We start from the raw sequence: 72,089 nt of genomic DNA on the forward strand, positions 1-72,089 counted from the left end.
AGTGGAAAATAACTAAGAGAGTTCAAAGAATGAAGAGCTCCAGGGATCCAAAAATCAGAAGCCAGAGCCGGGAATCAGTGCCATCAGACACCAGCCTCTTACCATCCACATCTCATCTGTTTGTCTGTGTCATCTGCAAAATAGCTTTTATGCCTTTGTGACAGAGAAGATAGCTTTCAAATGCCCTGATTCATAGCTTTTTCCCCCTCTTTTAGCACAAATATATAAATTTCAGGAAAGGACTCTAATTGGCTCTATTTGGATCACGTGATCAATTCTTGGGCCAATCATTAGCCTAAGGGAAGAGATGACTATCCAGGCCTGGGTCACATGCTTAGCCCTATGGCCTGTTGTGATTGACAAGCCAGTTAGAACCATGGGGGCCCCAAAAGAAAAGAGGATGCATAGATAAACATTATGTATTTACTACATTTTATGTCTATATAATAATTTTTTTTTTAAATTTCTTTGGCCACAGTGTGCAGCATACAGGACCTTGGTTCCCCTGTTATGGGATGGGCCAAGGCTGCCCCATAGGCCTCTGGACTGGAATCCATCTTGGGAAAAGTTGCACACCCACGTTTGGGAGGGTCCCAGGGTAGGTCAGGTGTGGAAAAAGAAACCAGATAATTGGCTAAAGTAAACAAAGACCCAGAGGAACTGCCCTGTATAAAGGATTAAACTTCTGCTTTACTGTGTTCCTCCTCATCAGCAGGGACACCCACCTCATTTCTCACCAGCTGTTCATCTCTGTCTTGCTTCTGTCTTAACTGACAAAGCATTTCTCTGTGTGCTCTCCCACTTGTTGCTGTGCTACATCTCTAATAATAAACTCTGTACCTGTATTTACAGTTTCTGCCTCCATGAAAAATGCATTTTTCAATGGGGGCAAAGATCCAGGAAAAGATAGCTTCTCGCCTCTAGCTCTTGCTGGTCTGGTGGTTAGGATTTCTGGTTCTCAGCCAGGTTGGCTTCCCTGGTAGCTCAGATGGTAAAGTGTCAGCCTGCAATGCGGGAGACCCAGGTTCAGTCCCTGGATTGGAAAGATCCCCTGGAGAAGGAAATGGCAGCTCGCTCCAGTACCCTCACCTGGAAAATTCCATGGATGGAGGAGCCTGGTAGGCTACAGTCCATGGGATTGCAAAGAGTCAGACACGATTGCTGGTCTGGTGGTTAGGATTTCTGGTTCTCATCCAAGTTACCCGGTTCAGTTCCTAGGCAGGGAGTGAAGACCTCACTTCCTGTCACTGTTCACTGCTGCCTCTCCAAAAGCACCCTGACCAGGAATCGAACCCATGCCCCCTCATTGGGAGTGCAGAGTCTCAACCACTGGACCATCAGGGAAGTCCTCGTCTATAGTAGTCTTCACAGTGACTCTGGGACCTAGGGCTTCACAGACTTGGCCTTTTAATTGTAAGTCCAGAAAGATATATACCTAGCTTGCATTTCAGAGTCTAGACAAAAACGTTTCATTTTCTTTAATCAACTATTCAATCACATATTAATTGAGCCCATACAAGACATCAGAAGACACAGCAGTAACCAAGACAGTGCTGTACTTGTGGTGTTTACATTCCAAGGGGAAATGGATAACAAATAAGTGGAAATGTAGCTAGCAGTACTATGAAGAAAATAAAACAGGCCAGTAGGATGAGGCGCTCTGTGTACAGTGACTGGGGGGCCTCTTTGGGGAGAGGCCACGGGCACTGAGCTGAAGCAGCTCCATGGGCCGCTCCCCTTCCAGCTGCAGCCTGAGCACATTAACTCCTTTGTTGTTGCCTTGTTAGTTGCTCAGTCATGTCCAGCTGTTTTCGACCCCATGGACTGTAGCCTGCCAGGCTCCGATGACCGTGGAATTCTCCAGGCAAGAACACTGGAGTGGTAGCCATCCCCTTCTCCAGGGGGATCTTCCCGACCTCCTTTGCTCCCCAGGAATGATGCCCACAGCCATCAACCTACCCAGAACACCTTCCACTGAGAGCTCCCTCTCTAACTCCTTGATGATGAGCCTGCCAAGTCTGAAATGTGGAGGAAACCAGAACAAAGTGAAAAACATTTAAACTTAAGCTTGAATTATTTAAATGTAACTAAGGGCGCTCTCTCAGAGTCCTCTGGAAAGGAAATCATGGATTCTCTTAGGCAGTAGGATCTATTTTCACCTGGCTAGGGTGGCCCCCCAAGGACTTCGTGTGGTCTTTTCAGGGGCAGAAGCGTTAAACTAACCAAGGTCTGTTCCAGCGCTAAGCTTTGAAGCTGTGATGAAAACCAAGCTCATTTCTGGCCCTTGATCCAAAGACAACGCAAAGAGAGCAGCATCTTTGTTCCTTTGGGAAGCTGGCCCCGTCTTCCTGGTCGTTAGGAAGCCATGTAATATGTCCATGTCAGAACCAATGACTCTTCTGGGAGACCATCAGATTAAGACCTTTCAACTGGAATGCCTAATGCTATTGATTAAAGAGCAGACACCAAAATCAGAACTCCCCTAGACAGATTTACGCTCTCCTTACATCTAAATTTTGACTAGTGCACACTTGGCACCCTTAGGAACTCAGAACTCAGACAATAAGCAGAGCCCTCTACACTTCCTGGAAGAGGCTTGCATTAGCCTCAGTGAGGGGTAGAAGGCTGGACCTGATTTCAGACCCTAATGCCTGCACCCTCTGTGTGGCCTGTTGTCCCTCATCTTTATGAACAGTGGCTGATGCCACTTGTATGGTGCCCCAGAGCACAGAGCTGAGCACACTGGAGATACCGCAAGAAAGAAAGTGAAGTCGTTGAGTCGAATCTGACTCTTTGTGACCTCACGGACTGTAGCCTACCAGACTCCTCCGTCAGTGGGATTTTCCAGACAAGAGTACTGGAGTGGGTTGTCATTTCCTTCGCCAGGGGATCTTCCCGACCCAGGGATTGAACCCAGGTCTTCCGCATTGCAGGCAGATGCTTTACCCTCTGAGCCACCAGGGAAGCCCCTGTAGAGATATTGTACTAGATTAAAAGAATCAATGATATAGTTCATAATTTCTAAGTTTGAGGCAAACACCAGGGAAAGCAATTGAAAGTGCCTTGCTGGTCTGAACAATGTAACGTCAAGTCTTCCCTCCACCTTCTCAGCTGTCCACACAGCTCCTATGTTTCCTTCAAAGGCATGGTTCAAAAGTCGTCTCTTGCATGATGCCTTCCCTAAGGCCCCAGGCACAGCTGCCCTGTTCCCACTCTGTACATGTAAAGTACCCACCACCTGGCACTATAACATGTACATGGGTACATATGGCTTCCCCAAGCCTGTCAGTGACTTGGGAAGAAGAATCATGTTTTCTTAGCTCATTTTCCTCAAGCTCTGCCCAGTGACTGGCTGGGGCTAGAGAGTCAGAAAGTATTTGTTAAATGAATAATTCAATGAATGGACAGATGGGCTACTTATGCAGACCAGGGCCTTTCCTCACTTTAAAATCCCTTTGACCATGGATTACGGGTGGGAGAACATCAATCAAAATCTCGGCGTAGTGAAATTGGTATGATGGTCTCAACACCCAATAAACACTTGATCCACAGAGCTGTGCTCTCTTTGAGGAGCCATCTCAATTCCATCACCACTGGGAATTGTGATGCAAAGGAGATGCTAATAGGAAAATAGCCATTTGTGGAGCCTGAGCCAAAGATGGAAATAAGACGGAGAGAGATGAATTAAAGCCATGAAGGAGACAGGGAAACCCTGATCCCAACACCTTGCCCACCTGACCAACCTTGGAGATCAGGAGAGTGAGAGAGAACAAAGCCAGACTGGCTTTAATAAAGGCAAAAATCTAGTGGAGGACTTCTTCCAGGTGGTCCAGTGGTTAAGAATTGCCTTCAATGCAGGGAACATGGGTGCAATCCCTGGTCAGGGAACTAAGATCCCACATGCCACAGGGCAACTAAGTCCACGTGTCACAACTAGAGGGAAGCCCATGAGCTTCAAAGAAATATCCCATGTGCCACCACTAAGACCTGACACAGCCAAAGAAATAAAAATTTTTTAAAGAATAATTGCTAACCATAAATAAAATGACAGTGGTTAGCATTTAGGTTAGAGCAATCCATTCCCACCCCTGGAGAAGGAAATGGCAACCCTCTCCAGTATCCTTGCTTGGAGAAGCTCATGGACAGAGGAGCCTGGTGGGCTACAGTCCAAGGGGTTTCAAAGAGTTGGACACGACTGAAGTGGCTTAGCATGCATGCCCACAATTCATTGCCACAGGAAGACCCCATGAGTGGGAGAGCATGGGAGATAGATAATAGAATTTCATTTTCTGCAGTTCTTAAAAGAGGCTTCCTCTTCTCCCACACCACCATCCCTCCTCAAACTTGGCACAGTGACTGTGGGACAGTCCTGCCTGGAGGTCCAGGGAAAGAGACTGGGATCTCCACCAGCCAGAGGATTATGGGACTATCCTAGGTTCCTATTGCCAGGATACTGGGCAGACCACCAGGGATGGAGTGGAGGCTTCGCCAAGCCTCTATTCCAGCACAGCAGTGTCAGTAATTAAAGTTCACTCCATCCTGACACCAGCAGAAGGGAGTATAACTGGAGAGGCCCAGGTCTCACGTGGAGGGAGGTAAAGCAGGGGCTGTGGGCTGCAATTCTGCCCACCCCCTGGTTGGTGTGAGGCAAAGCCAGGTGCAGGAAACAGCTGAATTAAACAATGTCATGGGGGTGGGAAGAGGGAGGTGCAGTTGTGATAGGAAGGAAATTCTCATTCCAACAAAGGAAAATCAAAGCCCCAGATGATTCCGCAGAGAGGTAAGGTGAGGGGGAGGGAAATGAAATGGAAAATATCAACAAATTGGAAATCAGGTACTGAGGTGGTGGAAGGGATTGGATGCTCTCAAGCAGGGAGACAGCTCCTCAAAGCGCTAGTCTTTCTGGTTCAGATCCAGGAGATCTGAACCACATCTCCTTGGAAAAAGGGAGACCCCTGTACTGTTTTTGCTCCAGCAAAGAGGTGGCCAAGGGTAGGCCTGTCCTGTCCTGGAATTCTGACCTAGTCACCACCTCCAAAGACTGGTTTATTCTCTCGCAAGCAAGGATTTCCTGGTAAGGTGAAGGGCCTCCTGGGTACCCTCAAAAACATTCCTTATCTTAACTTCAGCGAAAGTACAGGAGGTCAGATTGACAGTGTGCAGGTATCAGCTCCACTTGATTCACGTATGAAGGATGTCCACTGTCCTTTGAGAATGCCCTGAAGTGTTAGTTGCTCAATCATGTTCAGCTCTTTGCCACCCCATGGACTGTAGCCTGCCAGGCTCCTCCTCTGTCCATGGCATTTTCCAAGCAAGAATATTGCAGTGGGTTGCCATTCCTTTCTCCAGGGGATCTTCCAACCCAGGGATCAAAACCAAGTCTTCTGCATTGCAGGTGGATTCTTTACCATCTGAGCAACCAGGAAGTCCCTGGGGCGTCAGCAATTTGAAAATTACTCTCTAAGTCTGGGTTCTGGGCAGAATGAGTGTTTTGCCAGAGGACTGACTGGCTTCCCCTGATCAAGACGTCATCAGGAAGACAATGTTTGCAGGGTTCAGTTACTCTGGGGGTAATAGTTATGATGCCACTTTGATAAACCAACATACTAGGCTCAAAGTTGGTCATGTTGCTCACTAAATTCCCCAAAAGAAAAAAAATCTGAATCAGAATGGCCTTCAGATACTGATTTCCAATCAAAGGAACATAAAATAATGCACAAGAGGAGCAGTTTAAGGAAGTAAGGCTGTTCTCCCCAAGGGCAGAAGGCTCAGGTTTGCATGAGGTTTGCAGGGTGATATAGTGGATAGATTAGATTCAATTTTTGTGCTCCTCAGAGGTGGCAATCAACTCATTGTGGACAAGCTTCAGCTCAGTGGAAGAAGGGCCACAGAACCATCCAGGTGCCCCTGAGCCTTAAGACATACTGAGTTCCCCATTGCTAGAAGGATACAAGTGGTGTGATGACCAACTTGCAAAGGAGATTTAAGAATGGAAAGCAGGGAAAAGGAGGCAGGGAAGGGAAGGAGAGGAGAGGAAACCAGCTGACTTTTAAAGTCTTTTCAGTCCCAGAAAATCTGATCATTACCATAGACAAGACAATGACTTCAAACAGCAAGGGACGTCAAAGGCCTCTGGGAACAGTTCTCCTGATCATGGCATCATAAAGTCTGCAGCAAATTCCAGAGGTCTTTTTCGACAACTTCCCTGTCCTTAGGTGGCCCTGTCCAGCAGAGAGTTTATCACCCGCACTGGAGCTTGCTGGAATTTCTACAGGGCTGCAGCTGGAGGTGGAGGATGGCTCTGTGTTGGCAGGTGGAGTGGAGAGGAGCTCTCCCAGCCGGAGCTCAAGCTGGGGAAACCTTACCGAGGATCCCACCCTCTGCTGTGTGTCTATAACGGTGTACCAAAGTAAGCTTCTGTGCTGGAGGGAGAAATGGGAGTGAGCTTCGCTTAGGTGGAGGCGGTGAGACAAGCTGAGTTTGTTCCATTGTTGAGCTGCCTCGCCAGCTGCTGACAAGGAAGCGGGTTTTACAGACAGACTGAACCTCTGGCGGGATGAAAGTCGCTCAGAGACACACACACTCACAGTTTCCTGCACTTATGCGCTGTTCGGAAGCTCCTGTCATATGCACCTCGAGCAGAGAGAAAGGAAGTGACGGCTGCCGATGGAAGCTGGGCATGTTTTCCCAACACTGGCACTGCTCTCTGTAATTCTCCTCCTTCATCGCGGAAGCTTCCTTTCAAAATAGTTGGGGAGTGGTGTGATTCATGACTGCAGTGCCTTCACTCCGGAGGAGTGAGCCGCTAGTGGCCTTGTTGCTGAGTGGCGGCTGAGATCCTCCTCCCCACGGGGATATTCCCACACTCCTCTGCAGCTGCCATGTGCCGGCTGATGGGGGCCAGACCTCAGCGATGCCAACCCTCTGAGCTCTAGAAGCATCTGGTGAGCTTTTTACACTTTCTGTACAGGTGGCCGGTGTCCTGCGGGCACAGCCTTAGGATTTCGGAGTAGGCCTGGGCCAAATTGTCCTCCTGGTGGTAGAACAAGATTAACTGGGCTGGAATCCCACTGCAGGAGAGTCGGTGATGCTGGTTAACTCCCGCTGGTTAATCCTTCCAACTCTACTCCTCAGCCGCCTTCCCCTGCCCCTCCAGTCTGGGTTAGAGGCTGCCTTTGGGTCCTCGTCTCCCTGGGGTTTATCTCTATCTCTGATTATCACATGCACATTCCATGTTTACTTCTTTACGTCACCTGTGAGATTCTAAACTTTGAGGGTCCCTCTCCAGAATTTCTTGAACTGAACGAGCCTGTGTCTGAGATGACAAATTGCTCAAAAGCAGGGTGGGCTGGCACTAGGGTGAGCAAGTGGTGCTCCCAGTGTGCAAAATTGAAGGAGATGCCCGCACTGGGGCCCATTCATTCACCTGAGAGTGAATGCCTCCAGAGGACGCCTCAAGCCACCTGGCTGGGCTCACTCCGCTCCTGGCCCTGAGGCAATGGAAAAGGGAAAGCATGTTAATGGTCGAGAACCAACTATATAGAGGCAGTGCATCTATTCCTCAGAGCAACCCTATAAGAGAGGTACTGACACCCTCCTTTGAAACAGGAAGAAACTGAGCTTTGTGCCTTTCGGAAGGTTCCAGAACTAGTATTATTGAGGCAGAACTCACAGCGCAGGCCCTCCTCTCTGAAGTTCTACTCTTTGCTCTTGGCGGTCCCAGCTCTGAGGGGACCTTGCTGTAGAGGCCCCACTCACCCTGAGGGGAGAGCCGCCTCACCACTCTGAAGAGGGCAGGTGCTGCTCCGCCAGCGCCAGACCTTGACTCCCTAGGGCTGCCTGGAGCCTGAGGAGCTCTCTGCTTCCCACTCTCCCCAGGGGACTCCGAGGCACCTCCTGGGGGTGAGGCCCCCCCCCCGCTCCTCCTGATGCCCGCTTCTCAGCACCTGGCTGCATCTCACTGCTCTGGATCAGGAAGTTCCCCCTCGGGTCAGCCCTGACCTTCAGGCCCTGTAACCTAAACCCCTCCCCTCGCACCCAGGCCTCGGCGGAGACCCTCTGTACGACCTTCCTGCCTGGAGCTGTACAGGCTTCTAAGTTGTGCTGCTCAGGTGGGACCCCAGCGTTGCTGTTCAGTTGCTCAGTTGTGTCCGACTCTTTGAGACCCCATGGACTGCAGCACGCCAGGCCTCCCTGTCCATCACCAACTCCCGGGGCTTGCTGAAACTCATGTCCCTCGAGCTGGTGATGCCATCCAATCACCTTGTCCTCTGTCGTCCCCTTCTCCTCCAGCCAGCCCCAGGGGGAGCGGCTGTTTCGCCTGCTGCCACAGGCTGCAGGGGCGGCCCCGGGTGCGGCCTGGTGCTGCCAGGACTCTGCACCAACTTAGAGGTTGCCAGGCAGCAGGCAGGATGGAGGCCTCCATCAGCAGCTCCCCACCTGGGCCTGGACGGCGCTCCATGCCCAGCCCCACCCCTTCAGCTCCTGCCGCTCTCTCTGCACCCCCTTTCCACACAGCGTCACCACCTGGAAGGAGGACCAGTCAGAGGGAACCACTAATGGGGAGCAGGGACCCCGGCCTGCCTTGGTGGGCCTCCTGCATTCCCACCAGCAGAGCCCCAGCAGCGCCCCAGCAGCGGCCAGGCCCATGGTTGGCAGGGCATCTGGCCACGCTCCAGGTTTCCAGAGTGGAAAGGAAAGGATCCAGCACTCACTCGGGGTGGATTCCAGGGTGCTGAGATCAGCAGGTGGCCCAGCTTGGAGCCAACCTGTCTACCCTGATGGAGAAATCAGAGGCTCACCCAGGAAACAGGGCTCAAGAGAGGATTTTCCGACTCCTCCCAGCTGCCACCACCCTCATTACCTCCCACCCCAACTTAGTCCTCATGTTCGGACCCTTAACTGACCGCTCTGCCCCCCAGGGATGCCTCTAGCCCAAACTACAGACCTTTACTATTAACCTTCCCAAGCTCTCCCTGCCCATACCTCTGCCCCTGTGGAACTGAGGACATCCCCCTTGGTCTGGCATTCCAGGGCATCCATGAGCACACCCTCCCCAAATGGGAGGGCAGAGACCCTTCATCCCCACTGTTGCACCTCCCCTATGCCCACCTGACTCCAACCGTTCCCACAGCTCTCCCAACACACAGGAAGTTGTTCATCAATCTTAGCTGATAAATTCTGATGCGGAGCAGTCCTTGGGTTTAAGATGCTGCGGAAGGTTCTTTCTTCAGCTGACCTTTGTAGACAGGAAGTTCTGCCTTCTATCTAGCCTAATTCCACCCTGCTTGTGGTTCATTTTCATTCCTCAGTGGAGACGGAAAGCAGTGGATTGCCTCTCCCTAAATAATAACTCTTCTTAGGCTTTAAGACTATTATTAAGTCACCTTTGAGCCACCTTTCTTCCTCAGCCTAAATAATCCCACCTCTTTTCGTGTTCCTTCAATATGTTACTCCCTGCCCTGTAATTATCTTGGCAATGCTTTTGAATTCTTTCTAATTTCCCCTCATCCAGAATGAAGAAGGCACTTGAGACCAGATGACAGGAACCAAACTGAGGACCTACTGTGTGCCTGGAACTAACTCTCCACCCCCACCACAAGCTGACATGCACACTAAATTTGATCTTCCTAGCAACCCATGAGGTAGCTGTTCTTCACCCCCATTTTACAGATGAGGAGACAGAGGCTCATACGGTTGACAGGATTTCTCAGTCTAGGCACTATGAACATTTGGGGCCAAACAACTCTTTGTTGTGGTGACTGTCCTGTGTACCTGGAGGATGTTTGGCAGAATCTCTGACCTCTACCCTCTCATCAACCTGTAGCAAACCCACTCTCCCAACTGTGACAATCAAAAATGTCTCCTGACAAATGTCACCACTGGGTTGGGGGACTTCCCAGAGATACTCAACCACTAAATAACAGAGACTAAACTCAGATCTGTCAGCTTCAAAACACATTCTTTTTATTGCCCCCATGCAACTTCCTAAAACAGAGCCCTGTGGGAAAATAATGAGAGGTGCCATGTATTTTTTCTGTTTTTATCATCCCCTGTCCCAATATCTGGGCCTTCCCAGGTGGTGCTGGTGGTAAAGAATCCACCTGCCAACGCAGGGGACATAAGAGGCAGAGGTTCAATCCTTGGGTCACAAAGATCCCCTGGAAAAGGCATGGCAACCCTCCAGTATTCTTGCCTAGAGAATCCCATGGACAGAAGTGCCTGGCAGACTAGGGTCCAACGGGTCACAAAGAGTCAGACACTACTGACACAACCTAGCACACACATGCACACCCCAACATTTACTTCTTTACCTGTGTCACTGAGATCAACTAACGGATCGCCCTTCTCCAGATCTCACCCCACACTCTCTAAGTTTACCCATTCTCAATTTGAAAGCATTACCTTGGGCCCACTGTGACCACAGAAATTTTTCTAAAATGTTTAATTTCTTAGCATCACTCAATTCAGGCTTACTTCAGGCACCTGGGAGCAAATAAAACAGAAAACGTATCCTTCTCCTCTAAGAACAGAAGGTCTAACCTGGGGGCTGGATAGACACTTGAGCAGTTCCGGCACTTACTAAGAAATGCTCAGCCCGCTCTTGCACCACCCCTGGGCGGGCTGTTGGAAAGTAGGAACCCCGAGTCCACTGGGCAATGGCTTAGATTGAAGATGCCAAGCAGTCAGCTTAAGGGGTCATCTGAGACCAGCCTTTGGCACAGTGAAATCACTACCATAAACTAGAGCAGACGAATACTGTGGGCTGCAAATTGTGAAGGGGACGTGAGTGACGAAGTGGGGCAGGATAACGGGACCAGGCGCCTGTGGGCTGCATTTGCTATTTCTGTGCCGCAGCCCAGCCTGGGGTGTGCGGTCTCTCTGTTCCCAATTCTCAGTTTTACCACCTCTTTTCCAGGTGTCCAGGTGGGAAAAAAAATTCTGGTTTGTACGTGGTGAAGCTTTTCACTTATTCTCCTGGGCTTTCATGTGAAGGCATGCCAGGCTTTATTATAGCGACTTCCTTTCTCTCCATCTATCAAAATCAGATTCATTCTTCAAGATCCATTTAAATGCTGCTTCCAGCCTCTCTCCTCTAACCGTCACCGCCCACTCTCTGTTCTGGCCAAATCAGTCTGCCGGTCTTACCCAAACAGACCTTGCAGCTTCCTCCGAACGTTCCCTTTTCTCATCTGCTCTTTTAACCTGCATCTTTTGAGAATCTGCTCTGTGCCAGGCACTTTTCTGGGCACTGAGGACACAGCAGCATACAAAACAGACAAAAATCTCTGCCTTATTGTACCAAGTGAAATAAGTCAGAGAAAGACAAACACTGTATGATATCACTTACACGTGGAATCTAAAAAATACAACAAACTAGTGAGGTAACAGCAACAAAGAAGCAGACTCACAAATAATGGACAAACTAGTGTTTGCCAGTGGGGTGGAGGGGGAACACAAGGGCGGAAGAATGGGAGGCACAAACCGTCGGGTGTAAGGCAGACTCAAGGATGCGTTGTACAACACGGGGAATATAGCCGATATTTTCCACTAGCTGTAAATAAAAAGTAACCTTTAAAACTGCATTAAATAGTTTTAAATTTTAAAAAATCCCCACTCATTTTCTGGGGGGAGAAGCTGACATTTTGGTATCATTATTTCTACCAGAAGGCTTTGACTTCACCCACTCCAAGTTAAACTTTAACAACCCAGCCCTGCCTTCAGCTGTAGATCCTCCTCCATGAAGCCCTCCTTTTTTTTCCCCAAGCAGCATCCTTCCTCATCCTGGACTTCAACTGCCTTTACTCCATGAGCTGTGTTCTGCACATCACACATCGCCTTTTATTATCTGCGTGTGTCTGTCCTACCTCCCAACTCTAATGGGAGCTCCCTGGAGGGCAGGAAGTATGTTTGTTTTACCTCTGTAGCCCTGCAGCATTCAGCAGAATGTCTGGCACAAAGAAAGAAAAACAGCATTAAAATAATAATAAGGACCTACCATTGATCTGAGTACTTAATAGGCAAGAGTTCATTTGATCCTGGTGACGAGCTGGTGGGGGCTCGCTCAGGGTGAAGCGTGGGTGGCGGTGGCAGGCGGCAGAACGGACAATGTTGTGCGGCCGGAGGATGAGCTGGCGGATGCAGGGGTGGGCTCGGAGCAGGATCTGGGCTGGAGTCCTGGCCCCATCACTTATCAGCTGGATGTCCTTTGGTGGGCGATTTCTCTTCCCTTGGTTTCTGTTTCCCTTCCAGTGCCTGGAGATAATTACAGCACCCACATCACAGAAGGGCATGACGATGGCATGAACTCAGGCAGGTACTACTTCTCCAGCACAGTGCCTGACAGGGCTTCCCAGGGGGCTCAGCAGTAAAGAAGCCACCTGTCAAGCAAGAGACGCGGGTTCGATCCTTGGGTTGAGAAGAACCCCTGGAGAAGGAAATGGCAACTCATTCCAGTATTCTTGCTTGGGAAATCCCATAGAAAAGGAGCCTGGAGGGATACAGTCTATGGGGCTGCAAAAGAGCTGGGCACGACTTAGCGACTAAACAAAAACAACAGTGCCTCGCACACTAGAAGCATTCAACACATGGTGCCTGCTGCTATTATGATTGTTACCCCCTTCCAAGAATGACCCACACCTGCTTCCTGCCCCATCCTGCCCCAGGCCCCCAGCCTCCAGCCACCCACTGCACACACACCTCCTTCCACACCCTCAGCGGAGCAGAGGAAAATTTGAGTGCAGTATACAGAGAAGATACTCTTCTTTGCTACCTTATTCCTCCTCTTCCAACAAATGAGCCCTGAAACAAATAGATCCTAGACGTCACGACTCATTTATACTAACCCAGCCCTTGGGACCAGGGAGGGGATGGAAGCTCTGCCTGGGTGCTGACAGAGCGACAAAGACTCAAAAGTACAAGAGATCAAGGGACAGTCTGGAAGCCAGCCATGAGCAATATGCTATCATCTGTTCCTGGGCTACTGCAGAAATCAACTGAGCTCTTTCATTAGAAATCTGACGCTGCTGTAAAACACACACACACATACACCAGTGGGCTCAGAATGTGGGCTTAAAATGACCTCCTTGGGAAGCAACTCTATTTACATCGCCTGCTAACGCTAAGGGCTTGTTTGTCCCCTGCTTTTTTGATTGTTAGGCCCCCCAGCTCATGGTCAAAATGTGGTCAGTCCACATTTTGCAGGTATCAGGAGCACCAAATCCTCCCTATTTCTCATTCTAAACAGTGGCTGGGATCTATAGTGGCTTCCTTCTTCCCTGGCTTTCATCTATCTCTCCCTCTATTTCTGCCCGCAGCAGTGAAGCATCAATTATACACTCCAATTATGTGATGATACATATTTTCACTAATTAATAATAATTCTTGCTACTCATCCTGCCAACTCCTATTGGAGGACCCCGGAGGGCAATTGAGAGGATAAGCCACAGTTTTGACACCAGGAGGAAAGGGGTAAGGCCTGTAGAATGCCTCAGATGAAAGAGAAACTGAGGTACAGCAAGGTCACTCTTCTGAGTCAGACAGAGAAGACCACTGAATCTGAGACATGGTTTTGTCTTGGTGGATTGTTTACCCAAATGTACAGGCCTGTGGGACAGTGCTGCTGCCTGGAGAGTGCGCAGGAAGAAGAAAGTTTAGGCCAGGAGTAGTACTGGATACTTTGTAGGTGTTAAACTGGCTGTCATTAAGGTTAAAAGTCCCTCCTATTTATAGAAACCAAAATTTTCTGTTTACATATCTTACTGTGTCCTCCCCTCTTGAGATATAATATGCTGCCAGGAAAAATTACTTGGTGATCTGGATGAGAGCATTGCTCTCTTTCTCAGAGTCATGTATCAGAACAGGACAGCCCTGGGAGGTCACCTGATCCAACTTACTTATTTTGCAGAGGCAAAAGCTTGAAGCCCAGAGCTAGTACAAACTGCGAAATAGCTCAGCGCCAAGTTCATTGGCAAATTTAATTATTGAAATCATACAATGAGGTAAATTTTACTAGGAAATGGGGTCTGAGAGAGACTTGCCCGAGGTCACATTGCTTGTAAGTGACAGAGCTGTGACTAAACCTAGGTCCCAGTACATTCCAAAACCACTGACTTTTTCACTGTCTCATGTTGACAACACAGCCAATTAGTGGCAGAAGACACGAGCACTTTGATGCAGATGACAAACCCATGAGCTCTTGGAACAGAAGATAAGCCAAACTGACAAAGAACAAGACATTCCTTCCTTAAGCTGAGTCTTCCTGGAGCCAAATCTCATTTTGATTGGTGCAGACAGCAGACCTAGTCACCGGAAAAAAAAAAAAAAAATCAATCGAAGCTGTTTTTACACTGAACAGACTGGTCAGTGGATGGGCCTGATGAGTTGAGGTCCAACAGTTCATCCAGGCTGATTTAAAGCTCTGAGTGATGGCAGGATTAGATCTGCCCGCCTGGCAGTGGAAATCTCACAGGACTGAGTCCAGCCACCTGTGAGCACTGACCAAATCACCTGCCACTCAGCGGCCTGGGGGCATGACCAGCAGACAGAGCTCACCCCTGCCTCCACCACAAGGGGGAGACTGAGGGTCAGGCCCTGTTTGGGTTGACTCTCCAATCAAGGGCAGAAGTGGCTTCAATGGACTTGGAGAGTCCAGGCAGGCTCAGAACGTATGTCCAGGAACAAGCAAACTCCTCAAAAGGAGGCAATTCCATGAGTCTGCCACTGTGTCCCTCAGTGCTCCACTCCGCAGTTACCTGCCCCCTGCCCCACCGGGGAGCCCAACAGAGGCAGCCATTAGCCAAGCACAGAAGCATTCCCGTCACAGAAGCAGGTCTGAGATACCTGCCAGTCACTTGCCCCAGCTGCTTAGTTCTGAGAAAATGATAAAAACCTCAACGTCACAGTTCCAGCTCAGAGATCAGATGTTACCTCTCCTTCCCACACCTACATCTTTTTACTTGTCCTCTTCATTGAACTGATTTGCCATACTGTGAACTAATTTTCTGTATAATCTTCTATAGCCTCTATTAGAGGTTGAGCAGTATTAAGACGCTATTATGTGCGAAAAGATTTACATATGGCCAATAGTACGTGAAAAGATGTTCAACATTATTAGTCATCGTGGAAATGCAAATTAATAACCACAATTAGATACCACTGCGCACCCATTAGAATGACTAAACTCTAAAACAAGGACACTCCAAAGGCTGGAAGGATGTGGAACTCTATGTACAGCCTCACATAGTGGACTCATCCATTCCTGGTGGGAGAAGAAAAATGTACCATAACTACACTGGAAAAATAGGCAAATTCTTAAGAAGTTAAACATACAATTACCAATGACCCCACCCCATTCCACTCCTAGGTATTGCCCAAAAGAAATTAAAATGTGTGTCTACACAAAGACCCATATACACATGTTCATAGTAGATTTACTTGTATCAGTAATATAAAAAACTGGAAACAGTATGTCCATCAATAGGTGGCTAGGTCAGTAAATGACAGCGTCACTATACAGTCAATGGAATAATGCTCAGGAAAAAGGAAAGTTATATTCCACAACCAAATGGATGAATCTCAAAACATGCTGAGTGAAAGAGATACAAAAGAGGAAGTAGTATTAATTCTATTTATATGAAACTCTGGGGGGAAAAAAAGAAATTTAATCTAAAATGACATGAAAGCAAAACAATAATTGACGGGGGTCAGGAGTGGTGGGAGATTGACTAGGAAGGAGCGCAGGGAACCCTGGGGTTCTGGAAATGTTTATATTGTGATTGTGGTGCTGGTTACATGAGGCGAAACATTTGTCAAAACTCAGAGAGCTCTACACACTCAAAATAGGACTGTAAATTACGCCTCAATAAAATTAGGGGGAAGGCTGTGTACAAGACTATTATGAACAACCTTAACTTTGGATTTAAATGACATTTTTAAGTTAATAGCATTGAAATCTAACCCAAATTTAAAATAAAAAGAACAAATGTCAAATAAACGTTCAAAGAACACACATGCACCCACGTGCGTACAAACAGGCCTATGTACACACACACGTGCATGCATGCACGATGCTGTTATGATGGACTCTGACCTGGGGATCCAGGAATACCTGGAAGCTGCCCTTAAAGAGATGGAAAGGAGGAAAGCAAGACAAATAAATGAGGTCTTGGTTTTTTTTTTTGTTGTTTTTTTTTTAATCAGCCATGGCTTTGTCTCCAATCTCCACTGCAGAAGCCTGGGAGGCTAAACTGGAGCATGTGGGAGGTCCCATTTGCTGGCCCAGGTGGCCTTGAATGGTATAAAATCAAATAAGTCCCTCCATCCAACTCAACCCCATGTGCTCAAACCCAGAGTCTCCAAATCTACTCTTCAGTTGGACGCGGCCCCGGCCAGCACTGAGAAGAAAGGACACAGAAAGGGGCCTCCATCCATTCAGGTCTGTTTCATCCCCTAGGAAGGGGACACTCAACCTCTGGAATCTAGTGCCTGATGATCTGAGGTGGAGCTGACATGATAATAGTAGAAACAAAGTGCACAATAAATGTAACACACTCGAATCATTCTGAAACCCTCCTCTCCATTCAGTGGAAAATTTGCCTTCCACGAAACCAGTCCCTGGGGCCAAAAAGGTGGGGATCACTGCCCTGGGGCATCACCCAGGGGCTCGTGCAGCCTAATCCATGTTCAGTATACCCTTACTCTGTAATAGGGTGTGCAAACTCAAACACCTATAGAGACCTACCTGTAAGAAAAGAAATAGGCAGAACGCAGTGGGCCCAGGGACACATGAGTCCTACATGAGTGGAGCGCTGTATTTCAGCACGGTATTCCAGAGTCAGCCCGGAGCTGACAAGTGGGAATGCAGGACCAGTGCTGTCAAGCCTTCAAGAGAAGCCCCCAATTCAAACTTTTCTATGAACAGTCTCGACTTTAAATTTTGGCAACACATTTTTAAAATTTTAAACATGGTACAGGCCAGACAAGACCCAAGCTCAAACCAAAGCACTGAAGAGCCATCAGGGGGTGACACTGTTCTAGGGGCTACCATGGTGGTGTCTGAGGGCATATCCCCACTGGAAGGGTCAGATTTCAACCTCCCAGTCAAGCCACAAATCCTCTTTTTCCCGTAAGCTGTTTTCTACCCCATCCTTACAACCTCCGGTGAGTGAGGGATGGACAATTTCATTATGGGATGGTACATTCTCTCCTCTCCCCACTGCAGCTGGCTCTGACCATTCCTTCAGGATTTGGCCAAGAGTCACCTACTCTAGGAAGTTTCCCCTGATCCCTCACACCTAGGCTGTGTGTGAGGTTGACTATGCCTCATGCAGGCCTCCCTGTCCCAGTGCCTTCCACGCTGCATTATGTATCTCAAAGTTCCTAAGAGTGGGCACGGTGGTGAGGGTTTTACATCTAGTAATTAACACACACAGTAGGTCTATCAGCTAGCCTTTTTTTGATTGCAAGTGACAATAATCCATCTGCTTAGCTCAGTATAAAGGAAACATGTTCTCCGTATAAGCAACCAGGATGGCATAAGGCTGGATTCAGATAAGACTGGAGCAGGGGTTAACCCGACATCACCACATCGAATCTCATGCCACCTCCGAGTCCCACTGCCCTCTTCACGGTGGCCTCTGTCTCAACGCCCATGTGGTAGCAAGATGACAGCCACAGAGAGATGATCCAAGATGTGTAACCCACCATTGTTATCACCCTGTATGGATGAGGAAACTGAGATACAAAGATGTCAAGTAACTTACTGTGACCCCATAGCTGTGAAGTGAAGGAGCGAGGAAACAAAGGAAGCAGTCTGTCGCCAGAGCCCAGGTGTTGGCACTACCGAATTCTGCCCCTCAAGACGTGCTTGTCTCTTGGTCATTCCAGATGTGGCCTTCACGGTCTTGGCCTGAGTGACCCAATAGCGACCCCTTGCTGCCCCCTATAGCATCAGCAGTATATGATGGTGCGGAGGGGACAGAAGGAAAACTGGAGAATAGACAGGGAGGCAGCATGCACAGAGGGCGCCAGACCTCTCCCCATGGCTCTCTCTGTGCCCACAGACAGTGAGGTTCTTTGTCCTTCAGTGAGTTCTCTGAGAGGTCCCCCTGGCCCACTGCCTTCCACAGCCACGTTTGAGACGGACCCTGAGGAAGATGCACTTCCAAAAGGGAGCTCTTCTGCTCAGTGAGGAACTGGGGAACCTGAGGACTGCCATAGATGATGGCATCTTATGCAGGTCTTTGGACAGATTGGGGGTTTCTTTTGAAGAGTCATTCTCTTGGGGCTTTAGTAGGCTGTGGGTGTTTGCTTCTGGTCTGCTCCATGGTTAGTACCTGGAACCAGAAATCTCACTAAGGCATAGCCTGTGACGGTACTGCCGACGAGTTCTCTGCCCATCCTCCAGGCCGGCAGTCTCCTGGCCTCCATCCTGGAGTTCACGTCCTTAAGGTCATGTGAAACAATCCCTTGGGGGTGGGAGGGGATTATTTGGCCCCAGTTGTATCCTTTTCATTGAGTGGGATCTCGTCACTGGAGGTTCCAGCGAAGAGCCTAGGGGACCAATGTATTCCCAGGTCCCTATCTGATTTCTGCAGTTTCCCACCTTCCTGTCTTTACTCATATTAATTTTAAGTTGGAAATGATAATTTAGCTTTTCAGTCCTGCAGGCCTCAATATTTTTGGCTTCTCAGCTGTTTGGAGTTCAGGTCATGGGCAGAAAGTAGCTCTCTGAGTCAAGCCTGAGAGGCTTTTTAGGACTTTTAGTCATCTGCTTTCAAGCAAGTCAGTTTCAACCCAAGTTTGTCACTTTCTAATAGGAGTTTGCTGCCAGTCTCTTCAGTGTAACAAGGACTCCGACCTTTCAGCCCAGGGTACACGCATTCTCACTGCCCTTACACCCTCTCACCACTCAGTGTGGCTTGTCATATACACATCCTCACTCTTGGAACTAACATCAGTTTTGTTTAAAAGCAACAAAAGAAGCACAGCTGTCCTCAGTGAAAAGAAATGTGTTGGCGCATGGGTCTGAAAGTCCAGGGTCTGGCTCCAGGCCCAGACAGACTTGGGACCTTAAACAACGTCACCAGGATGTGGCCTCTGTTTCTTAGATCTGTTCTCATCCACACATTAGTTTTGTCTCAGGTTCCCTGTGGTTAGCAACATGGTTGCCCACAGTTCAAGACCTATAGCTTCACCAATTTCTGTCCAGCAGGTGAGAGTTTTACTTCTCCAACAGTCAAACAGAACCCCTGAGGTTCACTATCACTGGACTGGATTGATCACCTGTCTACCTCTGAACTGATTATACAGCCATGGCGATGCAGCGCTCTGATTGGCCAGGCCTGATTGCATGCCTGGGCAACCAAGACAACAGAGGTCCATACAACAGTTGCTCAGTAAATATTTGCCTTGTGAATGAACGAATGAGGGACTGACCCTTCTGAACAGGAGTGGGAAAGTATTCTGGAAAGAAAGAACACACATTTTTTCCTCTCCCTTATTCAAGGAAATCTGAGCAGTAAAAGAGTATGTCCTGAGGATCTATCCACATTAACAGTGAATTCTCAATTGTTGACCTGTGGCAGATTCTTTATGAGTTATGCAGGTCACAGGTTTAAACCTAGGCTAGAGCCCCTGGCACTGCAGGAATCCAAGCAAAACCCAGAGACCAAACTAAGTTACTTTCAAGTTCCCTTCATTTAAAAAGGCTTTGTTGCACAGCTATAGACTGAATTGTGTCCTCTCAAAATTCACATGATGGAGCTTCAGCCCCTACTGTGACTGTATGTGGATCTAGCGCCTTTATGGATATAATTAAGGTTAAATGGAATCAAAAGGTTAGGGCCCTGATGCCACAGGATTTGTGTCCTTATAAGAAGAGAGACTGGAGTTCATAGTCTCCACACACACACACTGAGGGAAGACCACATGAGCATACAGCAAGAAGGCAACCATCACAAGCCAGAATAGCATTCTCACCATGAAGCAAACTCTGCAAGCACCTTGATCTTGGACTTGCCAGCCTGCGGAACTGTGAGAAATACATGTCAGTTGTTGAACCCCATCCATGGTATTTAGTTACTGAGCTGACGCAGTCATCACAGTATATGTACTCAGAGCATGTGAGTTAAATGACAAATTTAACATCTGTCCAAGCACAACAGACAGAGGAAAGCAAATCCACTTTTGGCAGGAGCAGGCAGAGAGTGGGGCTGGGGTGGGAGATCAGAGAAATCCCCCAGCACCAGACCTGAGTGCTTGGATGTGCACACCCAGACGCGTGAGTCCAACGCCTCATACAGGCTCTGGGGTGATCCGACTTGCAGCCTCTGGCCGCGGGCATGGGCCCTCGGGACCTGACAGCCTTGGCGGGGCCATCACGCTATAGCACTTGATAGAAATGAAAGAGTGTGTGGATCGCCTGCAGCTACCTATGAGCCTCTTCCAGCTTTGCTTAGAGGCTGTCTGAGCTTGGGTTCCCTAGAAGCAGACAGATCCTGAGAAAAAGAAGTCTGAGCAGGGCCCTTACTTATTTATTAGGGAAGTGCTACCTGGAGAAACGAATCAGGTAGTGAGCCCGTTTGAACAGGGAAGGGCAGGAAAAAAGAAACGGTGTGATTTCAAGTGAAGTCTCAGCCTCAGTCTGATCACATTGACACTTCTGGAGTGTCGAAGACATTGAAGAGGTTTGGTTTTGTTTTGTTTTTTTCCATCTTGAAGCAAAAGTACTAGGCTTTTGTATCCCTTGTCCCAGAAGTGGAGGGTGTGGGTGAGCGGGTTGTCACCTCCCGGGCATGGCCAGGTCAGGTGGCTCCAGGAACCCCTGAGCAATCCTCTGAAGGCTGTCCTCATGAGCCGTGAGCAGGGAAGCACACACATAGGTCCTGAGAGGGACACGAGGGGACCTGGGCAGGTACAGGAGGACAGAGCTGTCCAGTTAGCTCACGGGCGCAGGCACAGAGGAGCGAGGGTTTCCAGCTCCCAGGGCCGTAACTTTGAAGTGCTTCCCTCCAGCTCTGACACCCCACTCCCTGCCTGGTGTGTGGTCTTTCCTGGGCTCCTTCTTCCCAGACAGCCCTGGGCTGGAGACCAAGAGACTTGTCAGAAACAGCCCCCTCCAGCATGCCTAGCCTCAGCAACGAGCAGGGCGCACTTTGTCCTGATTTCCCCTGAACGCCCACTTCCTCTTCAACAGATGGATTATAGCAAGTTCGCTTTCTGTATCAATCACGTCACAAATCATTAAGCATATTGACACAGAGTGCGGCCGGCGCGTGCTGGGGTGGCTGTTTTTCCACTGCTGAGAGAGAAGGGCCTGCTGCCCTGCTCTCAGTCATCAGAAGTCCCGGCCCCTCCCGGAGCCCAGGGCCAGCGGGTCCCACCCTGCTCCTTAGGTCCGCAGGGTCAGCAGGTGATTCATCTGCATCCCTGTAGGACCCTTCTACAGGCCGCAGCTTTGCTCTGCTGCTCTGCAGGCATGGGGGCCTGCCAAAGGGCAGTCAGCTCTGAACTCACCGAACAGTTGGTTAAACATATTCTCAGGGCCTCAACACGCATAGACAGGGCCCTACCTTCAAGGAACCCTAAAGTTCCTCCAAGGTCATCTCTTCCAAACCTTGCCTCTGGGCAGGATCACACATTCCGATATCATGAGAATCTCAGAACTTCCTAATGCTACCTCATAATTCCCACAAAAAAAAAACTATGCAATTTTTTTTTTTTTTTCGGCCACGCTGCATAGCATGAGGGATCTTAATTCCCCAACCAGGAATCGAACCATGCTCCCTGCAGTAAAAGCATAGAGTCTCAAACACTGGATCACCAGGGAAGTCTGCATGCATTTCATATTTTTATTGGTATCCTATGGGCTTCCCAAGTGGCACGGTAAAGAATCCTCCTGCCAATGCAGGAGACATGGGTTTGATCCCTGGGTCAGGAAGATCCCCTGGAGAAGGAAATGGCAACCCATTCCAGTATTCTTGCCTGGAGAATCCTATGGACAGAGGAGCCTGGCGGGCTACAGTCTATGGGGTCGCAAAGAGTTGGACATGACTGAGTGCATATTACATTACAGTACAGAAGTGCAAGGCCGCACAGTTACAAAGTAGCAGGGCTTGTTTCAAATTCCCGTCTGCCCGGCTTAATGGTCAATGACACTAACCATCACGCTGCATTTTTGGCCTTTCAGCTGAGGTTCCTCCTCTGTAATTCTGTTAGACAGTCCTCTGAATAAGTGCTTTCTGACATCTATATTCATTCCCTTGATTTGTAACTGAAACCCACTTCTTCTCTCCCTCACGGAGTCCAGTTTTACAATAAGTCTCATTCACTAGTGGACAGAGTTTTGCGCAGCCTACAGCATTTTCCAGAAACACTTTTAACATTGGTTTTAGTACACGTTGGGGAAGAAGGATGGGGAGAGGATTACGTGGTAGACAGAATAACGCCCCCTCTTAAAGATGTTTCCCTCCTAGTCTCAAAACCTGTGAATTATTACCTTACAAGGTCAGGGGACTTGGCAAACGTGGTTGAATTAAGGATCTCGATCATCTTGAATTACTTGGGTGGGCTCAATAATAATAAGGGTTATTATAAGGGTTAACAAGGGTCCTTAGCAGAGGGAAGCAGGAGTGTGAGGAGACACACAGAGCTAAGATAGAGATCTGAAGATGCTCCGTTGCTGGCTTTGAAGACGGAGGAAGAGGCCACAAGCTGGGAATGACAGCAGCCTCTAGAAGTCGGAAAAAGCAAGAGAGTGGATTCTCCGGTCTCAGCCTGTAGGAGCGCAGCTCTTTACCCCACTGTTTGCACATGCCATATCTTCATCGTCCGTCCATCCATCCACGGACACGTCGACACGCGTGGGTTGTTTCCAAGTCCTGGCCACTGCAGACAATGCTGCAGCGAACACCGGGGTACAGGTGTCTTCAAATTATGGGTTTCTTAGGGTTTACGCCTACTAGTGGGGTTTCTGGGTCATGGTTGTGAGTGTGTGCTCGGTTACCCAGTCGTGTCTGACTCTTTGCGACCCCATGGACTGTAGCCCACCAGGCTCCTCTGTCCATGGGATTCTCCAGACAAGAATACTGGAGTGGGTTGCCGTTTCCTTTTCCAGGGGATCTTCCTGACCCAGGGATCAAACTCGTATCTCCTGAGTCTCAGCACTGGCAGGCAGATTCTTAACCGCTGTGCCACCTGGGAAGTCCTTTCTGGGTCATATGATAGTTCTATTTTTAGTTTTTTAAGGAACCTCCATACTACTCTCCATAGTGGTTGTATCAGTTTACATTCCTACCAAGAGTGCAAAAAGGGTTCCCTTTTCTCCACAACCTCAGTGAAGCAAGTCAGAAGGAGAAAAACAGGTATCGTATATCAGCGCATGTCCGTTGACTCTAGGGAAGCAGTACAGGTGAAGCAAGCGTCAAGGCAGATATAGAGACACAGACATAGAGAATGGACGTGGGGGCACAAGGAGGGGCTGCAAGGGTGGGATGAATTGGGAGAGGAGCGCTGATGCACACGCTGCCACGTGCAAGACCCTGGAGAAGGCAAGGCCACCCACTCCAGTATTCTTCCCAGGAAAATCCCAGCGACAGAGGGGCCGGGCGGGTTCCAGGCCGTGGGGTCACAAAGAGTCAGACACGACTGAGCGACCGACACTAACACTGTGTGTGAAACAGATAGCTGATGGGAGCCTGCTATAAAGCATAGGGAGCTTAGCTCCGTGCTCTGCCGTGACCTAGTGGGATCACAGGGAGTATCAGGGAGGTCCAAGAGGGAGGGGGCATATTAATACATATATATGTTTGGCTGATATACTTCATCGTACAGTAGAAACAAACACAACATTGTAAAGCAACCTTAAACCAACAACAAAAAAAGGAAGTAATCCACTCTGCTGACACCTTGACTTGAGCCCAGGAAGACTGGTTTTGACCTTCTGACCTAAGAAACCATTAGAGAATAAATCTGTCATTTTCAGCTTGTGGTCATTCACTACAGCATTGAGAGGAAACGAACGCTTGAGATAAAACAAGGACATTGCCCAAACATTTAGGACTGTCCTCTGGCAGTAGATTTCCCCAGAATCATAAAATCTGGGTTCTAAAAGGAATCCTTGAAGCTTACCTAGCCCCATTTTCTCAGTTTATATAGGAGTGACTTGTAATAGTGACAATTACTCTAACCTCAGTGTCTCTGTCTGTAAAATGGGTTTATCGATGGCTTCCTCTCAGGAGTTTGTGAGAAGTAAATACAAGACTACCTGTCACCTAAAGAGCTATGAAAATGTAAGCTACTGTCACAAGGGAAAGAAGCCCAAAAGGTTAAAATTTCTCAGGGCCACAAGTCTAGCTGGCAGGAGAGCCAGGCCCTACCTGCAGGCTTAATTAACCCATCAGTGTTCTCTACACCTACCATTCCATTTCGTCAGCCAGCACAGGGGTGTTGGTGGATGTAGGAGTCTGAAGCAAAAGAGAGTAGGGAAAGCTCCCCAAATGTTGCCTCAAGTTCCCTGAGAATCAGCTCCCAGGAGCCTTGACCCCCATCACCTGAGCTTGACATTGCAGTCTTGTGCATCCATGGGGTCTGGCAGCAGATGCATGCTGTGGTCCACAGGAAGAGTTCTCTCTCTCACACACACACACAGGCCACACTCTCCTCTTCTGCCAAAACTCAAATAGCTGCTCAACCATCCCTACCTCCTCCTCCAAGAAGTCCTCCCAGAGAAATAGAATCATTTCCTCCTGAACCTTACCTTCCCAGATAAGACACTGCCATCCCCTGGAGGAGGGCACGGCAACCCATTCCAGTACTCTTGCCTGGAGAATCCCATGGACAGAGGAGCCAGGTGGTATACAGTCCATAGGGTTGCAAAGAATTGGACATGACTGAAGTGGCTGGGCACAGCACGGCATTTGTTACTAAACACGCTTGTTCGCTCTGCTGCCTGTTTGCACATCATCCCTCCGCCTCTTGTCTGTTGGGCTCTGCAAGCAGGCCCTCAGTCCATGGCGCCCCCTTGGTACAGAACATAGCCAGCACCCTGTGCAAATCAGGATCCACTTGCACAGACCTGAGAGCGATGCCTCTTATGTTCTGACTCTGAGATGCCTCACTGGCCTCACGTTGTCCAGACCCATGGGGCGATGCATGAGCATGGCCCCATCATCTTGCCATCCCTTAAGTCCTCTCCCTACTGCCCCCCTATCCTGGCCCCTCCCACATGGAGCCTTTCAGCCCTCCCTCCAACCCCTCCCGCCCCCCGCGAAGCAGCTGCACTAATGCCCAAAGCTCCGCATGACCCCCCTGAACACCTCCCCTGACGCGGCGTGTCCTGGGTCTCTGGCTCCTAGGGCAGAATCCCACTGCTTCTGCAAAAGCCACCACGGGAGAATTGTGCTATGACTTTCAAAGGAAATTGAAATCCCCTCTTTAGTGCTTTCTAAATGAACCTTGTAATTTTCCCCTGTCTACACCATCCCCACGTTCGGTCTTCTGCGCGCGTGTGTGTGTGTGTGTGTGTGTGTGTGTGTGATAGATAGAGAGAGAGAACAGCCTGTTGATCTTGGTGCAGCATGCAGCCAGGCTGGGCAAGCTCCTCTGCTCCATCAGATGAGGGGCCATCTCCTGGATGGGCTGAGTGTGTGCTCCATAGGAAGGAGTTACAGCCTCATAAAGCAGCCTCTCCCCACCCCCACCTTGGTCCCTTGGAAGTAGATTGACCAAGCCTGGGTTCACCAGGGCATGGGAACTCAGGTCTTGGGGGGAAAGAGGGGCAGCTGAGGGAGGGAGTGGCAGCAAGGAGTTCTGGAACATAATAGGTGTATGTTTAAAGAGTGGGAGGGAGGTCCTGGAGGCCAAGGTCAGAGGATGGTGGAAAAGCCATGGAAGGATCCATAAGAGGATCGCAGGTGCTGGGGCAAGAGAAAGAGGAGCCCAGGCCAGGGCAGCAGGTGTGGCGGACATACTGACTACGCTGGCAGCACCTGGCTTTCCAGAAACCCCTGATCTCCCCAGGCCTGCTGCTCATCCAAGGTGGGTGGAAAATCAGGGACCCCTTTGTTGTTCACTAGGGGCAGAGAGAGAGCTGAATCCAGGCAGGGAGTGAGTCGGGCCATTCCTGTCGTCTCCGATATCCAGGCTGCAAGTTTAAAGAACATGGAGTAGGACTCTGGTTGAGACCCCAGAGGGGAAACTAGGACTCAAAGTTGGGAGGAAAAAACAGGCATCCAGACCCCACATTCTAAAGCAATCAGAGGTTGGGAGAACCTGCAAGAAGGGGACTCTGGTGCCTCACTCTGGTAAGAGGTGGTCTGTTCAGATAGCAGTCTCACTGAGCCCCATGCAGCTACTGGGCAGGGAAAAGGAGAGTGGAGACAGCAGGGTGGAGTCTGCATTTCCACGTGTGAAGTGGCAAGGATGCATGAGTTTTCAATGGGTCAAGGAACACTGCAGGAGGTAATGGAAGGTAATACAGCTAAAGCTACCTTGCGGGTAACCCCCCAAAGAGGGCAGGCAATCTGCCAGGCAAGGGGACCCCTGCTAAGAGGGGCCAAGGGCTTAAAGTGGTTTGGAAAAGTTAGCTGGAACAGACCATCCACTTTGAAGACGAGACCTCATCATCATGGTGGCATCATCATCCACTCCACTTTCACCCCCACCCCCATGGTCTTCACTCCTGGGGAGGAAGAGTAAAGAGCAGACAATTCTCACCCCACCCCAGACCCCAGGGTCACAGACAGCGAGGAAATGTGAGTTTCAATCAGACATGAGATTTGGGGGTCTTAAATTTGATATATTTTATAAGCAGAAAGAAGTTATAGAATCTATCTAAGACATTGTCAAGGGACAGAAAAGGGAGATTCAACAGAGTATGGTTGAAAACATTGACTTGAGAAAAATTTTTAAGTAAATATTTCATGTTTGTGTTGAACTGAATTGAGCCTCAACAAACCAGGTACACAAGGGACAGACTCCCTTAGCTGAAGAATGCATGTGTGTGGGAGGAGGAGTATATGTGAGGAGACATACAGAATAGTAAATAAAGAACCCAGAATCCCCAGGAAATCCTCACAGTGGGGCCAAGCCCCCCAGGTAAGAGAACCAAGGGGCTATTCAGAAGCTAAAACTGTTCAGTGATCCAACCAGATGCCCAGACACAGCAGAGTTTTGTGGTCGGGATTCAAATCTTGGCTCTACCACTAACTGACTGTGTGAGCTTGGGAAAACCATTAAACCTCTCTGCGCCTCAGTTTCTTCATCTTTCAAATGGGAGAGTAGCACCTAGTTGTGAGGATTCCCTCCATCTCTGTGGCTTTGTGACCCTCAGAGCATGTGCATCGCTCTCTGATTTCTGCCCGCGCCCCCATCACTTGCTCACATCCTCACCCTCTGCCTGGCCTTTTTTCTACCTGCCAGCCTCTTCTTCTCACTGTGGGGGCTTCTGACCCCTGCTGGCCCAGAACATACATCAGGGCCTCTTGCTCTCTTTGCAGGCTTCAGTTTCTGCTTCCAGGTTGTGGTGATTCCAGAATTTCCCAGTTCAGCTTCTTGAGAACAAATATCTGATTGGCCCAGCCCTTCCAGTTTGGGCAGTCTTTTTAAGTCTGCCTTCTATAAGCCACTAAACAGCTGTGCCCAGGGAGTGAGGAGTCATGTGATATACCACCTGGCCACCTATGCCTGCCCCTTGAGCAGGGGCTACGGAGGTGGATGGGGGGAGCCAGGGAGGTCCCATGATTGGCACATCTTACACAAACAGGGAGATTCATTTGCTCTGTCTCAAGGCTATAGAGTTGATAAACAAAGGTCTAGAAAGGAGATTAGGGATAATTTATCAATAATAATCTGTCAAATTCCATCTATGTACTCAGGACAATACTGTGTGACCAGTAGGTGGGGCAATGCGGGGAAAGGAAAAAAAAAAAAGTGAAGTCGCTCAGTTGTGCCCGACTCTTTGTGACCCCATGGACTGTAGCCCACCAGGCTCCTCTATCTATGGGATTCTCCAGACAAGAATACTGGAGTGAGTGGCCATTTTCTTCTCCAGGGGATCTTCCCTGACCCAGGGATTGAACCTGGGTCTCCACCATTGCAATCAGATGGTTTTACCGTCTGAGCCACCAAGGAAGCAGGGAAAGGAGGAAGGGGGTAAAACCTGGTCCCTATCCTCCGATGAGGAGGTAGATCAGGTCAGACGCAGACCCTGGTGGCGGACATCCCAGGAGCTGCCTGAGCCATGGTGGGGACCCAGGGTGGCCCCCCCCGCCGTCCCACACGCAGCAGCTCACACCTCCCCGAGGCCAGGTGCCTGCGTGGACCTCACATTCTTGCCCAGTGCCCTTCATCATCCCTCCAGCAGATGACCTTCTGCCACGAGCCAGGCGTTCTGCCAGGACAACCTTCTGAGCACCCCTCACATCCCAGGATGCCTTGAGAGTCACTTGGCTCTGGGAAGAAGCTTTGCCTGGCCCCCCTAACAGCCGCTCAATCCACTGGGCCCCTTGGGGGCCCACCTTTGTGTCTTAGTTTAGTTGGCTTATTTACATATCAGTCTAACAGAGTTCCTTGAAGCAAAGATCTTGGCTCATTCATCTCTATATTCTGGCCCCTTGTGGCTTGGGGAAAAAAAAAAAAAATTTGTGAAATGAATGATTGACTAAATAAAGGCTTAAGTTGTCTGGGAAATCTTCACTGAAGATATGGAGCTTGAAGATGGGAAAGACTTGAGCACGTTAAACTAGGAAAGGGAAGATGCTCAAAGGGGACATAAGGGCAAAGACAGGGGGATGGGAACGAGGGGTATGAGCAGGGACAAGGGGGTTCTGTGAACAATGAGACCCCTGCCCGATGAGAGGGCCAGGGTCCAGGGAGAACAGAGGAGAGTGATGCTCCCCTAACACCCCACCTTCCATTCCCCGACCTGCACACCACCTCCTTCCATCTGCCCCCTCTTCCATCTGCCACTTAGCTCCTGCTTCTCCCACCCCACATCTTTCCTGAGGCTGCTGTCTTGATCCCTGCCTGAGGGTTCCTGAAGGGGAGTTGATCTTGTTGGTCCAGGTCAGAACTGATTCTGGGAGGTTTTTCAAGACAGCCTGAGCTCTGCTTGCTGGAGCAAGCTTACAGGTGATAGGCTGTCCTCCTCTAGACAGCAATGGGATGGCCCTGGCCAGGAATCCGACTGGGAAACTGCCTCCTTACCTTGTCTTTCCAAGTTCGGGGGAGGCTGGAAGTCCTGTCCTGGCCCCTGCTCCTCCTGAGACCTCCAGGGTCATTCTGGAGTCTTCTTTGATGCCAATAGGGGGTGAGGGAGTTTACAGCATTGAAGGCCTCTTTACTCCAGGCAAAGCAATTCTCATCACTGGCCTCAAAGAAGAGAAGCCTAGAATTTCATGGGGATTTTTTGAACCACTCCACAACCTCCCACTTCCTTCTTGGAAGACATTTCACCATGTTTTGCCATATTTCTCAGTTCTCAGATGAACTCTTCTGCCCCAGCCGCGCAAGTAGGGACACACTGAAGTAAGAGCAGGGAATACATGCATTGACCGAGCTCAGACTAATGCTGCAGGCCTAACAGCATCATCTAGCCCATCATCTAACCCATCAGTAGGAGGTCTGAATGTCCTCAGGTCGCCCCTCTGACCTTGGAGGTTGTCACAAAGGAAGTTCTTGGATTTCAGAGGTTTGAAGAAACCTTCTTTCTCCCCTGGCATTCCCTCCTCACGGCCCATCCCCTGCTGCCTTCCTGGGCCTCGGCTACCATGGCTGGAGGCAGAGGCACCTGGGGAGACATTTGGGTAATAAGAGGCTCAGTTCCTGCCCCTATTGATAGGGTTGGGTGAGTCTGGGGTTGGCCAGGCATCTCTATTATGGTGGGTCCTGGAAAACCACCGAGGCACAGATGAGGCCCCAAGAATCAGAGGAGAAGTGACGGCCCCGGGCCCCCTGGTGAGGAGGCTGGCCTAGAGACCAGCCCTCTGGCTTCTTGCCCAGCACTTCCTTAGCCCTCCAAAGTGAAGCTTGACTTTTCCACCCTAGCTTGGTCCTGTTGGCCCCCAGCACAGAGGTCCCATAACACAGGTGTTCCCTGGGCACCCCTGCCTGCCCCCTTCCTCTTCCCCATTGGGCACCTTCTCCCCGCAGGGCATCAGCCTCAGGTGACCACAGGACAGACTAAACGCTGGCTCCCAGCTGCAGCCTGATGGGAAACCCATGGATGCTGAGGGCTGGCAGTCTGCTGATATAGTCTGTTGAGGGGTGGGGTCAGTGACTTCATCCCTTACTTTTTTTTTTATGTTTTTGATGTGGACCATTTTTGAAGTCTTTATTGAATCTGTTACAAGATTGCTTCTATTTAATGTTTTAGCTTTTTGGCCCCAAGGCATGTGGGATCTTAACTCCCTGCCAGGGATCGAACCCTCACCCCCTGCATTGGAAGGCGAAGTCTTAACCACTGGACCGCCAGGAAAATCCCCATTCCTTTCTCTTTTAAGACTATTCTCCATTTTTAAGGGCAAGATTTAACCCAAAAGCATGTGCCGTAAAAGGGGACACTTTGGCTCCTCTCAAGTGCTCAGGGCTCCACCTGCGCGAGGAGGGGCTCCTGGTCCTCCCCTCCTGACCACATCATCAGGATGGACCCTGAGACCTCTCGCCCCCTCTGAGGGCTCACCAGCCTCCCCGCTGCTTCCCTGTGGTTCCAGCGCTTCTCCTCGACAGAGGATCCACTCGCCTCCCTCAGCTCCTCATCCCCCACCTGTCAGCTGCCCACAAGCCCAGGCTCTGCTCATGTGTGACTGCAGCTTATGGATTTCTAGATTACAGGTAAAAGTAGGGAACCCAACAGCCTCGTTCAGCAGCCTCTCTGGGGTCTTTGCCAGGCCAGTGGACACCCCTGGCTGGGGTTTCCAAGAGACTTCCGGGGTGGAAGGAAGCAAGTTCACTTCTGGGGTTTTGAACTGATGTGCATACTGGTGCATCTCATCCGCTCTTTCCTTCTACAGATAATCTTGCAGGCCATCGAGCCTCCTGTGATAAGATAGAGGCTTTGTTCCAGAGACACGGGGTGGGGGGGCAGGCTGCTGATGTTGGTAACCTAGCCAAGCCCCCTCCCAGCAGGAGCTGGACTTGTGAGAGAGAGGGGCAGATGAGCGATGAATGGGAGAGGTTTGCTGTGATCCCCAGCTACCCCGAGTGGAAAAGGCCGTGGAAATGTTTTCAAGATTTCCCAAGATGATCCCAAGGAGAGGTGCTGGTGAGCAAGGGGAAAGAAGAGCCATTTCCTGGCCCAGGGTCTGCCTCGTGAATCACACACACACAATGGCACAGGGCCCAGAGCTCCTGCTTGTCAAACACCGATCATCCCCACACTCGCAGTATACCTGAGACGGGCTCTCTGGTCCCCTCCCCAGGGGCTTCAGGGTTTCCCTGCCCCAGCTGACATCCCATTGAGAGCATTCAGGGTGCCAGGACCTGAAAACATCACACTCCTCCATCTCCTTCATCTTCTCCTTCTCAACGAGCCTTACCTAAGTAGATGATAAAGAATCTGCCTGCAATGCAGGATACCCAGGTTTGATCCCCAGGTCGGGAAGATCCTCTGGAGAAGGGAACAGCTACCCACTCCAGTATACTTGCCTAGAGAATTCCATGGACAGAGGAGCCTGGTGGGCTACAGTCCATGGGGTCACAAAGAGTTGGACACGACTGAGAGACTCACACACACACACACACACACACACACAGTTGCTTTACAGTGTGGGGTTAGTTTTTGCCATACAGCAAACTGAATCGGGTATACATACACATATATCCCCTCTTTTCTGGATTTCCTTCCCATTTAGGTCACCACAGGGCATGGAGTAGAGTTCCCTGTGCTATACAGTATTAGTTATCTATTTATACTATAAGTAACTATACTCCAATGCAAGTTAACTTTCTTAAAAAAGAAACTTGCCCAGGAATCATCTCCAAGACTGCCTGAGTCTACGCCCAGCCACCTGCCTCCATGCCCAGAGACACGGACACAACCAGCTCTGGACCAGCATCTTAGGCTTCCTTCTCCAGGAAGCCAGGCAAGGGCTGGAGGCAGGGCGAGAAGTCACTATGACTCTCTTCCAGAACAAGACGGGGCATGAACCAGGCAAACTCTAAGCGTCTCAATGAGAAAAACCTGAGGCCTTTTTCATGAGGCCTGAGGGATGTAACAGGGCTCATCTCTGTGGGCTGAATAGTTTTGGTCAGAAGACTGAATATTTTCCCTCTCAACTTTTTACTACAGAAAGATTTCATCCATACAACAAATCTCAAGGAATGACAATAACAGCCATATACCCAATATATTTACATTCTCCAATTAAAATTTTGTCAAATTTGCTTTATCTGTGTGTTTCTCTGGACTGTTTAAGTTGCCGACATCAAGATAGCACACTCCTAAATGCTCAGCCTGTATCTCTTAAAAAGGACTTTCTCCTACAAAACCAAGATGTTATTATCACACCTGAGAAAAATTAATAATTTCTTAATATTATTCAATATCCAGACAGTATTCAAATTTTCACAGTTGTCCCAGAAATGTCATTTATTAGCTGTATTTTAACAGCAGACTCTAAAGGTCAGACATTGCATATGGTTATCGTGTCGGTTCAGTCTTCCTCTATCTAAAATAGCCCACCCCACTTCCCCACCGCACTAGCCTTTTTTTTTCTTCCCTGTCATGACATCAACATTTTGAAGTGATTGAGCTGATAGTCTTACAAAATGTCCCACCTTTTTGAGCTTGTCTGGTTATTTCCTTATGGTGCTATTCAACTTGTCACTTTATTTCCCTGTATTTTCTGTCAATAGACTAGATTCAGGTTTAAGATTTCATGTAAGAGAATATCCATGGTGGAAGCTTCTGAGATGGCCCCCATTGATCCCAGCCTCTTGGCATTCACACCCTGTGTGGTCCCCTCTGCTTGAGCATCGACTTGGCTTTGTAACTCAATTCTAATAAATTGAATATGGCAGAAACAATGAGATGTCACTTCTGAGATTAGATTATTAAAAAAAACCAAAACTGTAGCTTTTTGTCACGGCTGTTATCTCTCACCCTCTCTTGGATCACCCTAGTTGGGGGAAGTCAGTCAACATGCCATGGGGCACTCTTTGGAAGGGTCCATGTGGCAAGGGTATGAGGCCTGCCAACCACTGCATGAGTGAGCTTGGAAGATCTCTTCACCCCACCCCAGTAAGCCTTCAGATGAGACCACAGTCCCAGGTGGCAGCTTGATTACAACCTCATGAGAAACCTTGAACCAGAGGCACCCAGCTAAGCTGTGCCTGCTTTCCTGTCCCACAGAAACCATGAGATAATAAATATTTGCTGTTTAAGGCTATTTAGTTTGGCAGTATTTTGTTATACACTGCCATGGACTAGATGGTGTCCCCTTGTTCCAAATTCATGTGTTGAAGCCCCAACCCCTAATATGACTGTATCTAGAGACAGGATCTTTAGGGAGAATTTAAGATTAAATGTGGTCATAAGTAGGACTCTAATCTGATAGGACTGTGGCCTTATAAAAAGAAGAATAAGAGAGATCTATCTCTTCCTATCCCAACCATATGAGGGCAGAGCAAGAAGGCAGCTGTCTCCAGGCTGGGAAGAGAGCCCTCACCAGAAACTGAATCAACAGATACCTTGATCTTGGACTTCAACCTCCAAAACTGAGAAATAAATATCTATTGCTTAAGCCATGCTGTCTATGGTATTTTGTTATGGCAGTCTGAGCAGACTGACACATAAATCAATAGGTACTTAATACAACTTTGTAGAGGATGCTATCAACATCATATTTCATCATATCAGAAGGCATGCACTGCCAAGCTGTCCCACTAATTTTCATCACTTGGTTAAGGTGGCCCCTGCCAGATCTAACCATTGAAAAGGCTCATTTTCCCTTTCTACAATCAGCAAGTTATCTATAGGACATTACCTTGACCCCCTGGAATATCTTGTTCTTCATTTAACCTTTATTGATGATCCTTCCCTGAATTAATTATTTCTTTAAATATTGCAAAATGATGATTTTTTTTACAAGTCTATCATTCTTTTCATATTCACCAGCTCATGTTCTTCCCAAAGAAGCATTTTTTTCTCCTCATCAACAGGAATTAAGAACGATTCCTCCTGAAAAGGCAGGTAAATGCTTAATTCTTTCTTTTTAATTATGAATTTCCTGAATAAAGAATGGGTTCAATAGTCACCTTCAGTGGTGATAAATGAGTTTCTCTCTATTTCTCAACTCTGACAGTTATTTAGTTATTCATTTGCTTATCTATCTATCTACCATGGTCTGATGGATATCTACTTGTTCAGTGTTTTACAATCAGTTGTACTCATTATTCTTTTCAATGCTCAGATTGGCCCAGAATTTGCCAGCTAGAACCCTTTCTAGCTGAATTCCAGGTCCCTACAGAAATGTTTTCAGAGGGGGCTCTTTTCAGCAGTCCACCCACCACCCTTAGAAATCCTTGCCAGACACTATGGATGAGGAGGGCAGTGAAGGAGAAGAACAGTGAGATGAAACAGGTGGGGAAATGAGAGGGGAAAGTAGAAACTGAGTCATCCAGACCCCTGAGTCCTGGTCCTACTGGCTTTACAGTTTGCTCTGTTTCAGAAACACCAGTGAGCTCCTTCTCTGTACCTGGGCACTCAAGTCTGCCACCAGGGCTAGGCAGGGACAGTGGAAAGCAGAGAGCCCTGGAGACATGTAAGACTGCACCGCTGGGTCCTGTGCCCCAGAAACCACGGGCCCCCAGGAAAACAGGGAATGGGGGAAGGAACCTGGGGTTTGAAACTTCTTCACAGCTGAGGCGTGTTAACTGGGAGAAAGTTATATGGGGTTGGCCCAAAAGTTCATTCAGGATTTTCCATTATGGAAAAACCCAAACTAACTTTTCGGCCAACCCACTACAAGCCTCAGTTGCAGCCTGGGAGGGAGGAAGAAATTGAGCTGAAAAGGCTCCCAGCCTTCCCCCAAGGAGTCAGGAGATGGTAAATTTAGGTTCCTCTGATCCATTCCAGCCTCTGGGACTCTGAGATTCCTGGCCTGCAGCCAGTCTCTATACCCAGAGGGCATGAAATTAACCAGCACATTTGAATTGTGGAGAAGACTGGCTTGATGTCCATACAACCCCCAGGGCTTGGGTCATGCCCTCTGTCCACTCAGAACGCCTTGAGTTTTGAGCTCACTTCCCAGCCTTCTCCCCTGCTGCCTGAATCTATTCCCACCCCTGACTTGAACTTCCTGAAAGGCTTGAACGAGCTTATAGGCCTGATCAATGAAAACCATTACAACTGCTTACTTCTGAGCCTTTTGATATTATTGTATTGAGAGAATACTTTCTGGGCCTCCACCGGAAATAATAACAAGACCTTGGTTCCAGTTTGGGAGGCATTGGAGGCTCCTAAACATGATCTCTCCCATTTTTCTCCTTCTGCTGGGTCTCAGCCCTCCTCCCCAGCAATACCCCTCCTCTATCCATTTTGCTGTTCCACTGACACTGGTTTTCTAACAGCCCTTGGCTTAAACAGTTGAAAGGAAGTAATTACATCACTGTTATAAAGACAATGAAGCTGAATCTCAGAGAGGGGTTTTCTCAAACGCCCCACTGCTCCATGCCCACAGCAGAGCAGAGAATGGACAATGTTTGAACACCTAAAAGAAACCCAGGACAGAGAAAAATGCCAAGTACCCTTATACTAGGGCTGCCCTGGTGGCTCAGAGGTAAAGAATCTCCCTGCCAATGCAGGAGACATGGGTTCAATCCCTGAGTCAGGAATATTCCCTGGAGAAGGAAATGGCAACCCACTCCAGTATTCTTGCCTGGGAAATTCCATGGACAGAGGAGACTGGAGGGCTACAATCTGAGGGATCACAAAGAGTCGGACTTGACTTGGCACCTAAACAACCGCAATCCTTATACTATAAGTGCCTCCCAGCAAAGGGGCCCACACCTGTGAAGGCGAGAGGAGTGATGTGTGCATGCCCAGCCAAGGCTTAGCTGTTATACCTGTCCCATGAATGTTCACAGCAACCATATAGCAGCAACAGGCAGAAATCACTGTTGGAAAAACAGATATCACTTCTCCTGGCTCTCTCTCGTGATAGGGAGCAATATTCCATGCACACGCTCTCCATTCAAGCACGGCCAACACCCAACTTTCCATCATCTCACAGGTGAAACTTCTATTTCTGCCTCTCACAAACATCACTTCCACAGGAAGAAAAGAGCCCACACTGTTCTCTTGTCTCTTTCCAGGCTCTATCCTGACCTGAGGAAGTCCAGCTAACTTCTCAGATTTGTCCATGCTTGCCAGGCACAGTGCCATTGTATTTTGAGCAGCTGATGCTCAGCTGGGACACCCTCATTTCCCTCCTCTCATCTGTCACCAGATGCCAGGCAAGCAGTCCTGCTTTCTATTCAGCTCAACAGACAGCACTTAGATTTACCAACAGACCCTAACATATGCCAAGAATATGAAGATGAATAAGGCATCTTTTGAAAGAGCTCAAAATATAATAGGAAACATACAGATCAATGGAATAAAATTGACAGTCTGGAGACAGACCCTCACATTTATAGTCAACTGATTTTCAACAAGGGTGACAAGACAGTTCGATGAGAAAGAACAGTCTTTTCAATAAATGGTACAGAAATAACTGGATGTCTACAATGGATGAAGTCAGATTACTACCTCATACTATCTATGGAGATTAACTCAAAATGAATCAAAGACCTAAATGAAAGAGCTAATACTATAAAACTCTTAGAAGAAAATATAGGCATAAATCTTCAAGACCCTGGCTTACAAAATGGCTTCTTAGATAGTACAGGAAGAAAAAAATAGATAACTTGGACATTCAGTTAGTTCAGTTGCTCAGTCGTATCCAGCTCTTTGTGACCCCATGGACTGCAGCACACCAGGCTTCCCTATCCATCACCAACTCCCAGAGTTTGCTCAAACTCATGTCCATCAAGTTGGTGATGCCATCCAACCATCTCATCCTCTATCATCCCCTTCTCCTCCTGCCTTCAATCTTTCCCAGCATCAGGGTCTTCTCTAATGAGTCAGTTCTTTGCATCAGGTTCTCAAAGTATTGGAACTTCAGCTTCAGCATCAGTCCTTTCAATGAATATTCAGGACTGATTTCCTTTAGGATTGACTGATTTGATCTCCTTGCAGTCCAAGGGATTCTCAACAGTCTTCTCCAACACAACCAGTTCAAAAGCATCGATTCTTTGGAGCTCAGCTTTCTTTATGGTCCAAATCTCACATCCATACATGACTACTAGAAAAACCATAGCTTTGACTAGACAGACCTTTGTCAGCAAAGTAATGTCTCTGGTTTTTAATATGCTATCTAGGTTGGTCATAGCTTTTCTTCCAAGGAGCAAGCGTCTTTAAATTTCATGGCTACAGTCACCATCTGCAGTGATTTTGGAGCCCAAGAAAAGAAAGTCTATCACTCTTTCCATTGTTTCCTCATCTATTTGCCATTAAGTGATGGGACCAGATGCCATGATCTTAGTTTTCTGAATGTTGAGTTTTAAGCCAGTTTTTTCACTCTCCTCTTTCACTTTCATCAAGAAGCTCTTCAGTTCCTCTTCACTTTCTGCCATAAGGGTGGTGTTATCTGCATATCTGAGGTTATTGATATTTCTCCCGGCAATCTTGATTCCAGCTTGTGCTTCATCCAGCCTGGCATTTTGCATGATGTACTCTGCATATAAGTTAAATAAGCAAGGTGACAATATACAGCCTTGACATATTCGTTTCCTGATTTGGAACCAGTCTATTGTTCCATGTTCAGTTCTAACCGTTGCTTCTTGACCTGCATACAGATTTCCCAGGAAGCAGATAAGGTGGTCTAGTATTCCCATCTCTTTAAGAATTTTCCACAGTTTGTTGTGATCCACACAGTCAAAGGCATTACTAGTCAATGAAGCAGAAGAAGATGTTTTTCTGGAACTCTCTTGCTTTTTCTATGATCCAACAGATGTTGGCAATTTGATCTCTGATTCCTCTCCTTTTTCTAAATCCAACTTGAACATCTGGAAGCTCTCAGTTTGTGTACTATTTAAGCCTCGTTTGGCAAATTTTGAGCATTACCTTGCTAGTAGGTGAGATAAGTGCAATTGTGTGGTAGTTTGAGCATTCTTTGGCATTGCCTTTCTTTGGGATTGGAATGAAAACTGACCTTTTCCAGTCCTGTGGCCACTGCTGAGTTTTCCAAATTTGCTGGCATATTGACTGCAACACTTTCACAGCATCATCTTTTAGGATTTGAAATAGCTCAACTGGAATTCCATCACCTCCACTAACTTTGTTCTTAGTGATGCTTCCTAAGGCCCACTTGACTTCACATTCCAGGATATCTGGCTCTAGGTGAGTGATCACACCATCACAGTTATCTGGGTCATTATGACCTTTTTTGTATAGTTATTCTGTGTATTCTTGCCACCTCTTAATATCTTCTGTTTCTGTTAGGTCCATACCATTTCTGTTCTTAATTGTGCCCATCTTTGCATAAAATGTTCCCTTGGTATCTCTAATTTTCTTGAAGAGATCTCTAGTCTTTCCCATTCTATTGTTTTCCTCTATTTCTTTGCATTGATCACTTAGGAATGCTTTCTTATCTCTCTTTGCTATTCTCTGGAACTCTACATTCAGATGGGTATATCTTTCCTTTTCTCCTTTGCCTAGTAATTGGACATTAGCTAAATTTAAAACTTTTGTGCTTCAAAGGGCACCATCAAAAATATACAAAGATGCCCACAGAATAGAAGAAAATCTTTGCCTATTATATATCTAATAAGGGATTTGTATCTAGAATATCTAAAGAGCTATTATAATTCAGTAAAAAAAAAAAAAAAGACAATCCAGATGAAAAATTGTCAAAGAATGTGAATAGATAATTCCCCAAAGAAGCTATACAAATGGCCAGTAAACACATGAAAGATACTCAGCATGATTAGTAATCAGGGAAACGCAACTCAGAACCACTATGTGATATAAGTTCACATGCACTAGGATGGCTATAATAATAAAAACCAACAACAACAAAACAGACGGTAAGAAGTATTAGTAAGAATGTGGAGAAATTGCAACCATCATGCATTTCTGGTAGGAATATAAAATGGTGATCCGCTTTGGAAAGCAGTCTGACCGTTTAATGATTAAACACGGTTACTTATGACCCAGCAATTCCACTCACTGGTAAACATGCCAGAAAAGTGAAAACATATGTCCAAAGCAAACACACAAAACACGGAAAGCTTTAGTGGCATTATCACAACAACCAAAAGGTATAAACAACCCAAATGTCTAGCAACCGATGAATAGATCAATAAATTATGGTATATTCATACAATGGAATATTACTCAGGAATAAAAGATCAGTATTTTTCTTCTTCATCTTTCAAGAAATATAGTAAGATTTCCTCTTTTTAAAAATCTGTTAATTGGATTGACATTGATTCTATCTACCTTGTATTTCTGTAACAAATTCCACTGGCAATGGTTCAGTGGTAAAGAGTATGCCTGCCAGTGCAGGAGACGTGGGTTCAACCCCTAGGTCAGGAAGATCCCCTGGAGAAGAAAATGGCAGCCCACTTCAGTATTCTTGCCTGGAAATTCCCATGAAGCCTGGTGGGCTACAGTTCATGGGGTCTCAAAAGAGTTAGACACGACTGAGTGACTAAACCACAACAAAGATATTAAGAGATATTTCACCAAAGATCTACAGATAGTAGGTAAGCACATGAAAAGATGATCAACATCATTAGCCCTTAGGAAAAGGCAAATTAGAACCAGTAACAACAAGATACGACTTACTACACCTATTTTAGAATGGCTAAAATAAAAAATAGTGACAGTGCCAGATGTTTACAAGAATACAGAGACACTAGGTCACTCATACATTGCTGGTGGGATTGAAAAAAATATTGCCATTCTGGAAAACAGTTTGGCAGCTTTGTTAAAAAAAAAAAAAAGAGGTGAGCATGTGATTACTACCTGACCCAGCAGTTGCACTCCTGGGCACTTATCTCAGAGAAATAAAGATTTAAGTCCTCACAAAAACTTGTACATAGATGTTATAACAACTTGATTCATAATAGTTCAAAACTGAACAGCACAAATGTCCTTTAGCAAGTGAAAATTTAAAAAACAGTGACATATTCATACCGTAGACTAAAGCAGAACAAATTGGGTTCACATGACAACCTGGATAATTATGCTGAGTGACAACATAAGGGAAATTTGCGGGGATGGAATCAGTGTCAGCATCCAGTGTGACATTGTACCACATTTTCATAAAATGTTACCATCAGGGGAACCCAGGTAAAGAGGACAAGGATACCCAGAATCTTTCGTTATTTCTTACTACTGTGTATGAATGTATGATTCTCAAAATAAAAAAAGCTAATTTTTTAAAACCTCATGCTGTTTATAATTTCCTAGTGCAGGCTCCAAAAATTACATGAGCTTTTTAAAAAGTGTGAATTATATGTATGTATGTATATATGTATATATATGTGTATGTATATATATATATAGTATGTATAATTATATACACACACATGCATACAGAGAGAGAAGTATGCGTTGGCCTTTGTAAGCATTTGTTCAAGGCTCTTTGGAAGATCAAAGGAAAGTAGAAAAGGATTACGGGAAAGGTTGTCTAGACTTGGGGGGTTAATAAGATCTCACCTCCCAGGTGTCTCTAGAAAGGACATCACGCGCACATTTGAACATCTGTCTGCCACCTCCAGTCATACATAGTGTCCCTGTCCCCTCTCTTGGGCTTCACTTCCCCTTTGTCAGTGTCCTTCACTCACAAAGCCACTAGAGAACTGTTAGTTAAGAGGATTAATGGTTGCTGCTATAGAGCAAACAACCTCCAAATCCCAGTGTCTTTACATCATGAACATTACTCGGTGCTTAGCACGTGTATTTGAGATGTTCCCAGCTGGGCCGCTCTCCTGGGAGGCTCTCCACTTAGTGGTGCTGGGGGCCTGTGCTGCCACCATCCTGTGGCCTTGCGGTCACCCCAGCATCATCCAGGCAGCAGAGGGAAGAGTGTAGAAACTGAATGGAATGAGAGGGAGGTGAGGCTAGGAGTGTGAACACCACTTCTGTTAACATTCTGATAAATATGGTACCACCTGCGAGGGGGCTGGGACAGGCAGTCCTACCAGCTGCCTCTATAACATTGCTTCTGCTGGAGGCCCCTTCCTAGCTGAGCCTACCAATGTTCCCTGTCCTGAGAGCACTGACATTCCCACAAAGATCTACCTGACACTCCCCACCATCCATCTTTGAGGTACCCGAGCAGGACTGGCTCCTTCAAAGAGCAGGGAGGAGGGCCTCTCAGCACCTCTGTTCTGCACTCTGTCACCCAGGCCTGCAGCAGCTCAGCTTGAACCCAAATTCTCACCTTGTGCCCACAGAACTGCCCCCTCAGCCTCAGGCCTCAACCCTCTCCCCATCCAAGCCACCACTCCCATTGTCCCATCTCCCCACAATTGCCCCCAGTCACCTCCTTCCACTTGTTCCCTCAACCTCCCTGATGACTCATTAAAAAAAAAAAAAAGAACTTCTCTCCTCTATTAGCATAAAAATCAAAAATACTGAGGATACCACTTCCTGAGAATGAATACCCCCAGGAGTCCCAGCCCTCCAAGCATGCCAGCAGCTGAGCTCTGTGCCTCACCCAGCAGTGGCCAGCCGGGAGCCCTGCTCCAGGAGACAGCAGTGTGATGGACCCAAACAGGGATGGGGCGGAGCAGATGGTGATGGGAGGGAGTCTACTAGGTTCTAGTGCAGACATCTAAAGTGCTCTGTGCATAGATACCAGACACATGTATGGTCTGGAGTTCAAAAGAGAAATCTGGACCTGGGCACTCCATATATCTCACATTTGACAGGATACAGATTCAACTACTGTTACACACCCAAAATAAGAGTGGCTTAAATATGATGAGGTCTCACTGTCTTTCACAGGGTAAGAAATCCAGGGCCGATGTGGTGCTCGAAGGTGTCAGGGCCCGGCTCCCCCGTCTTGTTGCATGTGCGCTGTTCAAGATGGCTCACTCCCACCGGCATTCCAGCCAGCAGAGACGGGGCACTGGGTGAGAGGAGGGCAAGTCACCTCCTTTTAGGGTCAGAACCCTGAGAGACGCACACGTGACTTCTGCTCGCATCCCAGAAGCTGGCAACAAGCTTCCATTAGGCTGAAAGGGAGGCTGAGTGACATTATTATTATCCCGTGCAGTTGTATGCACAGTTCATTTCTATTACTATGGAATGATGGAGAGTGGATATTCTGGGATGGCTAGGAATCTCTGTTCTGCATCCCATCAGTATATTTTTGAGTAGGTACTCCCTCAATATATGTGCATTTGTATATAACGGTTGGGAGGATCCCCTGGAGAAGGGAATGGCTACCCACTCCAATATTCTTGCCTGGAGAATTCCACGGACAGAGGAGCCTGGCAGGCTACGGTCCATGTGATCGCAAAGAGTCGGACATGACTGAGCTACTAACACTTGAAAAAAATATGTATTTACATAAATAATTAACATGTTTGTCAGCGTGGTTATTACATATTTATGAATCTTATTTTCTTTCTTACTTTTAAGATAAAAACCAAAACAATGTTTTCTTCTTATACCTCAAGACATCATGTAGCACATAGCTTCTGGGAGGCTGCCAGTCTAGACTAAAGATGTAGATTTACAAATCGACAGCAAATAGGTAGTGGCTGAAGCTAAGCAGTTGAATAAAATCACCCAAGGAGGAGCCTATGAATGTGAAGGGAGAGGAAAGAGCCAAAGATAGATATTGGGAAACATCAACATTTAAGAGTTGGGCAGAAAGAAGGGAAGCAGGAATGATTTGAGAACCTGGGCAGCAATTGTGAGGAGGTAGGAGTGATCCTAAGGAAGTCTGGGGGGAAGAGAGTTTCAGAAAAAGTGAGGACTAAAAAAGGGATCATTGATTTGCATATGGGAAGGTCATGGGTAATCGGTTGAAGAGAGAAGAAAATTAGATAACTTACTGGTGTCTATGTACTAGGAAAGAGGGAGCCATGGAAGATTAATGAGTAGGGGAGTCGTAGGATAACAGCCGAATGCAAAGTAGATTGGTTTGGACATTTGTATGTAGGGTGGATTGGAGGCACTAGAGCCTAAAGTCTGAAGACTCACTAGGATGGAAACCCAGACCAGGTTGACCAGAGTAAGAACAGCCTTGAACACATTGTTTAGGAGAAATGGAAATGACCCAGCAACCAATTCGATATGGAGACAAGGAAAAGAAGAAAAATTTGACTGAGATTTTAAGCCATGTAAGCTGGGAGAAGAGAGCTGCCATTGAGACCATTGCTTGGTTGCAGAGATTCTGATGGGTAAAGTGTGTCAGGTGGGGTTGTCCAGGAATGCTTCCTGGAGAAGGTGCTGTGAGAATGGCAGTCTCAAAGTTCCTGGTCTTCTCTCCTGGGCTCCTCCCACACAGCTAAGCATACAAACTCTCAAGTCCAGAGTGCCTCACTCCCGTTCCCTGCAGTGCCAAGGATGTGCTCATGACTGAACGGATGGTGTCCTAGAGACTCCGACCAGCCAAGCTGTCTTTACTGTGGTACCCAGGGGCTAGGAGGTTGTCACTGAGAGCAAAGTGAGCTGCTCCTTCCCATTCAGGGTCAGGCTCCGTGATGTGTCCAGCAGCAAAGGCCCTGTCGCCTGCCACTGACACAGGACACGCAGGGCCACAGTGCAGCTCATCTCCAAGGCAACCACACACACAGCTGACAGCACTTGCTGGCGCCATCCTCAGCCGTGGACATGGCCTTCATCTCTGGCCCACCTCCCAGCATCAAGAAATTAGTCAAAGGAAAGGGATGTAATGGATTTCCATAAGCTCTTGAGGAAGGAGGAGGCTGATCTCAACAGCAAGTGTCTGTCACTTGCTGAGGAATGACCCTCCACTGGGCTCGACCCTCAAGGGTCTCCCTGTGGGATTCTGGTCCACTTGGCTTAACTGAAGCAGAATGGCCTCTCAGAGCCCTCCGTGGGGATGCTCCATGGCTACTTCTCTCTCAGGCCCCTCATGGGCTGGATGGGGATTGGATTGCAAGACAAGGATAGTGAAAGGAATTTGGCAATTTGTTCCTTTGCACCTGGATGAATCTGGCCTCAGGAGGCAAGAACACCCACTCCAGTAGTTGTCCTGGGCCTGGCCTCAGGCTAGACCCAGTGCCCTCCAGAGCGGAGGACTTCAGAGTGATTGTGGATGCTGGGGAGGCCTCCCTCTAAGGTTAAGACAGGCCCTGGGCTTGGATGGTGGTTCTCACTAGAGACTGATGGGGGCATCCACCCACCATTTCAGCAGGAACAAAAGCTACAGACCCTGCTGCCTCTAAATTGACACATCCTCCATCAGGCCACTCTAAGGATTAAATACAAAACTATGACTCTTGTAATTGAAGAAAAAAAAAAGAGTTGAGTAGGTCCTGATTTGGGGGCTAAATATACTTTTAAAAAAGTCAAGGATAAAATAACCATATGATACCTTGGATAAATTTGTGGGGCCAATCCTGAATTTGGGGGACATCTCAGAGGCTGAGATTCACTTAGCCCTTAGTGAGCATTCACACTGTACCAGGCCTACTCTCTGAATCTTGGAAGATGAGGATGAATAAAGGAAGATGGGGAAGGTATTCCAGGCTGAAGGGACAGCAGGTCCAAGGAGCCATGTGAGAGAAAGCACCCTAAATGGCCGACAATTTTGAACACACAGTCAAATTCTGGATCAAAATCTTGATCTGGCCACAGCTGGGGTGGGGAAGAGAGGGATAGTCCCAACTGGAGAAGTAAGATCTAGCTGATCATGACCTTCTTACGTGTTGGGGGAGTCTTGGATTTTGTCAGAAGGCGATGGGGAGCCACTGAGAGGTTTTAAGCAGAGAGGAGACATGAGCAGATTTGTTTTTAGAAATGTACCATGGTGGTTTGTGAAGAATGTAACGTGGCAGAAGAGCCTATTGAGAGACTAGCTGGGTCTTGCTTTCTCCACTGTGGCTCCTTGGTAAAGAATGACAAGTATTTCCATTTCTCTTCCTTCTCACTCCCACCCCAGCAGGACAGCCAAGCCATTGTACTTTGGAGGGCTGGGCTTTTCATACCCACAGCAGGAACTGACAATATTTGTGTGTTTTATGGCAAAAAGAAAAGAGAGAGAGAGAGATTGCCAGGCTGGCCTCTTTGTTTTAGAAGGCTTTGGTTCAGCCAGGAAGTGTTGAGGTTGTGCTGAGAAGAAAGGATGAAAAGGAATAGACTCAGGTTATGGGATGTGGAGCGGGGACTTCCAGAGAAGCCGAGGTCTCTAACCCTTGCTAATGGGGGTAAGGCGAGGACGGAGCTGCAACTGTCTCCCAGGATTCCAGCAGGACTAATAGGAAGATGGATGGTGGGTCTAGTTGTTAGGGGAAACACTGACTGAAACCGCCCAGCCTGACCAGGCACCACAGTAACTATTCAAATGAGTTATTTTACAACAGGAGATACTGGTAAGGAACACGGGACTAACAAGCGACCACCAACCAGAAGAATTTGGGAAAGGTCAAAAGGAGACAAGAGATGCTAGTCCATATGTCCTGTTAGAATCTCCCCCACTGGAATCCACTTTGACTGAGCAGGGTATGCGTCACCTGGAAGGACCTTGAGTCAGAATGACTGGACAGAAAAAAACCCAGAAACGAATCCCATCACCAAGATTGCAAGTCATGTGGCAGAGCAGTCCTCCTGGGTTTCTTTACCCTACTACTGCTCTCTACCCAGATGTCCCTTCCCAATAAAGCCTCTTGTTGGTCAGCTCTTGTGTCTGCCTTGACAATTCATTTCTGGGCGTTAGACAACAGCTCACTCTAAGGCCCTGGAAGAGGTTCTCCTTCCTGCAATATAATCACTGAGTGGACGAGAAGGTCTTCCCAGAGATCTGGGCAACAAACAGCTATGAGCATGTAATTGAGCAGGACCCTATGGAGTCCTCTGGACACAAAATCTTTCTGTGTCCCCTGGTTCTTATTTGCAGGATAAAGTCTTCAGCTTCCTAGATCTCCCTGAGTCCCAAAGAAGCAATGCAAAGAGTTGCTAACCAGGAGCATGGCCATGGTCCCTGGGTTGTCAGTAAACTGAGGGCAGCCTGCGTTCTCTTCACTGCCTCCTTCATCTCCTCCACCGGGTGTAGGGGGGCTGCCTGGCATGGAGCAGGCACTAGTTCCTGCTTGCTGACTGGCGCAGAGAGCAGACCAGGGTTACCACCCCTGACTCCAGGCTCATAACACTGCTTCTTTGTGCTTCCTGCCACTTCTCAGGGATGCCCTTACGATAAAAAGGACTTTCAGAGCTTGTGGCTCATTTCCCACCCCCTTTCCCAGACCATGCTCCTCTCCTTCCCTGCTCTGTTATCCACAAGTCTTTGATTTCCTGATTGCTAGATTTTTCTTCCCTGATTACTTTCCTCAGGGACTAAACTCCCCTGAGAAAAAAGAAACTGTCTGACCTGTGGTCTGATGCCCTGGAGGGATGAGAAGGGAAGCAGCTAATGGCAACAAAAATGTAACTAACTTCATTGAGCAAACTCTCAAGGGCCAAGTTTTACAATCACCATACATAGGATAGTCATATGAGGGATCATCGTCCCCATTTTACAGGTGAGGAGACTTTCAAAGAGTGAGATAACTTGCCCAAGATCACAAAAGCAATATGTAGGAAAAACACTTTCCTCTACTAATTAGTTCTCTAGTGGCTGGGTCCCTGTGATTATACTGACCAAAACCAGAGTGACAAGAGAAAATCAGTGTATTAATGTGTACAACATGCATATACACAGGGGAGCACCCAATGATGAGTACCCTCGGGGTCATTAGAACTTGGCCTTACAAACCATCTTAGGCGAGACAAAGGAAAAGGAGGCTTCTGAGGGCTGAGGAAGGAAGGTTATGGGAATGTGATCAGCAAAATACGGTAAGCAGAGTTGTTTAATGAGATTAGTGATGCAGATTTAAGTCAATGCCTTCTCCATGGCTAAGAGCTCTTACTACAGGTGAGGAAGATGCTTTTACAAGTGGAAATTTCCTTTGCCAAAGGAAAACTTGTTCCCTGTTTTTAGAGTTTTTCCTGTGCCTGCTGATTCTCAATGGATCTTAACTCTTAAATAATCCATATGCCACAGAGGCATATTATAAGGTGGTATAATAGATGTCCTGATTTCAAGGACAAATCAGAATTTAAGCCCAGATATCCTTGACCTTCTTTGCATTTCCCTTCCAGTCCCTCAAAATCTGTTTATTGGCCATCTGTGCTGTGCTGTGCTTAGTTGCTCAGTCGTGTCTGACTCTTTGCAACCGCATGGACTGTAGCCCGCCAGGCTCTTCCATCCGTGGGGATTCTCCAGGCAAGAATGCTGGAGTGGGTTGCCATGCCCTCCTCCAGAGCCTCCTCCCAACCCAGGGATCAAACCCAGGCCTCCAGCACTGCAGGCGGATTCTTCACCATCTGAGCTACCAGGGAAGCCCATGAATACTGGAGTGGGTAACCTATCCCTTCCCCAGGGGTCTTCCCAACCCAGGAATGGAACTGGGGTCTCCTGCATTGCAGGAGGATTCAACTGTCAACTGTACATTGACCATTTACTTTGTACCAAACACTGCTCCTTCTCTGGGAAGCCAAAGACAATGAAGCTATGTGTGCCCTTCAAACACCTGCAGGCTGGACAGGAGACAGACACATAAACCAAACAGGGCGATGAACAGTACTCCAGGCATGTACAAAGTCTCGTGGGCTCTAGGAGCAAGGACAGGCTAAGCAAGGCTTTCCAGGAGAAGTGACATCCCAGGAGGTCTCAGAGGACGAGCTGCAGTCTACCAGGCAGACCAGGGGTCAGTGTGTGTGAAGGCACCTGGGCACGACCACCTGCAGCCCATAGCCTAGGTGGGCTGAATAAATGTCTTGGTACCCCCTGAGCAGGAATGCTCCTCCCACCCAAGCTCCACACCCATGAATGCCAGGACCAGTGTGAAGTCAAGGTGATGCCCTTCTTCCCCTAGTCCTTTCCCAAGAGGCCTGGGCTCCTGGGTTCTGCCCCAAAGCCTTCCTGGGGGATGGCTCTGCCAGCGCCGCAGGCCCTCCTGACAGCTGCAGCCCCCTTCCTCAGAGGATCTTCAGTTTAGCTAAACGGCTGGATCCCTTTGGGCTTGATACCATCTAATTGGTTGTGGCTAATCCCATATTAACTCTCCCTGCAGAAGCTAGAGGGCCTCTCCCCACCCTCCATCACATCACAGCCCCTACAGAGGCTTCTGTTATCCTGTTTATGAGCCTCCGCAACCACAGACAGGAATATTTGCATATAAATAACCTGCCAGCACAGGAGGCTGCAAGAGGCACCTGGTAACGACTCTGTTTATTATGCTGGAGAGAGAAAGGGAGCAAGAAGGCCTTGTGTGCTGGGTGGCCCAGGTGGGATGGCTACATTGCCACCCGCTGATTAGCTGAGAAAGAGTCAATGACCCTCAGACCGCAGAGGGACAAATTAACCCCTCCTCAGCAACTCCTCAATGGGAACCCTGGACCGACTGTGCAGCCCAAGACCTGAGATTGTAGGACGCACCAGGGCTGATCCCACCCGGAAATTTGCCGGGTATGGTCCTGGGGTGCGTGCAGTAGGGCAGTGGTCCCCAAGCGTTCTGGAACCAGGGAACAGTTTCCGGGGAAAAAATTTTTCCATAGACCGGGGTGGGCAGTGGTTTCAGGATGATCCAAGAGCATTATTACATTTATTGCACATTTTATTATTATTTCATCAGCTCCACCTTAGATCATCAGGCATTAGATCCTGGAGGTTGGGGACCCGTGTAGTGAGGGAGGTGCAATAAACAGAAATGGGCTATGTTCCCAAAGAACTGTACATTGCAGAGGACATATCACAGATGAAGTGGGAAGCACTCACTATACAGAATGGGGAGCTGATGACCAGCAAAGCATGGTGTGGACAGAGGTGCTCAGAGTGAATCCTTCACCTGAGAAGGCTTGAAGAGGTGGGAGAGGGGGAGAGGTGACTGAGCTGGTCTTTGAAGAACAGATAGACCTCACCTGGGTGGAGAGTAGAGAGGAAACCTTCCAAGCCAGAGGGACTGAGGTCCTGTTTGGTGAATGCATCCTTAAGTGGGCTATGGGGGAGATAAAACTGGAAGAGCAGCAGAAGGTATGGCAGAAAAGGTGGGCTTGACACAGCCTATGGGGTCCCCACATGACTAAGTTGTGACTTTACCTCCTAGACCTCAAAGGTTTTTAAGCAACATCAGTGGGGACAGTTCTGGAGCTAAAACTACAGCTGCTGAAACCGCCATTAAACTGTGGGATGTCCTAACGTTTCCCTAAGAAGGCCCAGAAGGATCACCCTTAGCTGTGGTCTGACATCCGTTAACACAACATGTGTGCAGACTAAGTTGCTTCAGTCACGTCTGACTCTTTGCGACCCTGTGGACTGTAGCCCACCAGGCTTCTCTGTCTATGGATTCTCCAGGCAAGAAAACTGGAGTGGGTTGCTGTGCCCTCCTCTGGGATCTTTCCGACCCAGGGATGGAACCTGGGTCTCTTATATCTCCCGCATTGGCAGGTGGGTTCTACCACTACTGCCACCTGGTAATACAGCAGCAAGGCTTAATTCAGATCAGAGGCACACCCCACAGAATGAGAAACTGAGGGTCAGCGAGAGTCTGGAGTCTTAGAGGACTCAGGAGTAAGAAGGATCGAGTTAAACAACAGAAATCTATGATTGGAAAGGCAAGACAAGGCAAGGTGGGTGTTGGTAAAATAGAATTAGAAAAAGAGATCTTCTCCCGACCCAGAAAATCTTAGCACAAAGGTAGTAGAGACAGAGAGACAGAAAACAGTTTTCTTACAGAATGAGCATTAAACCAGAATGCGATGTCTGTCATAGGAGATGGCGAAGACAGAATAAAATCTCACCCCCTTACACAGAGGAGGGAAGAAAACCTTCCTTCCCTCTGCCCTCCTAGCTTCAGTGCCTGGGGCCTGAGAATCAAACTGATAAAAGACAGATTAAAAGGAGGGAAAAAAATTTTAATTATGTATACATGCACAGAAACTCACCAAGACAGTGTGGCTCAAAGAGGCAACCAGAATTTGTTGTTGTTTAGATCGAACCCATGTCTTCTGCTTGGCAGGTGGATTCTTTACCACTGAGCCACCAGGGAAGCCCAAACAAGGGGCTTATATATTATCTGAGGGGCTTCCCAGGTGGCACTAGGGGTAAAGAACCCATCTGCCAATGCAGGAGACATAAGAGATGAGAGTTTGATCCCTGGGTCGGGAAGATCCCCTGGAGGAGGGCATGGCAACCTACTCCAGTATTCTTGCCTGGAGAATTCCAAGGACAGAGAAGCCTGGTGGGCTACTTACTGTCCATAGGGTAGCAAAGAGTTGGACACGACTGAAGCAATTTAGCAGGCAGGCAGGCATATCAGTCGTGTCTGACTCTTTGCAACCTGTGGACTGTAGCCCACCAAGCTCCTCTGTCCATGGGATTCTCCAGGCAAGAACACTGGAGTGGGTTGCCATTTCCTTCTCCAGGGGATCTTCCCGACCCAGGGATCGAACCCAGGTCTCCCACATTGCAGGCAGACACTTTAACCTCTGCACCACCAGGGAAGCCCTACTATGAGGCTAGACAAAGAAAAAGGAGTTTGGGGTTGGGGGAGTGGAGGTGAAAGTTATGGGAAGGTGACAAGTTTAGTAAGATCTGTTATGCAGATTTAAGCCGCCTCCTTTGATAAGGGCTGTCAAGAGTCTCCTCTTCCTGTTACCAGTGTGAGGGAGACATTTTTACAAATGGAAATTTCCTTGACAAAAGGGAAACCTGTGCTCTGCTTTTAGAGTTTTCCCTGCATCTGTTTTTCCTCGAAGGCTTTCATATCAAAAATGATCCATATGCCAAAAAGACATATTTTGGGATGGCATATTCAGGCCCCTCTTCAATAGCCAAGCAGATCTAATCCATTACAGACACAACCATTGTTTGTAAATCAAGATAAGCAAGAACTAGTCCTTACCTGAGAGTTCTTGTCAGCAGCATTTGTCACACATAGTTCATCCTACTTGTACCCGCAACTGGGGTGACATCTGTGTTAGCTTACTGGCTTTATCCAGAGGAAAAACAAACTTCTGATAACCTATGACAGGAGGAAGTTTTGCCGATGGGAGGAAGGCTCCCACCAGAGTTTGGCTCCTACCTTCTCAGGGGAGCTGGGAGGGAGGGCACTATCTCCCTGATTGTTTGCATTTCAAAAAGTAGTTTCCCAACCTGGGAGATCTGGGTTGGGAAGATCTCCTGGAGAAGGAAATGGCAAACCACTCCAGTGCTCTTGCCTGGAAAATCCCATGGACAGAGGAGCCTGGTAGGCTACAGTTCATGGGGTCACAAAGAGTCGGACACGACTGAGGGACTTCACTTTCTCTTTCAAAAAGATGGTCTTCGTACAGATGGCCAAGTGGCATATGAAGAGATGTTAAGCATCACTAGTTATTAGAGAAAAGAAAGTGAAAGTGAAGTCCCTCAGTCGTGTCCGACTCTTTGAGACCCCATGGACTGTAGCCAACCAGTCTCCTCCATCCAGGGGATTCTCCAGGCCAGAAAACTGGAGTGGGCTGTCATTTCCTTCTCCAGAGGATCTTCCAGACCCAGGGATCGAACCTGGGTCTCCCGCATTGTAGGCAGACGCTTTACCATCTAAGCCACCAAGGAAGTAATTATTAGAGAAATACACATCAAAAGTGCAATGAGATATCACCTCACACCAGCCAGAAAGGCTATCATTGAAAAATCCACAACAATAAATGCTGGAGAGGATGTGGAGAGAAGGGGACCCCTTCTACACTGTTGGTGAGAATGTAAATTGATTCATCCACTATGGAAAATAGTATGGAGGTTCCTTAAAAAACTAAAAACGGAGCTACCATATGACCCTGCAATCCCACGCCTGGGCGTACATCCTAAGAAAAACATGGTCTGAAAGGATACGTGCACCCCAGTGCTTGCTGCAGCGCTATTTACAAGAGCCAAGACATGGAAGCAACCTAAATGTTCATTGACAGAGGAATGGGTAAGGAAGATGTAGTACATATGTACAACTCAGACATTAAAAAATGAAATAATGCCACTTGCAGCAACGTGGATGAACCTGGAGAGTGCCATACTGAGTGAAGTCAGTCAGGCAGAGAAGGAGAAAGATTGTAGGACATCCCTTATATGTGGACTCTAAGAAGAAATGATACAAGCGAACTAACTCACAAAAGAGAAAGAGATCCACAGACCTAGAAAACAAACTTACGGTTGCTGGGGGGAAGGATGTGGGAGAAGGGATAGTGAGGGACTTGGGGTTGGACATGTGCACACTGCTGTATTTAAAATCAATAACCAACAAGGACCTACTTTATAGCACAGGGAACTCTGCTCAGAGTTATGTGGCCGCCTGGATGGGAGGGGAATTGGAGGGAGAATGGATACAAGCTGTTTACCTAAAAGTAGCACCATACTGTTAATCAGCTAGACAACAATACAGAATAAAAAGTTTAAAAAAAGAAAAAAAAAGACTGCCTTCTGTCTCTGAGGAAATGCCTGCATTGCAAAACTGGTTAGAAACTTGTTTAACCATTATAAAGGTTTATGTACATTGGAAAAGGACAGAAAAGAAATTCTGAAATAAAAAGAAGGGGGAAGGATGTCTCCTCCCTAATTCCCTTAAGAGCATTAAACCTCTTTGTTTAATTTATATGCACCTTTCCAGGACCAATGGGCTCAAAAGTAGCTGGGTCCTCATGGGAAAATGCTGACTGAGTCGTCAGACCTGTTCCAATCCACTTATGCCTTGTGCTAACTGGTGGACAAGTCGACTCTTGTCTCTGAGTTGGTTTTCTCATCTTTGAAATGAGGATTATAATTGCTACCTCGTAAGGTCTTGAGGAATAAGTGAGGTAATATTTTAAAGTCCCCTGAAACACGGCGGGCACTTCAAAATATTCACCTTTGAAATTAAAGTATATAATGTCATGAGGCTTGGAAGGGTTGAATGAAGAGTAGTTCACCAAATACTGAGCCTGGGAAATTCTTTTAACACCTATGCCAGATGGTTACAGGTCAGACCAGAGGGGAACGCCCCTCGGAGCAGCTGGGAATACATTCAGGGAACTTATTTCCCTAAGAGATGTCACAGTCTAGAAAATGTAAGTCAGTTAGGGGAGGGTTTAAAACACTCATGAATACTAGCTCTCAATGGGCTGGTAGGGAAGCGGCAGGCAGGCGTTGGAACACAACTCTGAGGCTGATAGCTTCCAGGGTAAAGCTTTTGCCGTGAAGTGGTCTAGGAAAAACTGTCGCAGGCAAGCTCTGGCCAGACAGATGTATCATGGGTTTGGACTTAGAGGATAATTCTTCTATTTCTGTGTTCCACATCCCACAGGGCCCCCCAAATCCCCCAGGGATGACAGGCTGAATTTGCAGTGATACCTCTCTACTGGCTCCCTTGCCAATTCTGCCAGTAGGCAGCATCCTTCAGCACCGGCTCCACTCCCCTGCAGGACACCTGCCTGCGTGTGCTGCTGGAGGACCACTTCTGAGTCAGAGTGGTCAAGTGCCACCTCCCCCGCTTCACTCTCCAACCCCCTACCCTCTGCATTGGTGGGGGCTGCCTTTTGGTTGCCATAGCAACCAGAGGTAGGTTGGGGTCCCTGGCCACCATCTTGTGGAGGTGCTGGCCAGGTAAGTTAAGATTCTCCCAAGGCCGGATGGTGCAGCCTCAAGGTGAGACTACCGCATGGATCAGGAGAGAGCGTCCTAGAGTGAAACCACACTGGGGCTTTGACTCTTTGAGGCTGGGGAGAGGTTGGGAGGAGCGACGGGCCACAGTGGCCCCAGATTCCTGGGGATTTTCCAGCTTCCTTTGGTGCACTCACTCCACCTTGGCCAGCACCCGAGGAGAGGCTGGAGCTGAAAGGAGGCGAGACCCCCTCCCACCCCTCTCACCTTACCACTACCCGGACCTCCTGTCCTCACTCAAAGTCAGAAAGTGGCCAGGATGGGCCAGTCAAGCACCCTGGGTGGCAAGATCTGCTGTGACAGAGGGCGGGTCAGGAACGAGACCCGCGGGAGTGATAGCAGGAAGTCGACGTTCATCTGGAGTGGCTGCGGCGGGCGGGAAGCGGGGACTGTGGAAGAGATGACAGGATCAGAGCAGGGTGTGTGTTGGGGGGGAGGCGGGGATGACAGAGCCCATGGGGAGGGTTAGAACGGCGCTAAGCCGGCGCGGGGGGATGATTGAAGGGCGGCTCGGGAGGGATTGAAGCCAGAGTCTGAAGGATTTGCTGCAGAGCCAGAGCCTGATGGAGCACGGGGGACACTTTGATGCAGGAGATAGCTGGCCTCCCCGGGGGCGGGGGCGGAGGGGTGATTTAGCACCTCAGAGGACGGGAGCGGCAGGACCGCTGCTTCCGGGACGGGCATGGGGAAGGAACCGCAGCCTGAACCCATCCATCCCCACCGAGTGCCCGCGGCAGCGCGGAGACCCAAGGAGCTGGCTCCGGAATGCGAGCCCGCCAGCATATTTTGTCCGCAACATTCAAATAAATTCCAGGGCAGACTTACTCTGGGAAAAGGAAGCTTGGTTCAAAGGAAACATAATGAATTGGCTGAAATAAATAGCTAATTGGTTCCAGATAGCATCAGAAGCCCAGAGAGAGCGCCCTGAGATGCGCGGCGGGCCAGCAAGACAAGCCCTCTGCCGGGTGCAGGGTGTCACCGGGCTCAGCCCCAAAGGCAGTCCCAAAGCTAGCAGCCTGCAGCCGCTTCTTGGCTGTGTGGACTGCCCTGTGGCCATCACTGGCCTGGTGGCACTAAGGGAAAAACAGCTTCTGGAAATAGCCCCTGAAGATTCAGTCTAGGCTCTGTCAGTGCACCTTAAATACCCGATGAGCTTCTCTGAATGCCACTTTTCTCAACTTATAGTGGTGATAAAACCAACCTAACATCTGTCTTGACTGCTTTCTCAAGAATCAAATGAGAAAAGGTTATGTCACAAAGTTGGCAATTGTTTTCCATTAGACACTAAGCTCCATGAGAGAAGAGGGTCTGTTTTGCTCACTTCTCCACACCCTGCGTTGAACGTAATGGCTGGCACGAGGATTTGTTGAATAAATGTGGACTATTCACTACCCGAGAGGTGTGCGTGCATGCTCAGTCATTTCATTCGTGTCTGACTCTGTGCGACCCTATGGACTATAGCCTGCCTTCTCAGTCCATGGGATTCTCTAGGAAAGAATACTGGAGTGGATTGTCATGCCCTCCTCCAGGGGATCTTCGTGACCCAGGGATCAAACCCAGGTCTCCTGCAGCTGCTACATTGGGAAGCAGATACTTTACCACTGAGCCACCTGGGTAGCCCCCTGGGACCCCAGGGCTACCTCAGATCATTGACAGGTGAACTGAACCCAAGAAAGTTGGATGTCCAACCCAGTGGTATTGGTTGTGATGCTGCCCTAAGCCAACCCCAAATGATATCTGGCTTGGCCTTCGTTTTGAGTTACCCATAGCTCTGTTGTCCAGGAAAACAGAAAATGGGGAGTTATTTCAAGTTTAATGGAGAGAATGGGCCATGAGCTAGATTTATCCTTCTTGGTTCAGGAGCCGCTGAGTCAGGAGCAGAGCTCCTGGGAGCTCCCTGTTTCATGTCCCTCTTGGTCACTCTATGACTGCCATACTCAATCTGATGTTGGGGGCCACACAGAATATCAGTCATCTTAAACTGCATACACATTTTACATTAATTACAGTTTAGTTATAACCAGGAGTTAAGTAGGCTTCCCAGATGGTGCTGGTGGTAAAGAACCCACCTGCCAATGCAGGAGATATAAGACACAGGTTCAGTCCCTGGGTTGGGAAAATCCCCTGGAGGAGGGCATGGCAACCAACTCCAATATTTTTGCCTGGAGAATCCCATGGACAGAGGAGCCTGGCGGGCTACAGTCCATAGGGTCACAAAGAGTCAGACACGACTAAAGTGACTTAGCACACACACACACACACACACACAGAAGTTAAGGGCCACTTGGCTAGTTATCCAACTCAATGGACATGAGTTTGAGTAAGCTCCGGAAGTTGGTGATGGACAGGGAAGCCTGGCGTGCTGCAGTCCATGGGGTTGCAAGGTCGGATATAATTGTGCGACTGAAGTGACTGACTGGCTAGTTGACATGTTTTATAGACATGTAATCAAAAATTTATTAATTTTGATTTTACCATTTTCTTTTGCCATCATGAAGCCAATTAATTCTTTTCTTCAGGTGTCAAACTCTGTCAGAGATCCTTAAACCATTCAGAAGACCAGGCACCGAAGCAGCTGGGAAAAAGAAAGAGAGTGAAGCTGCCAGAACACCCCGTGTTCTCCTAGAAAGGGGAGAAGCAGTCTGGCCTTTGGCTTCAGCACTTTTCCAGGAGATAGGAGACCTGCATCTGTGCCCAGAAATAGTCACTGTATACTGTGTGATTTGGGGCAAGCTGCATGATCTGTCTGGCCTTCATTTTGGGAGCCCCTGGAATAGGGCTTGAGAAACGAGGATGCAGGTTACAGGTCAAGGTTTCTCTCCCCAGGTCAGAAGCTTTGCTCAGGGCAGGATGTCTGAACACCTGGAGACTGAACTGAGGGCATGCATTTTTTCTTTCTGGGTGGCAGAGACCCTTCGCTGTGTGGCATGAGTTAGCCACCCCCTACAGTACTTGCAGACCAAGAAGAGGCCCAGGCAGACCCCTGCCCATTGCACTAGCTCCCAACCTCCCTCTGTAAGTCAGTGAAAACGACACCAGAGAGAGTCCTTGCTTCGCTGTGGTTTGTTTCCAGCACCCTGGGATAAGAAAAAGGAGGGAATAACAAAAGACAGCACTCATTCCAAGCTTCTTATGGACCAAGCACTGCCCTAAGCATTTTGCATTTATTAGTTAATGTGCTTAATTCTCACAAAAACCTTAAAATGCAGGTATTATCAATATTATTATTTCTATTTTTCAGAGGAAGAAACTGAGGCACAAGATGAGAAGTACCTTGCTCAGGATCATGTCGCTATAAAACAGCACTATTTCTGTTTTCAGGGAGCCCACAATTTAAGCAATGCATAAGAGCGAATCAAGCACCCAGTGTGTTCCCAGCCTTGAACTAGGTATGACAGGAAATAAGTAAGAAGATGAGATATTGACCCTGCCTTTCAAGGAGTCTAACTTGGAAAGTGTGACACCCAACCACTAAATTCCCTGAGACAGGGATCCATCTGCCTGATCATGATTCCATCTCCAATGCTGACTTGGTAAGCTCAATAAATATTTCTTAAATGATTTATTGAAACAAATACACATATTAGTTTGCAATGGGATGCCTTTTTTCAGATACAAAATGTGTGTTTTCCCACCCTGCCACTAATTCTGCAGTTCTGACACCAGCTGCGTGTCCTCCAGTTCATCCTGTTCTGACACTGACTGCCTGGAGATAACATCAGACCCCGCAGTTCTAAGGATTTAGTCACACAAGACTGCCCCCACTTCAGATGCCAGTCACAGATCCTGGGGGCCACCCATACTTCTGACTGCCTGGCTATAAATCAGAGGTTCTCACAACCTCTCTCAGGTGCAATAATTCTGTACAACAACCCACAGAACTCAGAAAAACACTTTATTTGTGTCTGTGTGTGTGCTCAGTCACTTCAGTCAAGTCCAACTCTTTGCAACCCCTACGGACAGTAGCCCACCAGGCTCCTCTGTCCATGGGATTCTCCAGGCAAGAATACTGGAGTGGGTTGCCATACCCTCCTCCAGGGGATCTTCCCGACCCAGGGATTGAACTCAAGTCTCCCGCATTGCAGGCAGATTCTAGACCACTGAGCCACAGGGTAAGCCTTTATTTGTGCTTACCTGTTTATTTTAAAGGATGCAACTCAGGAACAGCCAAATGAAAGCGATATATCAGGAAAGTTTGGGGGGTGGGGTGGGTGGCAGGAATTCCATACTTCCCCAGGTATGCCACCTTCTGAGCACATCACTTTGTTCACCAACCTAGATGCTCTCCAAACCCGATGGATTATGGGTTTTGATGGAAGCTTTGTTACCTAGGAACTATTGATGAAATCACTGGGTATTGATGATTGAGTTTAATTACCAGCCTCTCTCTCTTCCTGAAGATCATCAGGACAGAACTTTCAGTTCTAACTTGATGATCCTGTCCAGGTCTTTTTAGCCACCTACTCTCATCCTGAAGCTATCTAGTCCCCCTCCCTAGCCCACTGCCAACCCAACTAGAGTCATCCAGTTAGCAGGCAAAAGACATTCATCACTCAGGAGATTCCATGGGTTTTAGGAATGCTTTGCTAGGAACCTGGGACAAAGACCAGATATGTACTTTTATGACACCACAGGCAACTTGCAGTATCATCACCTTGCAGTCCTTAGAGGACCAAGTGTTGGCTAAGCTTGGGTTTTTCAAAGATTCCCCACCCCCAGTGCATATCTGTCAGACCCCAGGCTTTCTTCCAATGGGCTGTTTCTAGGCCAGCCCCATCCTGAACTCTACCTTGATACTCAGGCCCTAAGAGAAAGAATAGAGAGACAGAAAGGAGGACAAAGATACTCTACCATCTTCACTGAGCCCCTTCATCGAGGATGCAAACATTTGTCCCCTCCATTTTCCAGGCTAAATCTTTCCGTCTAGAAATCAGGACCCACAGCCTCTAGTTGCAGTTCTTCCAGGAGCTCACCTGGTCTGAGCTCGAGAAATGCATGATGAGAACTACTGTCCCTCCTCCTCCCCCTGCTCCCGCCCCCAGACAGGCAAACATCCCAGCTCCCCAGGAGGTGGGAGAGGCCAGAACAAGCCACTAGGATCCAGTGGACAGAGAGATGAAAACAAACTTGGCCCTTGGTGATTTTCCTCTCTGGATTTTATAAGCCAGCACAGTTTCTGAGTGAAATTAGATCCATGTGGTCTTGATTCATTTGTACAATGGGAGAGGGTTTGTGCATAAGAGACATAGAGATCCCAGAGGCCCATTTCAGTTGATTTAACAAATCCCTTTCAAGCTTTTATTTTTTCATTACAAAGCAGAAGCTGCTTGTTCCCAAACCATACACATACATACACGCACATATGCATACGCCCCACTGGTTTCAGTAGCTCTCCAAGCCCTGAAGACTGAAACACTCCCATTGATCAAGAGTTAGAGGAAATTTCCCCATATTCTGCATGTAGCATCTACTGGGAAATAGACCAAGAAAGGAGTCTAGGAAGAAAAACTCGTCAGAACCGGGACGAAAGAGGCAAAGTGCCCTTCCTGCGCTAAGAAGTTAGTGCCGCTGTAGCACCTTCTTTTAGAAGGACAATTGTGGCTCTGAACCTACCTCTTGAGTCTGGGTTTAATTTTGGTTTAGGTGGGAGGGCTCTGGGCTAAGGATATGGACCCAAAGTTGGTGGGGGAACCCTGAAACAGGTTTCCCATCCTCTCTGCTGAGCAGAACCTTCCAGAGGCATCTGTAGCAGCATTTCATGGGCAGTGCCAGACACAGCATGTGGTATTAGTAGATAGAGGAGAAATGGAGTCCAGAGAGCTCAGCTGTGGCTCCAGCTCCCCACTTACTGGCTATGTGACTGTTGTCAAGTCACTTAACCAATGAGCTTCATCCCCGTGCCTGTGCAATGAGTATAATGAAATCTGATACCTCACTGGAACAAATGAAGATGGACTGAAAATGTTTTTAACCTGCCTGCAAATGGTAAAGAATCTGCCTGCAATGCAGGAGACCTGGGTTTGATCCCTGGGTCGGGAAGATCCCCTGGTGAAGGAAATGGCAACCCACTCCAGTATTCTTGCCTGAGAAATTTCATGGACAGAGGAGCCTGGCGGGCTGCAGTCAGACACGACTGAGCAACTTACGACTGTCACTTTCCTATGCAAAGTGAGATATAGTTGAACCTCTCTTGGATGGTGTCAGTAACAGTCTTATTTGCAAGTGTCTTCAAGGCAAAGAATCCTGCTGCTCCCCCTAGAAACGGCTGCCCTTGTCTCATACCTGTTTGGGAAGTCCTTCTTAGCATCCACCTGCTCTGCTTCTGAAACAGCTTATGTTTTATGTCATAAGTGGCCCTGAGTGTGTTTTCCTGTAATGATACAGTTGTCCTTACTGTTTTGTGTGCATACCTTCCACATACTGCCCACTACAGGAACATGAGCTTGGCGAAGTGGAAGAAGGCAGGGTTCTGGAAGGTTCCACCCTCAGAGTCCTGGGCCATGCAGAGCTCTGAGCAGCACAGCACTTCCATTGCCCCCAGAGTCACAGAGTGGAGTCAGGCTGCCAGAAGTGTCTCTCTAGTTTCCTCATCAGAAGGCAAGTCATCTGAGCAGCTTGGACTGTTTTTCAAATCAACCAATGTGAAAATCCACCTAGAACTTGGGTTATAAAATATGTCATTTTCATCTGTGAAATGTGCACCCACTGATCTCATATCCTCCCTGAAGATGGGGAACACTCTCACCTCCCCCATCCTGTTTAATGTACATCTGATATGTGGGCAGACCTCAACCCCACCTGCATCTCTTGGAGCCATTTCCTTCCATTTATGAGTAAATGATGGTTCCAGTGAGCCAGGCTGATGGGAACAGCACTCACCCCGGGGCAGAGGCAGGGGGGTGTGCTCCTTCTTGCTCACCCTTTCAGGACCTCACCTAGCACACATAGAAGCTCCAGAATGCCGAGATTCTTTGCAGCCTGCCTCTTTCCGCACCCCCAATTCAATCACGCAACCCTGCCTGTGAGCATCAAAACTAATTTTCTCTCCTAATGACTCCCTTAACTGAGCTGATGGCAGACCTTCCTCAGGGCCCCGTGGGTAAGAGGGCTGGAGAGAGTTGATCCCTGGCCTCTGTGCCCCTTTCCCCTCTGTCTCTGTGAAGCAGAGATGCCCAGATGGACACATTCCCCAGAAATGCCCAGAGCTGAGAAAGAGGAGAGAGTAGTTTGAGCGACAGGAGGTGGGCTGTGTGGTCCCCACGGGCTGTCCCTCTCCTGGCAGCTCCATTTCAGTTCCATTAACCTCACTCTGCATGCACTGAGTTAATGGCCTGGGAAGGACGGATCACCCTACCTGCCCGCCCAGAGGACGGGTCTACTTGTTGCCCTTCTCAGCATTGGCATGCGTGTTGGGAGGGTTGATTTGTGGGCTGGTTCTCCAGCTGCCTGACTTTGGAAAGAAGGGATCAACCCACACCCCTGTCCCCCTCCCAGAGCTATGTGATGGGCGGCTGAGATGCTGACGGGGCTGGGAGGAAAATTCCTCCTGTTCACCTTCCTCCCCAAGGAGCCTCAGAGTTTCTCTTCAGCAGCTAGGGAGATTCAATTATGGAAACTTCCTAAGTGCACGAAAAGGGTCTGTGAATAAGAAACCCTTATATTTTATTAACTCTTCGATTTCTGCTGTTGGATCTCATAATTCACCCACATACTTGTGAGGAAGAGGAGGCTGCATGGTGAGGCTCTAATATGCAAAGGGAGAAGTGACTTGGCAGGTTGATGTCAAGGGCCCGAGACCCAGCCTCCATGGCTGTACCTTGCTCGCACTGTCCTGACTTCATGGTGCCATCTCCCAGAGTGGGACTAGACACACTCATTAATCAAGGCAGGATGGTAGGTTGGGGGGTTGGAGTTAGGACAGAATGGGCTGTCCGCTGTTCAGATTCATGTGACCTGGTTGAACATAGGGGTGGGCACCAGACAAGAGCAACCTATTCATAGGCTGACCAGAGGCCTGTGACACGGTCAGGGGCAGAAAGCCATCGGCTCAACCAATCAGGCCCTCTCTCATTTTGGAAAATGAAAGGATTAAGACATCAGCAGGGACAGGAGAAGTAAGAAGCCACAAAAGAGAAGGCAGACGAGTCCTGTTGGTGACAGTCTAGAGGGAAGAGCCACAAGTGCTGGCTTGTGGGTCCTTGGAGAACATATCCTAAGAGGTACCTTGGACCTCCCCCCCTCACTCCACCTTCCTGTCTAAGCCCAGTGCCACAGCTTCTGTCCTGAGATGTGATCATGAATATCCTTGTAAATAAATGTCCATATGCTATACAGGCTCCCAATAAGCTGGGGAAATGGCACAGGGTGTCTTAAATTTACCTGATTAAAAATCACCCAGGTGGACTTCCCTTGAGGTCCAGAGGCTAAGAATCTGCCTGCCAATGCAGGGGACACAGGTTCGATCCCTGGTCTGGGAAGATTCCTCACGCTGTGAGGCAACTGACCCCACACACCACAGCTACTTAAGCCTGCATGCTCCAGAGCTTGTGCTCTGCAATAAGAGAAGGCACTGCAATGAGAAGCCTGCACACAGCAGCTAGAGTAGCCTGCACTCACCACAAGCGGAGAAAGCCCACATATAGCAATGAAGACCCAGCACAACCAAAAATAAATAAATTAACCTCACACAGGCAGTTTGTTCAACCTACAAACCCCTGGGTTCCTTTCCTGACCACTGGATCTGAATCTCCAAGATGGGCCAGGATATGGACTTTTTACCACACACCCTGGGTGGACTTACGGCACGTTAGGAAAACGCTAGTTTACTCCCATCCTCCTTAATCCCTGTAAGTCGGTTGAATTGATTGTGCAACACCACATTGCTTTAATAAAAAAATAAAAAAGAGGTGAGATACCCATTTAGGGGTACAGCCAGGCAAAAAAAAAGGAAGTTGCACAAATTTCTTGTCCCCTCCATTTGCCCACAGCCCCAAGGTAAGATATTCTAGCAATTGGAGCAGATTCCCTCTGGATGGCTATGATACAAGTGACACGTCCACGGCCTTGAATTTGCTGCTGCTGATGCTAACCGTCTTCAGCGGTTAAGTCATGGCTCTGCCTTAACTCTGTTCCCAAAGACTCATTTTTCTCTTCTCTCTAGGAGAATTTTTAGCTGGACACATAGCAGCTCAAAATAAAGAATGTATTTTCCAGCTTCCTTGAGGCTATGTGTTTGCGTATTAGTTGCTCATTTTTATCCAACTCTTTGCTATCCCATGGACTGTAGCCTGGCCCAATGGACTGGAGCCCACCAGGCTCTTCCATCCATGGGATTCTCCAGGCAAGAATACTGAAGTGGATAGCCGTTCCCTTCTCCAGGCTATCTCCCCGACCCAGGGTTGGAACCTGGGTCTCCTGCATTGCAGGTAGATTCTTTACCATCTGAGCCACCAGGCTGGAGGTGGCCATGTGACTAAGTTGTGGCCAATGGGATGTGAGCAAAAGCAATGCCCACAACTTATTGATCAGGATTTACGGGAAAGATGTGTGCTCTTCCTGCCTCCTTTTTCCTATCTACTGGTTGGAATGCAGAGCAGGTGGTGAGGCACCTTGGACCACGTGAATGAGGTTTTTCCAGAGGAAACAGAACCAGTAGGATGCACATGTGCGTGAGTGATAATGTGTGTATTACATATTTATTTTATATGTTTACACACACACACATATATAAAGAGATTTATTATAAGGAATTAATTCACACCTTTATGGATGCTCACAAGTCCCAAGTTCTGCAGTTGGCAAGGTGGAGAGCTGGTGATGTCATTCTAGTCCAAAGACCAGCAAGTTCAAGGTCCAGGAAGAACCAGTGTTTCAGTTCAAGTCCAAAGGTAGGAAGAGACCAGTGTTCCAGCTTGTAGGCGGTCAGGCAGCCGGAGTTCCCTCTTATGTGGCAGGGGGTGGGGATCAGCCCTTTTGCTCTAGTCAAGCTTTCAAATGGTTGCATGAAGCCCACCCACATTCGGGAGGGCAATCTGCTTTACTGTGTCTATTGATTTAAGTGCTGCTGCTGCTGTTGCTAAGTCGCTTCAGTCATGTCCGACTCTGTGCGACCCCATACACGGCAGCCCACCAGGCTCCCCCGTCCCTGGGATTCTCCAGGCAAGAACACTGGAGTGGGTTGCCATTTCCTTCTCCAATGCATGAAAGTGAAAAGTGAAAGCGAAGCCACTCAGACATGTCCGACTCGCAGCGACCCCAGGGACTGCAGCCTACCAGGTTCCTCCGTCCATGGGATTTTCCAGGAAAGAGTACTGGAGTGGGTTGCCATTGCCTCTCCAGATTTAAATGCTAAACTCATCCAAAATCAATGGCACAGAAATACCCAGAATTATGGTGACCAAATATATGGGCACCCCATGGGTGCAGTCAAGTTGACACATAAAATGAACTATCACAACATGCAACTTGAGGGATGACAGAGCAACAAGGAAGAGGGGCCTTGATTTCTATACCATGGAACTACTATGCCAGCCCTGTTGCAGGAGAGAAAAATAGATTATATTGTATAAGCCCCTATTATTTTGGATTTTGTTATAGCATTACTGCAGCTGTATCTATATCTTGATGATAGGGTTTTGGTGCCATTTTCAAACAGGGGTTATCTTTTCATGGAGTTTATCTCACTTTATGGCAAGGCTTAACCCCCCACTCCCTAGAAGGTTCCCATACCTGCCTCTTGTCCATGACAACTGGTCCTTCACCTCACAGGTCCTTGTTCTGAGGGACAGGATATCAGAGGCAGGTGTCGACTTCCACTAGCATACGCAATGGCATCCTAGCATACTCCACACACACAGTGAATTATTTGTTTATTTATCTATTCATTTTTGGCTGTGCTTGGTCTTTGTTGCTACACGTGGGCTTTCTCTAGTTGCAGCAAGCAGGGGCTGCTCTCTAGTTGTGGTGCACGGGCTTCTCACTGGTGGTGGCGTCTCTCATTGCAGAGCACAGGCTCCAGGGCACGTAGGCTCAGTAGTTGTGGCGCACAGGCTTAGTTGCCCTGTGGCATGTGAAACCTTCCCAGACCAGGGATCGAACCCATGTCCCCTGCATTGGCAGGCAGATTCTTAACCACTGGGCCACCAAGGAAGTCCAGAGAGAATTTTTTTAGAAGTTCTTTCCTCTATTTAGCAAAGTTATTTTCAGTAATGATTATGAAATAAACAATAATAATGGCCAGAAAAGAAACACAGTGAAAATGTTATTTTATTAAACTTCTTGTGTTAACACATTCCAATAAAAAAATAAAAAATAATATTTTAGGTATAGTAATTAATAAATGAATTTTAATAAAACCCAAGCATTTGCAAATGGCATAATTTAGGCACTATTAAATTATACCAATGATATTATATTTCACCTTTGAGATTATTCTTTAGCATTAAAACAATTAATACTTTAAAAATAATAATAAAATTTGATATTAAAGATATTATTTAAATTATGCAAAATATTTCACATATGAACTAAAATTTGCACTTAACCAAATAATAGCATTACATTTCATAGCTTGTTTCATTGTTTTAAATTTTAAACACAAATAAAATTTTCAAGTGGTCACATAGAATGACAGAATTGGAGGAACTCAAGATCTAGGTTGCTTCTTTAAAATCTCTGTCCTATCACTGTTGATTGAGAGTCTACTGTTCAAATGCAGAAATATGTCATACTCCAGGAGCTGGAGACAAACTCCACCTGAAGCAACCGTGTTAGTCTTTCAGTCGTATCCGACTCTTTGTGACCTCATGGCCTGTAGCCTGACAGTCTCCTCTGTCCATGGAATTTTCCAGGCAAGAGGACTGGAGTGGGTAGTCATTCCCTTCTCCAGGGGGTCTTCCCGACGCAGGGATCAAACCCAGGTCTCCTGCATTACAGGCAGATTCTTTACCATCCGAGCCACCAGGGAAGCCCCCACCTGAAACAAACCCTACCCCAAACAATCATGAACTGACTTGTAAAACTGAGCCCATGTGTGTCAAGAGGCAACTGAATGCTAGAAATACTCTCAATTAACTTCCATATGCATGCAGTGCTTATCAAAGAATAAGTAATAAAACTGCTAATTTGAAGCTTACATTTATTTAGATAAAATTGACATGTAACAGAGTATTAGTTTTAGGTATACAACATAATGATTTGATGTATATATGTGTATATGTATATATATATTGCAAAATTATTATCAGAATAAGTTTAATTAGCATCCATCACTATACATAGTTGTACATTTTTTCTTGTTATGGAAACTTCTAAGACCTACTCTCTTCGCAACCTTTGAGTATACAGTACAGCGTTGCTAATTATAGACACCATGTTGTACATTACATCCCCAGATTTATCTTATATCTGGAAGTTTGTACTTTTTGACCATTTTCACCCATTTTGCCCAACCTCCCACCCCCAATCCCAAGGCTCTAGTATTTTTATGGGTTCATTTTTTTCAGATTCCATTTATAAGTAAGATCATACAGGATTTGTCTTTTTCTGTCTGCCTTATTTCACTTAATATAATGCCCTCAAGATCCATCCGTGTTGTAGCAATTGGCAAGATTTCCTTCCTGTTTTATGGCTGAATAATATATATATGTGAGTAATACATGCATGTATTTTCTTCAGTCAATCATCCATCAGTAAACATGTATGTTGCTTCCACGTCTTGAAAAATAATGCTGCAGTGAACACAGGAATGCAGGTGTCTTTTTGAGAGAGTGATTTCACTCCCACTAGATGAATACCCAAGTGTGGAACTGCAGTATCAGGCAGTAGTTCTGTCTTCAGTTTCTTGAAACTGTTTTACATTCCCACCCACAGAGCACAAGGGCCCTGCTTACTCCATAGCCTCACCAGCACTTGTTATTTCTTGTCTCTTTAATAATGACCATGCTAACAGGTGTGTGGTGTTATCTCACTGTGGTTTTGATTTACATTTCCCTGTTGATTAATGATGTTGAGCACCTTTTCATGTGCCTGTTGGCCACTTGAAGGTCTTCTTTTGAAAAATGTTTGTTCAGACCCTTTGCCCACTGTTTAATCAGATTTTTTGGTGTTTTGCTATTTAGTTGTAAGAATGCTTTATATATTTTATGTAGTAACTGCTTTTCATATTCATAGTGCACAAATATTTTCTCCTGTTTCATAGTTGCCTTCTCAATTTGTTGATCATCCTCTTTGCTGTGCAGAAGCTCCTTAGTTTGGTGTAGTCTCACTTGTTTATTTTTTGCTTTTGTTGCCTTTGTTTTTAGTGTCCAGCCCCCAAATCATTGCCAGCACCTATGTCAAAGAGCTTACTTCGTAGGTTTTTTCCTAAGAGTTTTATGGTTTCCGATCTTATGTTCAAGTTTTTAACCCATTTTGAGTTAAATTTTGTGTATGTCCAGTTTCGTTCTTTTACATGTGACTGTCCAGTTTTCCCAACACATTTATGGAAGAAACTACCCTTTCCCCATTGTTTATTCTTGGGTCTTTTGTCATAAACTAATTGACTATTTACATGTGGATTGATTTCTGGGCTCTTTATGATGTTTCATTGATCTACGGGTCTGTTTGTATGCCAAGACCACATTATTTTGGTTACTATTGATTTGTAATATAGTTTGAAATTAGAAAGTGCGATGCCTTTAGCTTTGTTCTTCTTCCTCAAGATTGCTTTGGCTACTCTGTGGCTTGCTGCTGCTACTGCTGCTGCTGCTAATTCGCTACAGTCGTGTCCGACTCTGTGCGACCCCATACACGGCAGCCCACCAGGCTCCCCCGTCCCTGGGATTCTCCAGGCAAGAACACTGGAGTGGGTTGCCATTTCCTTCTCCAATGCATGAAAGTGAAAATGAAAGTAAAGTTGCTCAGTCGTGTCCGACTGTTAGCGACCCTATGGACTGCAGCCTACCAGGCTCCTCCGTCCATGGGATTTTCCAGGCAAGAGTACTGGAGTGGGGTGCCATTGCCTTCTCCAACTCTGTGGCTCACATATATATTATTAACTCTCAACAATAATTGTCAAAATTATTTAGAACCTAGGCCAACAGGAGACTTTCCATAGAGTATTTTATCATCTGTGTATAGAATTTCCAGTGCATGATGGTACTAGAAAACTGACTGATTGTTAGTCACTGTTGATGTTTATAAATTCTCTGCAGACATCATGCATCCTGTTGCTGGCATCTGGGCTGACCACTACTACTGCCCGGCCCTACCACACCACAGCATTTTGTCCTTAATTCCCCTCATTAGATGTGAGGGCCTAATTATTTTTGGCTCAGCTGCTTTATCTTCCTCTGGAAGACAAAGTTTGGGCACAAGAGGACCCAAAACACTGTAACTTTCAGATATTGCCAACCAAAACACGTAATACTTGTACTTTGTTTTAAATGGTAATAATTGCATTATATGAATGGGCGGATGGTTAACTGCCCTTCTTTATTAGCTGAGGTGAATAACCACAGCAACATGCTTTAGAAATGACAGCACACACTCTGGCGGAAGCTTGAGTGAATTTTGCTGGAAATCAAAAGAGCCTCGATTTGGACTGAGGAGTCCATGGTGATGGGTGGGGAGTGGTCACGGCCCGTGGAAGGGGTGAAAGGTGAAGACAGGTTGATGGAACACGGCGCCCGGGAGACAAGTGGAAATAAGCAAGCAGGCCAGTGTCAAGGAAAACAGTCACTGTCCATAACAGGAACTACTGTTCAGCCTTTTTTCTTTTTTAACGTTTCTCCTTTTCTTCCCAACAACTCTTCAAAATGAGCTCACGAAGTTAATTAATATTTGTTTAAGGTCTTTCAGCTAGAGTGGGATTGAACCCGTGGCCTTACCACTTCACCACCAGACTTCCAACACTGGCTCCTACACTGTCCTGTGTGTAGCCCAGCCTGGGCTCTGGGACTCAGAGGTAGCCTCCAGGGGCTGCGCACTTGGACAGGGTCACGGAAAGAGTGAGATATGTTGGTATGCCACACCAAGCATGAGATCTGAGCATGTGCCAGACCTGCTGGTTCTCAGAATTGAGGGCAGGCTAAGGCCTCACTGGAGCTTCCCAGCTGGCGCTAGTGGTAAAGAACCTGCCTGTCAATGCAGGAGACATAAGAGGTATGGGTTCAGTCCCTGGGTTGGGAAGATCCCCTGGAGGAAGACATGGCAATCCACTCCAGTATTCTTGCCTGGAGAATCCCATGGACAGAGGAACCTGGTGGGCTAAAATCCTTAGGATCACAAAGAGTCAGACACGACTGAAGTGGCTTGGCACACATGCACAGGCCTCACTGGCAGCCAGGCCCACTTGAAGCAGAGTCCCTGGGCACCAAGGTATTGATAGAACTATTAATTCCCTCCAGCTGGGGTCAGAATTCCTCCGAGAGGGGTTTGTAGCAGGACTTGGAGGGTTACTGAAGCTGGGGGCCAGGCCACTCCAGGTCACATTGCATCTCTCTTTTGAGAGCGCTGAACCAAAGAGTTGCAGGTGAGACCTCAGATTTGACAACCACATGGTGAGAGGTGGGGCTCTTAAATGGGGGGCTCTTAAGCCCCTTCCTCCCAAGAGCCAGCCTTGGGTGCGAACAGGAGGAGGGATCTCTTCCCAGTGAATGTCGAATCACAGAACAGTTCAGGATTGATTTTTTGAAGACTGAGAAGGCCAAATGCCTTTATTTCTTTGTTTCTAGCAGCGAGGGCCTGAAACAATTCAGGAATCTTTCACCATTGGCATCCTTATCAGAGGGATCCAGTGTTTTACTTATCCAACAATTATCTGCTGAGTGTCTGTTATGTGCCCAGCCCTGTTCTGGGCATGGACAGCTCACAATGAACAGCGCAGAAACCTCTGCCTTTGTAGAGCTCAGTGCTAATCGGGGAGAGAGACCGTAAATAAAAATAAGGGAGTGAAGAGTACTATGGAGAAATCGAAGTCAGTTAAAAAGGCGGATGGCTCCGGGGGTGCAGTTTCGATGAGGGGTCAGGGCAGGTCTCTGTAAGGAGGGAAGCAGGAGCCAAGTAGCTCCTTTACTACCTCCCCAGCTCACGTGTCAGGCTAGGTGTGAGCATCCATCACTTGAAGTGATGAGTGAAAGGGTCTGTCTCTTAGTTCAGAGGCACACTGTGGGGACACAGGGAAAGTGAAGAGACAGCCACTGCCTTCAGGGGAACAGGGTGAGCACACCAGAAACGGCATGAGGCGTGCACACAGAAGCAGGGGGACAAATGACAATTACCAGGAAGGGCACTGGCCATCTGTCGGGCAGGCTACTGGGGGCGGGGGAGCAGCAGTGGTCTCTATGGTGATTCTATCACAAGTGCATCCTGAATGTCACGGGCTTCCCCAGCTGGAGGGTGAAAAGCTGTGCCCACTAACTTTAATGCCTAAACCTTGGTGCTCCAAGCACACAGCTATATGGTGGCAGGAAGTCCAGCCTTTTAGGGAGTCACTCCTCCTGTCCATCCTGAGATGCTTCAGGGAGGTTCCATGTGACACGAAGCCTCCCTGCCCCGTTGTTTATGACTATAAGCCAAGTCCCAGGCCCAACAGCACCCCTGCTGTGTCACTTCTAGGGGCTCGTTCTATTGCCAGTATCTTGCCACAGCCAAGTCCGTGGCCAAATAGTGAAGCACAAAGTCAGTGACGGAGAAGGCTGCCTGTGATTTTGCCACCACTGGTATTGTCACTCTTGCAATGTGAAAGGGAAGTGCTCTGGGCACAGAGAGGGAAACAAAGGCTGGTATCTGAGATGCTATCCAGCTGGTCGAGCATCTCATCTCCTCCCCTGGACAGGCTGCGAGAAGGCCTCCACCATGGCTCCCACCCCCAGTGGCTGTTGCCAGAGCGTTCACAGTCCAGGAAGGCACTGCTGCACAGGTGGCTCCACTGAGTCACCTCCTGCCTCTACCCCTGACAGCAAATCTGCCTTCGCAAACAAGGAACATGCTTTGTCTCACACAACATGGTTGTCACCTGAAAAGGAGTTTTGAGCAGCCTGTGTTCCAGATTCTTCAGCTCACGGGCATGCAAAGCCCCTTTATCTCAAACCACACACATGTCACCAAGGGGCTGGGGCAGGAAGATGGCATTTAGCAACACGCCTCCCTGGGAAGGGTAGGCCGGTGACTGGGCCAGGCTTCCTGTTCCAGACACCCTTCTCACAGAGGGGAGCACATTTTGTGTGTCCCTGCCATTCTCCTTTTACCGGCTTTCCTTTGCCTCTCATCCCTCCCTCTGCTTTCACCAGCCCCCATTCCATCAGATGTGTTTGTGTCTATGCCCCTGCAGTAGAAAAGATTTTTCTTCTATGCCCAGGAAGCTCCCTGGTCATCACGCAAATCAGTGTACACACTGGAAGGTACTGCCTGACAACTCCGATAGTCAGAAACACCCGACCCTAATATGAGGGGTGGTGGGACTAAGTTCCAGCTTATATCAAGATGCTCAGAATGTCCTATGGCACATAATGTCCATTTAACTTGCAAAGACGGAGGTTTTGCAGTGCACATCAAGATCTTGGAAAATAAAAATATCTTTAGAAGCAATTGGTTCAATATACTCTGGTACATACACACAGTACTATGCAGCTGTAAGAAAAAATGAGGAAGTCACTATGAACTGATATGGAATGATTTCCAGATGTTATTAACTGAACAAGGCAAAGTAGAAAAGGCATAGATGGCATGCTGTCTTTTGTGTGAGAAATAAGAGAAAATATGAAAATGTACCTGTATCAGTTTGTGGTTACAAATAGAAAAATAGAAAAGATCAAGCAGAAAATAATGACATTGGTATCCACAAGAAATAAGAAGAAATGGTGCTTTAGACTGCAATGTTTGTGGAATTCTTGGGGGAAGAATTTGTATGTTGAAACCCATGTAATGGTGCTAGGGGATAAGACCTGTGGCTAATTAGGTCATGAGGGTGGAGCCCTCGTGACTGGGATTAGTACTCTTATAAAAGAAGCCCCAGAGAGCTCCCTTGCCCCTTCTATAATGTGAGGACACAATTAACAAGTCTGTGGTCTATGAACCTGGAGAAGGCGATGGCACCTCACTCCAGTGCTCTTGCCTGGAAAATCCTATGGACGGAGGAGTCTGGTGGGCTGCAGTCCA

The sequence above is a fragment of the Oryx dammah genome, unplaced genomic scaffold, assembly GCF_014754425.2.
Source record: "Oryx dammah isolate SB20612 unplaced genomic scaffold, SCBI_Odam_1.1 HiC_scaffold_17, whole genome shotgun sequence".
Taxonomy (NCBI): Eukaryota; Metazoa; Chordata; class Mammalia; order Artiodactyla; family Bovidae; genus Oryx; species Oryx dammah.